The 72,089-nt window shown below is 41.9% G+C and overlaps 1 protein-coding gene across 5 annotated transcripts; it reads right to left on the bottom strand.

The window, feature by feature from the left end:
- Positions 1-18,160: 18,160 nt before the first annotated feature.
- Positions 18,161-61,074, bottom strand: wasf2 (WASP family member 2). Of its 5 annotated transcripts, none has more exons than XM_041213409.1 (9): positions 60,941-61,074; positions 40,388-40,553; positions 39,045-39,179; positions 37,280-37,433; positions 35,920-36,037; positions 31,291-31,421; positions 29,170-29,325; positions 27,138-27,637; positions 18,161-19,644 (listed from the first exon to the last, which is right to left on the bottom strand). In XM_041213409.1, exons 2-9 carry the CDS (start codon positions 40,518-40,520, stop codon positions 19,490-19,492), a joined length of 1,482 nt encoding a protein of 493 aa, XP_041069343.1. In that variant the 5' UTR covers positions 40,521-40,553; positions 60,941-61,074; the 3' UTR covers positions 18,161-19,489. The 5 variants fall into 5 exon arrangements, with proteins under 5 accessions (XP_041069343.1, XP_041069342.1, XP_041069344.1 ...); XM_041213408.1 differs by having other exon boundaries at positions 60,817-60,980; XM_041213410.1 differs by lacking the exon at positions 60,941-61,074 and adding an exon at positions 58,925-58,972.
- Positions 61,075-72,089: the final 11,015 nt, after the last annotated feature.

Genomic DNA, 72,089 nt, shown 5'->3' with positions numbered 1-72,089 from the left:
GACAACTTTGTATATTTTAATGGTTTTGTTTTAAAAAAATAAATGACTTGCATGGTACATTTTTTTTAATGCATTCTGATATAATAAAAATAAATGATCAACTATTGAATTATAATTTAGGAAATCTAATAGCCTATACTCATTAACCTCAGGCGACAGTTAATGTTTTGATTTCAATGGTAGTAATGGTTTGCTGCACATGCAATCAGATGCACGCAAATTCTTCGTCCTCAAATTAACACTACTGGATTACAGCATGCTCTTGAATATTTATAGCAAAAAGGCAATCGAGTTCACATTTTTCAATGTAAAATGTTTTTCTTGTGTGGATCGAATAGTCATCAAAGAAAGAATAAAGATCCCAGGTTTGGTCTCGCACTTTTCATGTCCCCAAGAGTTCCCAAGTGTTTCTTCAGCACGTTAAAAATAATTTTTTAAAAAGATGTTAAAGCTAATTCACGAGAACCGTTGCTGGCTAGGCCAGCCTTTATTGCCCATCCCTAATTGCCCTTGAGAAGGTGGTGGTGAGGCACTTTACTGAACCACTGCAAGTGTAGTGGTTCCTTACAAGTGAGCGGTTTGCTGGGCATTTCAGAGCGTAGTTAAGAATCAGCCACATTGTTGTGCCCATTGTTGTGCCCATTGTTATCCATTGGACTGGATAAGGATGGCATATTTCCCTCCCTGACAGACATTAGTGAACCACACGGGTTTTTACAACAACCTGGTAGTTTCAAGCAAGTTGTTCTATCTTCTTTAGCAACAACATGCTTCAGGAAGGAGATCTGCTGGAAATCCTGCAAAAACATCTACACTAGACTTGGATGTTGCATAGAAGACATCAGGGCTCAGGAGCAGTCCTAGTACACAACACTGGGTAGATTGCAGCCAGGTTAAATATATGGCATTTTGAAACCATAGCTTTTGTTGTCAAACTAATTTACCAAGTCAAAGACAAATATCCTTTTTATAGGCTGATCGATAGCAAACAGTGCCCCTACAGGTGATCTAGATTAAAATTTGATGGCCAAAAATTCAAAGTCCTCTGCAACTTTTTATTGAAAATCCATATTTGAGCTGGGAGCTTACAAAGCAAGAGCGGTGGCACATTGTTCCTAAAAATAAACTTTGCAGCTTGACTTGGTAATATAGATTATTGTTTTAAAAGGTTTGAAATTGTCAGTGTAAGTTGGGAGATTTAAGAATATTAGTAAGTGTTTGTGCTGAATTTGTAGTTATGCATAATAGTGGTTTCTGGATACAGAAGAATGGCCTATAATAGCAAAATAAGGATACCGTCAATTACACATAAAACATAAAATTATTAGAAATTAGTAGAGGCCACTAGACTCCTCTTAGCTTTTTGATTGATCATAACTCTGGCCCATTTCATTGACTTTCTAACTATACCTATCGATTTTTTATCTCTACTGAAATAATTTATGTTTCAACAAATCCCTGGGACCTGTTTATTATCATGTCTCATATTTAGGGCAAACAGGTAACATACGAATTAGGAGCAGGATTTGCCCCTCGAGCCTGCTCCACCATTCAATAAAATCAAGGCTGACTTGATTGTAACCTCAACCCCACATTCCTGCCTACTCCCGATAACCTTTCACCTCCTTGCTAATCAAGAATCTATCTAGCTCTGCTTCCAATGCCTTTTGAGAAAGAGAGTTCCAAATATTCAAGACCCTCTGAGAGGAAAAATTTCTCCTCATCGCTGTCTTAAATGAGCGACCCCTTATTTTTAAACAGTGGCCCCCCTTCTTTCGAGATTCTCCCACAAGGGGAAACATCCTCTCCACATCCACCCTGTCAAGACCCCTCAGGATCTTAGAGATTTCAATCAAGTCGCCTCTTACTCTTCTAAATTTCAGTGGATACAAGCCTAACCTGTCCAACCTTTCACCATAAGACAATTCACCCATTCCTGATATTAGTCTAGTAAACCTCTGAACTGCTTCTAAAGCATTTACATCTTTCCTTAAATAAGGTGACCAATACTGTACACAGTACTCAGATGTAGTCTCGCCAATGCTGTGTACAATTGAAGCGAAACCTCCCTATGTTTGTAATCAGTTCCCCTCACAATAAATGATAACATTCTATTAACTTTCCTAATTACTTGCTGCACCTACATACTAACCTTTTGTGATTCATGCACCCAGTTCCCTCTGAATCTCAGAACTCTGTAATCTCTCACCACTTAGATAACAAGCTTCTTTCCTGCTAAAATGAACAATTTCACATTTGCCCACATTATACTCCATGTGCTAGATCTTTGGCTACTTACTTAACCTACCTATACAGCCTCTTTATCTCCTCTTCACAATTTACTTTCCTATCTATCTTTGTCGTCACCAAATTTAGCAACCATTCCTTCGGTCCCTTCGTCCAAGTCATTTATATAAATTGTAAAAAATTGAGGCCCCAGAACTGATCCCTGTGGCACATCAGTCATCATATGCTGCCAACCAGAAAAATACCCATTTATGCCTACCCTCTGTTTCCTGTTAGCTAGCTAATCTTCTATCCATGCCAATATGTTTCCCCCTACACCATGAGCTTTTATTTTCCACACTAACCTTTGATGTGGCACCTTATCAAATGTCTTCTGGAAATCTAAGTACAGTACATCCACCGGTTCCCCTTTATCCAGAGCACATGTGACTCTTTCAAATAACTCATATACTTGAGGAAGGGTATAAAGGCATTGGAGAGAGTACAGAGGAGATTCACAAGAATGATTCCCAGGATGAAGAATTGTAGCTATGAGGATAGATTGGAGAGGTTGAGACTGTTTTCCTTGAAGAAAAGAAGACTGAGAGGAGACTTGATAGAGGTACTCAAGATCCTGAAGGGTATGGACAGGGTAAATAGTGAGAAACTGTTCCCACTCAAGCGAACATCAAGAACTAGAAGGCATAGATTCAAAATAATTGGCAAAAGGAGTAAATGTGATGTGAGGAAATATTTTCCAACCACAGAGGTTGGTTGGAGTCTGGAATAAACTTCCTGAGAGGGTGGTGGAGGCAGGTTTGATTGAATATTTCAAAGAGGAATTGGATTGCTACCTGAAAAGAGAGAATGTGCATGGTTAAGGGGATAACGCAGTGGGTTGGGACTAGATGGAATGCCCTTTCAGGGAGCCAGTACAGAATTGATGGGCCAAAAGGCCTCCTTCTTCACTTTAAAGATGCTGTAATACTGTAAGTTCAATCTGATTATCTTCCTACTTTCCAATTTAAGCTCCATGGTATTTGAACCATTTGTCATAGTAACCAATTCCCCCAGGAACTGTGTCCAACTGTGAGACAAATTTCTCTCAGATTTAATCCAATGGCTTTAATAATGAGGAAATCCTCCAAACAGGATTGCTTACTTAGGTGTTAAGGAAGGAAGACGGTTTTAATTTATATAGTCATGATCTCAGGATGTCCCAAAGCACTTGACAGCCAATGAAATACTTCCGATAAAAGCAAAATACTGCAGATGCTGGAAATCTAAAACAAAAACAGAAAATGCTGGAAAAACTCAGCAGGTCTGACAGCATCTGTGGAGAGAGAAAAACAAAATTAATGTTTTGAGACCTGAAGAAGGATCATATGGACTCGAAATACTTTTGAAGTGTAATCACAGGTGTAACATAGAAAAAGGCATATGAAAGGCTGTGAGATAGCTACTGAAACAATTTGTAATCAAATTGCAGAATTGATAAAAATGAACAGTCTTAAAATAACAAAACAAAAATAGAATTACCTGGAAAAATCAGCAGGTCTGGCAGCATCGGCGGGGAAGAAAAGAGAAGGGTCATGAGGACTCGAAATGTCAACTCTTTTCTTCTCCGTCGATGCTGCCAGACCTGCTGAGTTTTTCCAAGTAATTCTGTTTTTGTTTTGGATTTCCAGCATCCGCAGTTTTTTGTTTTTGTGTCTTAAAATAACGTTCTTTATTTTAAATTAAATACCTGCGGTACACAGCTTAAAAGAAGCATTGTACACTCTCTATAGCTACTGAGTTTCTTATTGTGTTTGACAAGTTTACTCTTTTGGATGAAACAAAGCTTCTTAACTGAAATTCAACTTGGCTAAACATATTTTTGCTACTATGTTTCAATGTGGGAATATTTATGAACAGGAGCCTCAATTTGTAAAGATGCTGTTTAGAATTTTTTTACGATGTCCCTTTGAAGAGTTTTTGGGATATTTTAGAAATTCATATGAATTCAAGTTGTTGTTATAAGAATGATTAAAATTAAAGAAATTATTTAATATTTGAAATAGAGCAATATCTAATTGATCTTTCTATTTCATGGTTCCGACAAGTTGGACAGGTGTATCTTTTCTCAATTATCAACGATCAACATCCTGAGGGGCGGGGTTACCATTGGCCAGAAACTCAACTGGACCAGCCATATAAATACTGTGACTACAAGAGCAGGTCATAGCTGGCAATTCTGCGATGAATAACTCACCTCTTGACTCCCCAAAGCCTGTCCACCATCTACAATGCACAAGTCAGGAGTGTGATGGAATACTCTCCACTTGCCTGGATGAGTGCAGCTCCAACAACATTCAAGAAGCTTGGCACCATCCAGGATAAAGCAGCTCGCTTGATTGGCACCACATCCACAAACATTCACTCCCTCCACCACCGATGCACAATGGCAGCAGTGTGTACCATCTACAAGGTGCACTGCAGCAACTCACCAAGGCTCTTTTGACAGCACCTTCCAAACCTACAACCTCTACCACCCAGAAGGACAAGGGCAGCAGATAGGATGGGAACACCACCATCTGGAAGTTCCCCTCCAAGCCACTCACCATCCTGACTTGGAAATATATCTCCGTTCCTTCACTGTCGCTGGGTCAAAATCCTGCATCTCCCTCCCTAACAGCACTGTGGGTGTACCTACACCACACAAACTGCAGTGGTTCAAGCAAGTGGCTCACCATTACCTTCTCGAGGGCAATTAGGGATGGGCAATAAATGCTGGCCTAGGCCACAATGCCCACATCCTGTAGAACAAATTATAAAAATTGTCACCAGGACTTTGCTAGAAATTAGTGTGAACCTCAAAATCCGAATAAAGCAATTGCTATTAATTAATAGCTACATTTCTCCGTAAGTGAAGCTGTTGAAAGAAAATTAGTTTCACACCAGGACTAGTTTTGAATTAGCTGTCCTCATGATTTTGGTGCACTGCATAATATAACACAGCACCTACTCTTAGAGGGTTCTAAAATATTATTCCTTAGTCTTTCTTCAGTTGATGTTATAACTCTTTCCACAGTATCTGTTTCAGAATATTCCACCTTTGTAATATTTTCCAATGTTAGTGTAATGCTTGTTCACATAGTTTCTTATAGGAGCTAAACTCATTGCATATTTAAATATACTACAGGCTAATAGTGTCAATGATTTCAAACACCTGGAAGTTCCCCTCCAAGCCACTCACCATCCTGGCTTGGAAATATATCGCCGTTCCTTCATTGTGGCTGGGTTAACACCCTAGAACATCCTCCCTAACAGCACTGTGGGTCTACCTACATCACATGGACTTCAGCGGTTCAAGAAGGCAGCTCATCACCACCTTCTCAAGGGCAATTAGGGATGGGCAATAAATGCTGGCCCAGCCAGTGACACCCACATCCCATGAGTGAATAGAAAAAAAATAGTTAAGGTGTAATTGCTTCTCAAGGGCAATTAGGGAAGGAGAATAAATGCTGGTCTAGCGAGTGATGCCCATATTCTGTGAAAGAATAAATAAATACTATTTATGTTACTTTTTTCAGGTATGTTAATTTCTATTGTGCATTGCTGACTGCATTAAACATCTATTTTCAATATTTGGCTGAAAATATATCTTCAAGGATATTTGTGGATTAGCTTTTAAAAAAAAGTCTTAGTACATATTAATGGATCGATGTTATTTTAAACAGTAATGACTCTAATATGTCTAAAGATCAGTGTTATCCAGGAACACGCGGAGAAAAATGTTGTGTGAGAAACTCCTATGCCAATAAGCAGACATTCATTCCTTTTACTTGTATTCTTTCATGGGATGTGACTGTCACTGCGTTTGTTGCCCATCTTAATTGCCCTTGAACTGAATGGCTTGCTAGGCCATTTCAGAGGGCAGTTAAGAATCAACCATATTGCTGTGGGTCTGGAGTCACATGTGGACCAGACCAGGTAAGGGCAGCAGATTTCCTTCCCTAAAGGGCATTAATGAACCACCAGATGGGATTTTACAACATGGTCACCATTGCTAAGACAAACTTTAAATTTTAGATTTTATTAATTGAATTGAATTCAGCTGTCATGGTGGGATTTGAACCCATTTCTCCAGAGCCTGGGTTGCTGGACCAGTGATGTTACCACTACACCATTGTCTCCCCCTATTTGGAAATAATAGGAATATAGGAATTTCCTGATGAAATAAGACCAAAGTCTGTCTGGTTCACCTTCTACCTTCTTGGAAGTCACATGATACAATGATAACAGAATTGTTAGCCAATCATACCAATCGATCTTGATCAGTTAGGCACAACAGACTCCAACATAAGGAAAACCTAATGTTGGAAAGTGTTGGGAATGTTAATTCAAAGTTACAAGCATGTTACACTCAACTTACAACATGTTTCAAATTACTCAAATAAAATGATGCTATTTTGAAAGAAATATACAGGATGGAATAAAAGTTCATGAGCCGAAGTTGAGAATTAAAACATTGAAGAGGTGATGGCTTAATACTTTGGTGTAATTGTATTAATGCGCAATTTGCAACACAAGGTGCTGACATGTACACCCTCATCCATCACAGATATCAAACGGCAAATGTCAAACCCCATTTAGATGTCACCTATAATGAAGCATGTTTACAACTACACCACAGTAATCAACATCAAACAGTTCTGAGTTCAGGTGTGCTGGCTCAGCTAAACACAGGATTCCTAAATCTTTTGCACCCAATAGTAGCCAGTCTACTGAGATTAATCCCAGTTCCTCAAGAATATTGTATTCCCTTGGAGTCAATTTTTCTCAGGTTAACATTGATTGCTGTATGGAGCGATTTTAAAAGATTTTTTTGCCTGTGTGAGAGCAATGAGTTTCTCTGCATGGTGCTCAAACATGCGGAATTTCTTATAAATCAGAGCATCAAAGGCAGCAAAAGTGTATCCAAGGTTAGGAACCAACTTGGGTGATAAGACAGATCTTTTCAATTCACCATTTGTTCCAAAAAAACCACCTTTAAAGTAAACTGACAAGCTTTCAAAGTGGGCAGACACCAAGAACATGAAACCTGTCCTTTTGCTAAATGGGGTTTCAATTGCCTGAGAAAATGACCAAGTGTCTGGATAACTGCCTCGCCTATTGAGTGTGTTTCCAGCATTTTTTTATTTTTATTTTATTTTATTGTTCGAAAGTGCTGGCTACACCTTTGGAACATGGGGCAGAACATTACGCTGGGCATGCGGCTGACCCAACCAAGCATAAAATGACGCACGATGATGTCGGGTGAATGTCCCAATGTCATCGCGCAGTCTCACGATATTTCATTCGGCAGGCGTGCGCCAGAGTTGGCTGTGTGCCCACCGACAATTGAAAGGCCTATTACGGCCATTAAGAAGCTAATTAAATTCCAATTTACGCTGCCCATCCACCCTTACGGTTGGCGGGCAGGCGAAAAGGCCAAGCGGCCTATACATTTTTCCGGAAACCTCATCCATGGGAGGGATGAGGTTTCCTAAAGCAAATAAACATCAAATAAAAATTTTATTTTTGAATTAAAAACACGTCTCCACTCATGTGACAGAGTCAACTGAGGAGACATGTTTTATGACAATTGTGTTTCCTTTATTATTTTTTTAAACAGCACTTCAACTCGGAGGCAGCTCTGTGCCTCAGGGAGACTGAAGCACTCTTTCTCGTGCATGCACGAAGATCATGCTAGGCCCACTCTCCCTCCTCCGCCCGCCCGCACAGGCAGCACTTAGCGATGCCGCTCGCATTTCACCCTGGGACGGCCTTAATTAGCCTGCCCTTCTTCAGAAGAGAGTTGTTGAAGTTCACAATCAAAATCTTTTCTTTCACAAATGAACTGAAAATATCAGAAACACTTGGGGCCTGGCAGTATCTGATGAAAAGTAGGGAGGGTTAAGATTTCAGATCAATAGTCTGACCTGCAAAGTGTATCCAGTAGTTTTTATTCTTATTTCACATTTCCAGCATCTGGAGTTCTTTGCTTTTTGTGACAATTCCTTCACACCTAAGTGCAAACCTTAAACGTGCCACCTGGTTTTTATGTGTCACCTTTGAAAGACTCGAAACAGAGAATATTGACAACAGAAAACCTCTTCTGGTGCAACTGAATTACTCTTCAAGGCTGGTAGTTTGGAAGATAACAACACCATTTTAAGATCGCAATGCAATATTTTCAAAATAATCAGCATTTAGAATGATAGTCTGCCTCTCTTTAGCAGTTAAAAGTTATTTATTGCAATGTCACAGTTTTCACCAGAAATCACCTCGCACTGCAGTTAAAGAAATCTAGAGATTAAAGGAAAAGCGCTGGGTAAAACAATGTGAAGCTACAATAGAAATGAGAGAACAACACTGTGGGTGTACCTACACCACATGGACTGCAGCAGTTCAAGCAGGTGGCTCACCACCATCTTCTTAGGGGCAATTAGGGATGGACAATAAATGCTGGCCCAGCCAGTGATGCCCACATCTCATGAACAAGTAAAGTTTTAAAAAAAACTATAATGTTTTTAGACCTGTTTAACACTGTTTTCATGCGGAATCACATTTGGAAAACATTTACACATGGGGAACTTATTTGACTTTGGAAAACATCAGGCAAAATGCCATTCTCCACCCCACCTCAACCACCCTTACAGGTCCTGCGAATGTTTCAAATATTTAAATAGTTCTTCCCGACAGGAAGACATTTATATTATATTTTCTCCTTTTCTTCTTTTACGAATCTCTTTATGCCACACACAACTTTGCCTGGAGAAACAAGTGAACAGGAGACCTGTTTCCACACCTCAAAGCTGCCCTGAAATAAGATGGTGGGAGATATACGATGCACTAGTATCCACAGTGAAAACTTTTACAGCTTTGCTCTGAAATATCAGTCTTCACACTACTGGGGGACAACAATGAGACTTACACTCTACTATTGCAGAGTGCAAAGTGTTGAGGTCTAGTCATCCAATTTGTTTCCTCTAGGCATTCGCATATCACATTCCAATTTCTCTCGAGCAAATACAATTTCAGGTGGGGCCAAAACCTCTCCCAAATCTCAGTTTTCATCTGGAATGTTTCCATGTGAATAAGGACCTCAATTTTATACACTCCGTTATCCTGAAAGCCTGACTTGGAGTGACTATAGTGCATTCCATATACTCTACATATCTCAACTCCAATTTCATTATTGCTGCACTAGAAACAACTCGGGTAAAATTGACAAAAAGGGAACCTGGAATGTCCTTAAATGTGAAGGGGATTAAAGTTTGGCCATTCCTTCTTCAATTCACATGGAGATAACAAAAATATCTTTAAGTAAGATCTTTCAAATAACAAAAATGTCCCAAGGCACTTTCTGCTGAGTGACGATCAAGTAGGAATTTGGGGAGATGAAAGCACAGTCAAAGATAGAAGTTTAGAAAACGTATTTGCAAGTGGCAAAACGAGGTTTAATAAGAGAGTCTTTGAATGCAGGAGCTTGGTGGTTGAGGTACACAGTAGCTCAGAATTGACATCCTTTTTCTGAAGACTCAATGTTAGTCAACTGAAATGTGGAACTTCAGAGCTCTCCCCTGGAGGCTTCCATTTGCTGATATGGATCATTTTGACATACAGAGCAACAGATGGAATAATGGAAAGAATTCACATGTCAATAGCCTACTGCCTATCACTGATAACTATCACTGTATAATGGACCCCACAGTTGAATGACATCACCTACAATGAATGCTATTGAGTGGCAAAGACTGGAATGATGTAAAAGGTCATCACAGAGCCACCTAGCAATAGAATCACACAGATGGGAAAATGAAATTGGATAAATAGATGACGGAGAATAAGTTGCAGAGATATGGGAAAAGTGCAGGGGGTGGGACTCACTTGGTTGCTTTTTGAAACAGCTAGTGCAGACATGATGTGCCAAATGACCTCCTTCCGTGCTGTACTGTTCTATGATTTCTATGAAATGAAGACAGGGTATAAAGTAATGAATGGTGGGGTGAGGGAAGGACCACCTGGAATGGAGATTATCAATATGTCCAAGAACCAGAGGAGAGCCACCCTTAAACAAGCTAGTTACTTTACTAGGAGTTCCCCAGGTGACCCATGTTAATTGGAACTTTTTTTTTGTTTAGATATATCCCATTTCTGATATGAGAAACTTAAGGACTACTAGGCTAGCTTAGAATTTGGGAAGGTCTTTCCATGTCCACCATAAATTGCACTCTGATATTTTCCACTTAACCGAGCAGCAGCCAATGGGGTTGTTAGTTTACCAAACTCTTCCTGTTTTATCCGTGTTTTTCCCAATTATTCTCGCCATTGTGGCTGGAAAGTCCAGGTCTCCAGCAATGTCCACCTACCTGTTCAGAGCGCTTTATAATATCTCATTTCACCGGAAGTGCAACTTGGTTTTTTTTTTGCTATCTTTTCCCGGCAGAAGGCACTTCATAATCACTGGCTCCTTTTTTTTTGACTCATTATGGACCAATTCACGATGAAGACCACAACTGTTCCAGAAATGGCATCGGGAGGGAACGCTGCAAAATAACATGAACAACATCCCCACCCCACCCCACCCTCTACCACTAAAAGACTGGCTGCTTAACCAGCGGGTCCACTCTAGACCATTAAGTACTCGACAGTATTCTCCAACCCAGACAGCACCAAGCAGCTAAAGATGTTCCAAAGCCTCCCAGACACTATTGCCTGTACGACTCCACACCCGAAACCCAGCTCCCCCCTCAGCCTCAAGGAAATACGGCAGGGAACGGGTAGGTCGCTGCGGATCAGCGGCAATGAGATGCGGGACCCGGTATTCATTATATTTATATATAACTCCAACACGAAACGCCAAAAGCCATTGCGCAGGACGAGGTTAAGTGAGGACAGTGAGTGTTCAGCTGCTGCCAGCAGGCAGGACCAGTCATTTGTAAGTTGATTGTGTCAATGTTTTGTTTGATAACATTCGTGTAAGAGGCTGAAGGTGCCATATAAATGCAAGTGGTTGTGGTTTGATCAGGGGTACTGTTACAGAATGAGCACCGAGCTGGTCTTAATTTGGAGATTTATTTTTACACCGATGGTTTCAGCTTCTGCCCAGGAACGGATAATGAACTGGTTCTGTTGGCAGAAAAGTCCAGACCAGCGTGGTTGGACTTGAGATTTCTGAGAATGTTCGAAGGCTCGCCGTTTTTACTATTGATACAAATTTGACAATTGGGTCTTGGCTACTTGAACCGTTCTCATGCCCTTCTTAACGAAAGATAAGTACACTAGTTATAATGTTTTATTCTGTAACTGTAATGTGACAGTTAGATGAGATCTTCTGCATCCTTGTCAGGAAGATATAATTTTCATTATGTTATTGGAATTTATTGTAAAGTATTGTAGTAGTGGGGTCTGTGTCTCTGGGTCTGTGTCTGTGTGTGTGTGAGAGAGACTTCATTGAATTAAAGGCTGCTGGTCTGAAGTCTTTGATGTATCAGAAGATAAGCTAGATTTGAAATGTTAAGTAGGTAAACATGGGTGACGATTCAGAATGTGAGGTGTAAAGGGAACAATTGCATTTTTAAATAAACCAGACGAGCTTGAATTCAAAAGAGGGGTTGAAATATTTCACCTAGCCAGGGGAAGTTAAGAAACAGTGTGTTTATTTTCCCCAAAGGTTACTGGTAAAACTGTTACTATGATAGATTTTTATTATTAGAGGTAAAGTCCAAAGACAGTGAAACAATGGGAATTTGCATTCAAAGGGGAAAATGTGGATAAAGGAGAGAAGGAAAGGCATTCTAAAATCTAGCAAGTGTGAAAAGCCTTCAGCATCTAAGCCTCAAGCTGCTGTCTAAAGGAACTGAAAGAAAACTCACTTTGAATTTGACTGTTCAGGGTATCATGTTACTTTGCCTGGGTCTTTTAAAATCTGCGTGTCTCCCTGTTGCCTTAAGGGAGGTGTAACTGGAAGATAGATTAACTAGGGGAGCTAGGAGTTATAGTAGTAATTTGTAGGCATATGTACGGGTTTACAATCTTTTCTTTTATTAATAAATGTTTAATTTAGTTTTGTAAACAAAAAGACCTTTAAGCCTTGGTGGCTTTTTTTTTTACTGAATTCAAAGCCCGCACCTCTAAATAAATACAAATTGCAAGTAGTTCTGGCAGCTGCTTCAAGTTTCCGCTGGCATTTGGGCAGCTTGGCATTTACCATCCCCTGCCATAACAATCCTCTACATTAAAAGATTGGCAGAACGCAAAGAAGCTGCTTATGGGAGACATGCCTGGGTCCGATTGATTCTTTCAAACATCTTAGACACAACAGCACCAAGGAACAAAAGTATGTCCCCAATTTCCTCCCCCCACTTCTAGATACATCATATCTTCAAACTTGAAGTTAAAATATAGAACTCTGGCTTTGTTTGTTGAGAAATTATATTATTTTTTGTTGAGAAATTATATTACGGAAATATTCCTGTCACACTATGAGCATGCTTTTGTTCTTCCGGCTCCTCATTCTAGTATTGAGAATTTCATTAACTCTGCTTCCAACTCCCACCCACTATTCAACTTTACATGGTCTGTCTGACTCACTCTTTCCAGGCTTCCTTTCTCCATCAGATATGACAAGCTTACAAGATTCAATGTTGTCCAAGGTCTTGAACACCTTTTATGCAAGAGAGCAATTCACATGAACTTCCTCTAATCCAGTATACTGTATTTGCCACATACCATGTGCCCTCTCTTTCAAACTAAACATAGCCTATCATAAGAGTGGTAGGGCACTTGGCCCATTGAGTCTGCTCCACCATTCAATAAGGTCATGGCTGATCCGATTGTGGGGTTAAATCCACTTTCATGGCTGTCCCCATAATCCTCGACTCATCTGTTGATCAAAATCTGTCTAACTCAGCCTTGAATAGATTCAATGACCTAGCCTCCACTGCTCTCTGCGAAAGAGAATTCCAAAGACTAACAACAGTCAAATTCCTCATCATCTGTCTTAAATGGGAGACCCCTTATTTTGAAACCGTGCCCCCTAGTTCTAGATTCACCCACAAAAGGAAACATCTCTCAGTGCCTACCTCGTCAAGTCCCTCAATCTTGTTTCATCATGATTACCTCCGATTCTTATAAACTCCAGGCCCAGCCTATTCAAATTTTTCTCATAAGCCAACCCTTTCATCCCAGGAAATAGTCGAGTGAACCTTCTCTGAACAGCCTCCAATGCAAGTATATCCCTCCTTAAGTAAGGAGATCAAAACTGTACACAGTACTTCAGGTGTGGTCTCACCGATGATCTGTACAGTTGTATCAAGACTTCACAGAATCACAGAATTGTTATGGTACAGAAGGAGGCCATTTGGCCCATCATGTCTCCGAGTGAGCAACATGAATTAGGGCCATTCCCCCTTTTCCTCATACCCTTGTACATTGTTTCTATTCAAATAATAATCTCTTGCCCTCTTGAAGCCCTCGATTGAACCTGCCTCCATACTTCCAGGCAGTGCATTCCCGACCCGAACCACTCGCTGTGTGAAAAAGTTTTTTCTCACCTCACGTTTGCTTCTTTTGCAAATCACTTTAAATCTGTGACCAAACCCCCCCCAACACCCCAACACCCCCCTCCCCCCCATTTCATTCTTGATCCTTTCACGAGAAGGAACAACTTCTCCCTATTTATTCTGTCCAGCCCCCTCATGATTTTGAACACCTCTATCAAATCTCCTCTTAGCCTTCTCCTCTCCAAGGAGAACAGTTCCAACCTCTCCAATCTACCATCATAGCTGAAGTTTCTCATCCCTGGAACCATTCTTGTAAACCTCTTCCACACTCTCTCCAATGTGTTCACATCCTTCCTATAATGTGGCACCCAGAATTGTACACAATACTCCAGCTGAGGCATAATTAGTGTCTTTTATATAAGCTCAGCATAACCTACCCACTCTTGTACTCTATGTCCCTATTAATAAAGCCCAGGATACTGTATACTTGAACTGCTCTCTCTCCACCTTCAATGATCAATGCACATATACACCCAGCTCTCTCTGCTCCTGCACGCCCTTAAGAATTGTACCCCTTATTTTATATTGTTTCTCCACGTTGTTCCTACCAAAATGAATCACCTCACACTTCCTTGTATTAAATTTCATCTGCCACCCATCTGCCCACTCCACCAACTTGTCTATGTTGTCTTGAAGTTCTATACTGTCCTCACAGTTTACAAGTTTTGTATCCTCTGCAAACTCTGAAATTGTACCCTGCACACCAAGATCTAGATCATTTATGTATATCAGGAAAAGCAAGGGTCCCAATACCAACCCCATGGGGAACTCTACTACAAACCTTCCTCCAGCCCCAAAAATATCCAGTGACCATTATCCTCTCTTTACTATTATTCAGCCAATTTTGTATCCACATTGCTACAGTCCCTTTTATTTCATGAACTATAACTTTTCTCATGAGTCTGTTAGGTGGCACCATATTGAATGCCTTTTGAAAGTCCACGTACACAACATCATTACCCTCATCAACCCTCTGTTAGCTCTTCAAAAAATTCCAGCAAGTTAGTTAAACACGATTTCCCTTTTATAAATCCATGCTGGCTCTTTCTGATCAACTCGTTTTTCCATGCGACTACAATTCTATCCCAAATAATTTTCTCTAGAAGCTTCCCCACCACTGAAGTTGAACTGACTGGTCTATAATTGCTGGACTTATCCTTACAAACTTTTTTGAACAAGGGCGTAATGTTTGCAATTCTCCAGTCCTCTGCCTCCTCCCGAGTCTAGGGAAAACTGAAAAATTATGAACAATGCCCCTGCCATTTCCACTCTTACTTCCTTCAATATCCTTGGATGCATCTTATCCAATCCTGGTGCCTTGTCAACCTTAAGTAGACAGTTTATCCAACACTTCATATCAATTTTGAACCCTTCGAGTGACAGTTTCCTCCTGTTTCCTTGGTAAAGACAGATGCAAAGTATTTATCTAACACCTCAGCTATGCCCACTGCCTCTATGTGTACATCCCCTTTTTGGATCCTGTGACTGCTTTGCCAACAGAGCTCCTAGTAGTTTAAATGGCCCTCAATCTGACTCAGACCTCTTCATTTTTGGCCTATTTTATTCCAAGCAGGTTCAATGCAAGCTTCAGTAACCATATATTCTCCTGGGTACACTTTAGTCTTCTGGTCTATTGTAATACTACCTCTGGATTATACAGCTCCAAATTTACAATGGCATCCACTACTTATCCTGTTCAATGTACTAGATAGCCATCATTATAAAATGAAGAATAATCTTTTAAAGTGAGAAACGTACATTAAATCAAAGAGAATTATATTTAGTTGCATTACTTCCACACACCACTATCTAGAACCTTATTTGATGCAACTAAATATAATGTTGTTTGATGGGCAAAGTGGGACTCAGAGCATCTTGATACAAAACAGACATGGTAGATTCTTTCAGAACCCAAAATAGTTGTGTGCTCCTCCACAACAATGACCCCTCTAACTTAATATCAACCAATAGCATGAAATGAGCAACTTTTAATTGTTTACCAATTTTTTGCCTCTCACAGTAGATTACATGGCTGTGTGTGACGGGTGGGGGGGTGGTGAAGAGAATGAGGAGAATGAGAGATGGAAGGGAAAGTGAAGAAATGTTTAGTTACGATATTCCAGCCATCATGGTGTGTGGTAGTCTTGATGGGCGTGCCAGTCTGCTCGATCTTCTGGATTATTAAAGCACATTCCCAACTATTCCTTATAAAACACCCTGAAATCTATAAACATAAGTATTTCTTTCAATAACAGATGAAACTCTCAAAGTAGTTCTCATTTTCAACAGATCAGACACAAACAGTGAAGCTTAAAGTTTGCACGTCAGTGTACCTATTTACTATTCTAGCAAATCACAAGCTCAGTTCAAACACTTTAGTATTTACAACCAAGTCATTCATTTGCTAAAAAACAAGCACTTTCCCTATTTTGTTTCTTTTTCTCCTCATTCCTGCCAAAAATTGTTCCAGTTTTTAAACTAAAAAGCAAAACTTATGTTCATTTAAAAGTTCCTTCTGTGGTCTGGAGCTGAAATCTAGCACGCTTTAGCTTCAACTAAAACTTTCCCATTCCAGCATTTAGTGGCATAGCTGCTTTCATTGGGTTGTCAAGTTAGTCAATTTTACACTGCACCACTGCCCTCCAAAGGCAGAAGACACAATTACAGAGCAACATGATATCCGCACAAACTAAACTCTTTTAAGACAAGTGAAACCAGAATCATTTGTTGCAATGCACAATTATTAAAGGTCTAATGGTTAATTAAGCAATGAATCATATTAAAGAACTTTAACAGTGCGAAGTACAACATTTCAATGCCAATAATAATGTTTGACTCTGAACTTCTGCATAGCCCTGTAATTTCAGGGTTAATTGATGCCCATGAGCAAGATACGCAAAGGGAAACTTATCAAACTTGCGTGCACACAATTATTCAAATAACACTTTGCTGTTTTGAGGTAAGTCATGTTTATAATGAGGTGCAGCAGTGGAGACTGCAGTTAAAGCAACCCATTAATTGATACTGATACAGGACACGCTGAAATTGGGTATCCTTCATATCAACAGGAATCCAGGAAAAGATGTCAATTATCTATAGCTGTTACGTATTGAAGCTGCTGCCAACTTACTGGGTGAGATTGGCTTTTGCATCTCAAGCAAGATTCGTAGAGTGAAGGTCAGTGTTTAGCAAATCAGCAATGCTGCTAGGAGTTTTGAGTCTTCAAAAAGGATTCCCTCTATCTGGTGCATCAGCACTGCATGCCAGGCACTACCAGCTGGTGTAGCTCCAAGTATTCATGCATTACTTGTCAGTTAAATTTCCAATGAGCTTACTTCTATCATTATTCCTAGCGCTTCCAGCTAACAAAGAATCCTCTGGTCAGCTTTTACGCTTAGTTTAAATGATTAAATCAGATTGAACCAGATGCAGATTATTCTGGAAATCTGCTAAAACTTCAGTCTAGTTATTTTTTCTCTTCTCAACCCCCACCCATCACCTTCATATTTTCATTTTGCCATGTCTCACTTGATGAGCAATTTCTATGGTGCTCTCCCGGATTATCAGCTTCACTAAAACCATTTCAATAAACTCAATTTTTTGATAAAAGAACATGCTTTACATAACTACCTTTCATGACCTCAGGATGTCCCAAAGTGCTTAATAACTCACCAAGATAGAGTTAGTTCAGCGGTAGTCATTATTGTAATGTAGGCAAATGCAACAGGCAATTTGTGTACAGATCCCACAAATAACAATAAGGTATAATCTGCTTTTGATGTATGGGTTGAGATATAAAAACTTTAGTCAGGACAGTGGGGGAACTCTTGCTGCTCTTCAAATAATGCCAGTGGAATTTTCATACCCATTAGGCAGACAAAGCCTCTGTTTAACATCTCATTCGAAAGGCAGTATTTTTGACAGTGCAGCACTCCCTCTATAATGCACTGGGGTGTCAGGCTACTTTATTTTAAAAAGGAGAAAAAACACAATATGCTCCAATAACTTAAAATACCTTTTCTCCTCCTTTCCTTGTTTTCTACTTTGGAAATTGATGGACTTTGCCCTTTTCCTACTTTAATGCATATCAGTTCAGACCTTACAATATTCATGTCACCATCATTATTTGCCATGTTTTGCTAAACTGCAGGCTAATTAAGGGGGATATTTTGGATACATTTCTGCATTTTTCACAATATGTTGACGTGCTCAATGCAGCTTCAGTTTATTAAAATCAAATTTCAAAAGCAGAAGTCTAAAGCAATGGTGCAATCATCACTCAATACAAAGGAGGAAACAATAATAATGCATATATTAAATAAATCAGGCCCAATTAAGTATAACCGTTTTGGTAATCATTTATTTTAACAGTCTTCAGGAAGTCCGTAGCAAATTCTGCACATGATCTTTAGTTACATATAATTCTAATTAAATACATTCTTGTGAGCATCCCTGTTATAGTTAAGCCTTGTTTAAGTTCTTTTGAAATTACTTGGAGTAATTCCAGATTAACAAATGCAATTGCCCACACCAGGGAGATAAGAGCAAAAACGGGAGGAAATATAGAATTTCATTTACCCAGCTACCTGATTCTGATGCTGTATAATTACAATATCAACCTGAAAACACTAAGAAAATAATCTTAAATTTAGATCAAGGTAATTTTGAACACATTTTATTGTACATAACATTCCATATTATGTTAGTTTGACTAGCGCTAGATTTGCATAGTTTGTCAGTGAAGCTCTCCCCTCACATCCTTTCGCTGAATGATTGCATAAGCAAGATGTAGAAACACTTACAAATGATGTAAACAAAGCAAAGATTCAATTGCAGTTCCCTCATAAGTTTAGAGTCATTTTTTGGTCTATCATTAAATGCTTCCTTACAGCCAATTACCATTATATACCTGCAGGCATTTAATACAAGAAGTTGGTACTTTATTTTAGGAACATGTTGCCATATTATAAAAGAAAACCATTACGGCCTGAAGGTTCCTACAAGACATTTTACATATGTTCCCTTTAAAACTTTGTTCAATAAAGCACTTTGGTGACATTGCTAATTACACAAAATTAGATTATTTAAATCAATAGGAACATTTTGAAGTATTTATATAAACCTGATTAGCACGAGCAAATGTGAATATGGACTCTAAACTATATCTGCATATATATTTTTGTATAGCTGATGTACAAGATTATAGAATTCCATCATTCTAACTACAATATTTGATTAAAAGGAAGAATACCATTAATTTATATAGAAGAAAATATTGGCTGATAAATATAATTTTGTTGTTGGATGGTCATGTGCACTGCAATTAAAGTCTGATACAAGGCAGCAAGATGTTTTCATTTTAGGAATCCAGTGGTTTTTAGCGCATTTATCCTGGTTGAAATATACATACATGCAGTGCATATGGTGAACCCTACAAGGACAAGTCTATTTTATTGCTTTGTAAATGTGGCACTTCATACATTATAAGCCCTCTGTAATAATGTCAAGTGTTTTCTTGTCTGACATGCATCTTCCCAACAGATTCACAGCCTGTGCAAATAATACATTAGAGTACTACATCTGTGTGTGAAGGCATTGTTGGAAAAAGTTTGGCTTTTCAAACAAATGAATATTGGCAGCTGGTGATTCACATGTCAGCATAGCCCAGCTTAGTCAGACCATTCCTCATCATCAAATTCTGATTCTTCAGAATCACTGTATTCAACTGCTATACGTCTAGATAGGATCGTGGCCACATCATTTCCAACCCGGTCCCGCTTTTCCTCTTGCTCTCGTTGCTCTTCAACTTTACGAAGCTGGAAGCCTAACAAATAAACAAAATGGGTTTGAAATGCTAGGTTCATCCATCACATTAAAAATAGGTCATCTTGGAAGAAATTGGGGTCTTGAATAAATAAAAAAAGAGCTCTAATCTAAGCAGGTATCTTCTGCATTTTATAGGATTTTCTAAGCAGCACTGATTGCCTCTCTTTCCAAACACTTTGACCTAAGAACTGCATTAGTTCAGGCTGCTACGTTGACATTCCTGAGTTAAGTGGCGTCCTGTGCACCCCCTTATCTCCCAGATGTTTAGAAAAGACCAAGGCATGACCCTGAGCAGGATGTGAACAGAAAAGCAGACCTCAGCAGGAAGACGAACAAGGGAAGGATGGCAACCAGCCCGACAGTCTGAGTAGCTGCCCCGCACCCATTGGTCTGAAGGATTGAGATAGGGGATTGACACTGGGTAAGCTACCAGCCTCCAGAGATAGGTTATATAAATGGGTACCCAGGAGGAAAGGGAAATGAACAACAGCCTGGGAGAAGACCAAGAGCCTCCTGATGTCTGAGCCAAACCGAGGGAAAAGCAAACAAGGCAAGGAAGACTGCCATTTGCAATCCGCGAAGGACTGTCACCTGGAGCTGCAGAGATCAGCTGCAGCCATTTCTCCATCCCCTGGGACTGAACCTGTCACTGGTCGTACACTTTTTCTAATTACTAATGCATCATATCTAAACTTTTGCTTCTTAATCAACTTAAACCATCTTAAAATTACTTATGACTAGTCGACTGCCTATTTAGGTTTTTTTTTAATTCATTCATGGGATGTGGGCTTCGCTGGCTGGGCCAGCATTTATTGCCCATCCATAGTTGCCCTTAAGAAGGTGGTGGTGAGCTGCCTTCTTGAACTGCTACTGTCCATGTGGTGTAGGTACACCCACAGTGCTGTTAGGAAGGGAGTTGCAGGATTTTGACCTAGTGACAGTGAAGGAACGGCGATATATTTCCAAGTCAGGATAGTGAGTGACTTGGAGGGGAACTTCCAGGTGGTGGTGTTCCCATGTGTCTGCTGTCCTCACTTCTAGATGGTAGTGGTCGTGGGTTTAGAAGGTGCTGTGTAAGGAGCCTTGGTGAATTCCTGTAGTGCCCTGTCTGTGACCCAACGACCCCCAAAATCTTACAATCTGGCCGTGTCCTGGTTCCAGTTTTAGATCAAACACTTAATACAATAGCATTCTAATGCTGGAGACTGACAAGATATTAGCATCCTCAAATCGAGCTAGGGAGAGATTATACCACCATCTTTGCAATTTCATTCTGTTGTCAACTTTTTCATGTTCTATAATGAGAGCTGTTGCTATGAAGTCAGACAAAATTGAAATGGCATTCAAAAATTTTCAATAAAACAAAAGAATCCACAATCTAGCAATGATACAATCCAGCAAAGATGATAAACATGGGACAAGATTCCAGCGTATTCTACCCAGCGGCAGCCTCTTAGTTGATCACCTTCACATTTGAAGGAATGGCAGGTGTATTCCTGATGTTCCCAGTCCAATGAGGGGGCAGCAGGAGAAATGGGCGCTGCCGAGGCAAGTTAGATACCATAGATACCTCAACGTAGAGGCACCCTCAGATATATGTATTTATACTAAAAAGTATGAGGATCAAAGTCATTAGGCCCAATGGCAAGGCTCCCTCTTACAGGTAGGAACAGGAGTAGCCATTCTGCCCTTTGAGCCTGCTCCACCATTCAATTAGATCATGGCTGATCATCAATCTCAATGCCACTTTCCTGCACTATCTCCATATCCCCTGATGTCATTAGTCTCTAGAAATCTATCAATTTCTGTCTTGAATATGCTCAATGATTGAACTTCCACAACCCTCTGGCGTAGAGAATTCCAAAGATTCACCACCCTCTGAGTGAAGAAATTCCTCCTCATCTCAGTCTTAAATAGCCTATCCTATATCCAGAGATTATGTCCCCTGGTTTTAGACTCACCAGCCATGGGTAGCATCTCATCTACATTCACCCTGTCACACCCTGTGAGAAGTTTGTAAGCTTCAATGAGGTCAGGCCCCCATTCTTCGAATCCTTAGAAAATACAGATCTACTCTCCTCAATCTCTCCTCACAAGACAATGCTGACATCCTAAGGATTAATCTGATGAACCTCCTTCAAGAAAAGTATATCCTTCCTTAGGTAGGGGGACTAAAACTGTGCACAGTACTCCAGGTGCGGTCTCACCAAGGATCTATACAGCTGCAGCGAGACATCTTTACTCCTGTACTCAATTCCCCTTGTGATGAAGGCCAACATGCCATTGGCCTTCCTAATTGCTTGCTGCACTTGCCTGCTGGCTTTTAGTGACTCATGAACGAGGACACCTGCACTTCCCAACCTCTCACCATTTAAGAAATATTCTGCCTGCTTTTTCTACCAAAGTGAATAACGTCACACTTATTCACGTTATATTCCATCTGCCACATTCTAGCATATTCACTTAGCCTATCTGAAGACTCCTTGCATCCTCCTCAGCTTACGTTCCCACCCAGTTTGGTGTCATCGGTAAATTTAGAAATATTACAATTGGTCTCCACATCCAAATAATTTATATAGTTTGTGAACAGCTGTGGACCTAGCACAGCTCCTTGCAGTACCCCACTAGTAACAGCTTACCATAATGAGAATGATCCATTTATTCTGCTTTCTGTCCGTTAATCAATTCTCAAATCATACTAGCATATTTCTCCCAATCCTATGCATTTTAATTTTATTTACTAACCTCCTGTGAGGCCTTATCAAAAGCCTTCTGAAAATCCAAATACACCACATCCACTGGTTCTCCTTTATCTATGCTGCAAGTAATATCCTAAAAAAACTCCAAGTTTGTCAAACATGACTTTCCTTTCATAAATCCATGTCGACTCTGCCCAATTTTATCATTCTTTTCCAAATGTCCAGTTAACACATCCTTTATAATAGATTCTAACATTTTCCCTACTATTGACGTCAAACTAACAGGTCTGTAGTTCTTCATTCTTCCTCCCTTCTTAAATCATGGGGTTACATCTGCTACTTTCCAGCCCGCAGCAACCTTTCCAGAATCTATAGAATTTTGAAAGATAACCACCTCCTTCAACACTCTGGGATGACGTTCATCTGGTCCAGGAAATTTATCAACTTTCAACCCAGTTAGCTTTTCAAGTACTACCACTTTACTAACACTCATTTCTTTTAGTTCCTCAGTTTCACAAGTCCCTTGCTTGCCTAGCATTTCTGGGAGATTTTCTGTATCTTTTTCTGAAGACAGATGCAAAGTAACTATTTAGTTTCTCTACCATTTCCCTGTTCTCCACTAGAAATTCTTCCATCCCCACTTGTAATGGACCCACATTTGTCCAAGCTAACCTTTTCCTTTTCACATACGTAAATAAGCTTTTATAGTCCGCCCTTATGTTCCTTGTTAATTTGCATTCATATTCTGTTTTCCCTTTCTTAATCAGTTTCTTGGTCCTTCTTTGCTGGGTTCTAAATTGCTCCCAATCCTCAGGCTTACCACTTTTTCTGGTATCCTGAAAAACGACTTCCTTTGATCTAATGCAATCTTTAACTTTTTTCGTTAACCACAGTTGAGTTACTATACCCTTTGGGTGTTCGTACCTGAGGGATGCACATCTGATGCAGACAGTGTTGTGTTTCTTTAAATACTAGCGACTGCCTGTCTACCACACAATCTTTGTGCTTTTTCCCAATCCACCACAGCCAACTCGCCTCTCATAACTTCATAATTTTCTTTCTTCAGATTTCAGATCTTGTTTCAGAATGAACTATATCACATTCAAACTTGATGTGAAATTCCTTCATATTATGGTTACTATTTCCCAAAGGTTCCTTTAGGGCAAGGTTATTAATTAGCTCTTTTTCATTACACAACACTAAATCCCAAATAGCCTAATGCCTAGTTGGCTCCTCAACATACTGCTCCAGAAACCCATTTCGTACACAAGCCAGGAATTTATCCTCCACAGCATAAGTGCTGATTTGGTTACCCAAATCTGTGTAAATTGAAGTCACCCATTATTACTGTATTACCCACATTACATGCATCTTTAATTTCCTGATTTATACTGTGCACAACATTACCACTACAGTTTGGTGACCTATCAACAACTCCCACCAATGTTAGCTGCCCCTTGATGTTTCTTAGCTCCACCCAAACTGATTCTGCAGCTTGATCCTTCGACCTAAGATCCTCTATTACCAATGTAATGATCTCATCCCTTATTAAAAGTGCTACCCCACCTGCTTTTCCTTTTTGCTTATCCCTCCTGAATGCCGAATATCCTTGGATATTCAGTTCACAATCTTGGTCACCCTGTAACCATGTCTCCAAAATGGCAATTAAATCACACCCAATTAATCTCAATTTATGCATTCAAATCATCAACATTTTTGTAAATGCTACGTGCATTCAGATAAAGTGCCTTTAATTCTGCTTTTTTAAAATGTTACTCTCTATTCCGATCACGTTTGAGGCTTGCATATGCTTCATCTGTCTTCTATTTTTGCTTTCTACTTTACTACTTCCTTTTAACAGTTTTGCTTCCCTCAAATCTGAGCTCTGTCTCAGGTTCCCATCCCTCTGCCAATCTAATTTAAACCCTCAATAGCACTACTGAATTTCCTTGCGAGGACGTTAGTCCCAGTCCTGCTAAGATGCAGCCCATCCATCTTGTACAGGTCCCACCCATCTCAGAACCTGTCCTAATGCTTCAGAAATCTGATGCCCTCCCTCCTACACGAGTTCTCCAGTCACGTGTTCAATTCTTCTATTTCTATGCTTACTAGCACATGGGATTGGAAGTAATCCTGAGATTACTGTTTTCGAGGTCCTGCTTTCAATCTCCTTCCTGGTTCTCAGAAATTTGCTTTCAGGACCTCATTCTCCTTTTTAAGCCATTGGTACTGAAGTGAACTACAATCTCTGGCTGTTCACCCTCCCCCAGAAAAGTGTCATGCTGCCACTCTGTAACTTCCTTGACCCAGGCACCAGGGAGGCCACATACCAACCTGCAGTTACATCTACAGCCACAGTAAAACCTGGTTTCCCTAACTAACAAATCCTCTTTCACTACTGTTCTTCCCCTCTTCTTCCTCCCCTCCTGTACAGTGGTGCCATGAACTTGGCTCCTTGGAGGAGTGCAGTCGCAGTCAACGCCCTCACCAGTATTCAAATCAGAAAACTGATCAGCAAGTGGGACCTCAGGAGACTCCTGCACTACCTGCCTGGTTCTCTTGGACTGCCTGGCAGTCACCCATTCCCTTTCTGCCTCCATACTCCTAGCCTGTGGTGTGACCTCCTCTCTGAACATGCTATCCAAATTGCTTTCAGCCTTGCGGACGTGCCAGAGTCACCCCAGCCTCAGCTCAAGCTCCGAAATCCGTAGTTCAAATTTCTGCAGCTGGTGACACTTCCTGCACATCTGGTTGTCTAGGTCACTGGTAGTGTCCACAACTTCCCACTTACTGCAGGACATGCATTCAACGCAACAGAGCTGCCCTGTCATGCCTTAACTTTATTTCACTTATATTAACTTTATTTTACTTTGGTTTACTCATATTAACTTTATTTTTCTTGGCCTTAACTTGATAACCCTTAACTAGCACTGATAAATCTGACAGATACCTAACACACTTCGGCTATTGATTAATTATTCAAAACTGCTGGACTCAGCAGTTAATCAACTCTCAGCTTTCCTGTGACATCACTTTTTACTATTTTTTCAAACTCAGCGCACTCCTGGACCCTCAGAAGCTCCTCTCCCTGTTCTGTGAGTAGTTCCCAAAGGTCTGCCTCTCCGCTCTTCTCCCTGAAGGTGAGAGAAGTATGGAGCCTCTGACTCCAGCAGCCTCAGCAGGCTGTCTTCATTGAGATGGTGGCCTCCGTGTAGTGGGGAGTGTGTTCTGCTGGCATAAGTTTGCTGGCAAGCCCGCTAAATCATCTCTATTTGGGGCCTTAAACATTTCAATGGTTGCCTGCCTTCCTGGAGCAGGCAGCCAATTCTACTCATCACCCACCACTGCAAAAGATCGCTGGGAGCTGGATTGTGTCTGGGTGCTGTCCCAACCCATCTCCCCCTAACTTCCCTGTCCTCCTCTGCCTCTAGGGGGCTGGGAAAATTGAGCTCAAAGTGTCTGTAGATTTATCTGGATTTTAACACCACGCTCTATGTTCTGGTACTTGGCTTCACTATTTCATAAACAAACATCTCTAAGTTTTCCATTCAGCTGGACTGTCATATGTTGAAAGGTGGGCTGTGGGCCTATAGTTCTGTCTCTACAAAAGTGATTGATGAAACACGCTAAACTAAAACCTACATTTATTATGTATTGTTAGTCCATTTACAGAGACTGCATTGCTCTGCAATCATCAGTTATTAAGGTGTAATTCAGGTGATTATTAAGGACCGAGCCTTCTCTTGCTTTGTTTGCTGTAATAAAGCCACTGGTATTTTTTGCTCCCTGCCTGTCCTTTCCCTAATCTGATCTCCTCAGTGTCACTGCATTGGTTGTTTCTCTGCAGATGTCTCCGTTTCAACACAGTATCCCTTCTTCCATGCTCTCCCAGTACTGATGGCAGCCCCAAAACCCAGGATTCAATCTCTCCTCTCCCAGGCAACTCCAGATCTCTTAATCGACACAAGTCTTAGCCCAGCATCAACATTTCCACCTAACACACACAAGTACTTTCCAGTAGATGCTAAGGAAATGTTGAACCCTGATTTTTGTTTCTTTCCTGGACAACTTTAGTCAACTGTATCACTTCTTTTGATGCCCTGATGGAAATTGGCTGATTCAATGCTAATTCACAGATATTCCTGGTCTATATAGTGCAATTAAACCCTTGAATTATTAAGTGAGCACTAACAATTTTTCCCTTTGAAGAAAATTACAACTGAACTGAAGATATTAATTATATATATATATATATATATATATATATATATATAAAAAATCACATGTATTAGTTTTATTTTACTTCATTTTAAATAATACTTATTCTTCATAAACTTCACTTCACTATTATACTGCTACTGAAGTACTGTCGATTTGATCAGCATTGTATACTAATGGTATTCAGTGTCAAATTTATTCCAAATATAAATTATCAGATGCTATATTCTTTCTCTCAATTGATCAGGTTAATACTGAAGTATTTATAGATATTTTATAAATATTCCCCCTTATATGAAACAGTATTAAAAAGCAATCTGTAAAACAAAGTTATAGTCAATTAAAACAAAGTTATAGTCAATTAACAATCCTTCAGCTATATTGGTGTTCAAGATGGAACGGTAATCTGAACAGTAATCTGGCTGTATTGAAAAAGTAATGGACCAAGAAATAGCCAGTATACTTCAATGCATGTATCATTTCATCACCAACTTTACGCAATTGGACAAAAAGCAAATAGTGTCCATTCTGCACTCCCTCTGTACAACTAACCAAAGTACAAAACCAACTTTACCTTGTCGAATAGCTGACAGCAAGTCGGTCCTAGCGTCACTCACTGCTGGCAAAGATGCTTTGGGTTTTGGCTCCGAAGATGGAGGTGGTGGCACTGGGGCACTGCTAAAGGATAATGGTGGTGGTGGGCCAGGAGGTGGTGGAGGGGGAGGGGGTGGCGGAGGGCCACTTCCTCCTCCAGAGGATAGGAAAGGCTGGACAGGAGCAGCAGGAAACTGATCAGTTGGAGGAGGAGGAGGAGGGGGAACCGATGGAGCATCAATACCATGGAAGTTTTGATTAGACTGCATTGGAGGCATTGAGGGAGGGGGTGGAGGTGGAGCAACAGGAGGCACATGTCCGTCAGGACCCATGAATGGTGGTGGTGGTGGTGGAGCTGGTGGTGGAGCTGGCCCAACTCCGACTGGTGGGCCAGGGGGTGGTGCTGGAGGAGGAATAGTCGGGCTGCCAAGACTAATCCTTTTAAGAGTTGAAGAATCTTTTGGCACATCCATGGCATAACTATTAAAAAAAAGTAAAAACAATTAGCACAAAATTACAATTCACATGCACATATACTAAGTCCTCACTTAAATTTGAAGGGACCAGGCACTTGAATAAACTGTCTGCTCATTATTATAAAAGAGGGAAAATATTTTGAAGAGAGAAGAAAAAGTGAGCAAGGGTTAATACATCAGTGAGCAACGGTTAATACAGCAGTGAGGACCAATGTTAAAACTGTAGGTTCTGTAGGAACTTCCTTATCAGAGAAAAAAAATTAAAACATTATACCTAATAAGTTGAAACATTTCATTTACCAATGTTGGAATTTTGCATTAATTTTTAAGATGTTTAAAATGTTAAAGAAAAATGTAACTTTTTACTTAATTGCTCCTGCTTCCCAAACCTCCTGGTTGTTACAGATCTCCCTCCCACCACCCACCTCTTCTACTCCGGGAGCACTCCACCTCCCCAACTTAGGCGTTGTGGCCTCTTCCCCCTCCCTAACCCACCCTCTCACCACTTCTGTCTTTAAGTTTCTTTATACAAGGGGCATGGTTTCAGGTACAGGTGCAAGTAGTGAGCTGTGAATCTACACAAACTAAAAAAAACAGGAAATGCTGGAAATACTCAGCATATCTGGCAACATCTGTGGAGAAGGAGTTAACATTTCAGATTGATGACCAGCTTCTGAAGAAAGCTCACTGATCTGAAAAGTTATTCTGTTTCCTCTCTTCACAGCAGGGTTTCCCTTAAGTGGCCATGCGGCAACCCAAAAGTCCCCAGGCAGGTTGAGCGCAAGTCAGCCCCTTTAAATTTGAAGGGACCAGGCACTTCAATAAACTGTCTGCTCATTATTATAAAAGAGGGAAAATATTTTAAAGAGAGAAGCAAAAGTGAGCAAGGGTTAATACATCAGTGAGCAACGGTTAATACAGCAGTGAGCAAGGGTTAATACAGCAGTGAGCAAGGGTTAATACAGCAGTGAGCAACTTGTTGTTCCCCATCCCTTTTCAAAAGATTTTGTGCCTGCACTATTATATTCTTTTATCCTGGTAACCAGGAGGTATTGCACCATTCTTGGTATAGATACCAAGCACTTTCTTATTCTCTTCAAAGAATGCTTGATTACCACTGTGTTACTGTTATTCTTGCCATTTCCCCCTTTAGTACTATGGAACTGCCCATGGTTTCCTTCTCCAAGTTGCTCCCAGTGTTACAGGTATTTGCTACTGAACACTTGTCAATTCAATACGCAAGAGGATCCTTGCAATTCCTCCTGTCAATTTGCAATTTAACTTCTAATATATTTTTGGATGAATTGCACTGAACTCCTGCTGAGGTTAAGCGTGATTCTCAGCTGGCCTTTCGTAATATATTGAGGTATCACTGATTCTTCAAAAGCCAGTTTGAGCAATGAGTGAAGGGTTTAAATCTTGTACAACTTCAATTATTTTTCACATTAATTAAAATTAGTCACATTAGTCAATGTTAAAAAGTTTCCAAATATCTATTAACATTGTGCTTATTTATATACTTCAAATTTATCTTACCCAAAATCAGGTGGAGGAGGTGGTAAATCAGCCCCTGGTGATGCTGGAGGAGGTGGGATGACTGAATCACGATATACTCCATGAGTTCTATAAATAAGATCTTCATTTCCATCAGAACCTATAGTTCCATTAGGATAGATCTCATTGCTGTTGGATCTGTAAAATAATACAGTTGCCTGTAAATCTATCAATCCAAAAGTTTGCTCGTCAGTAGTTAGGATCTTCTAATTTAGGTCAAGATATACAGACATCACAATAAATAGCTCATGATTTTTTACTATGTCTAGTGAGCTGGAGGCGTGAAGTGGCAAACAGGAGGGAAGTGGAAATAGTTTTTAGAATATTAAGAATTAGTCAAAGGATTTTTGGGCCAGTTATGTTCACGGCAACCGATAGGTTTGTCATGTAAAATTTACAGGTCAGGAATGTGTATTTTGTTTGTTTTAAAAAAGTCTTCTGGACCTAATACTTATTTGTATGCTTGTGCTTTGATAACCTTGTTACTATATACAAGGGATAATGGTTCATTTGAGTGTAAAAATGTCTCATTTCAGTATTGCACCTGCATGCCTAATGTGAAACATGGCCACTTCATAGTTACAAGTTGGGCAACCCTGATCTAAGAGATTTCTTGAATCAGAATGATACAATACAAGACGGCCATTCAACCTATTTTACTTGTTCTGCCTCTTTGATCAAATTAGTCTCATTCCCCTGCTCTTTCCCTATAACCCTGCATTTTTCGCTTCAAGTGTTCATCTAACTCTCTTTTGAGTTATTATTGAACCTGCTTGCACCACCCTTTCAAGCAGTGCATTCCCACATCATCATAACACTTCTCTTTATCTTGCCACTGGTTCCTTTGCCAATTATCTTAAAGCCTGTCACCCGTTCGCCAAACATTCTGCCACTGAAAACAGTTTCTCCTTATTTACTCACAAACCAAGATTTTGAATACTTCTGAATATCTTCTACTAAATTTCTTTGCTTTAGGAAGAGCCTCAGCTTCTCTAGTCTTTCCATGTAACTGAAGTGCCAAATCTCTGGTACCATTCTCATTGATATCCTCTGCATCTACTCCAAGGCTTTGACATCCTTCATGTGTGGTGTCCAGATATGGACACAATAATGGAGCTGGGACCTAACCTGTGATTTATAAAGGTTTAGGATAACTTCCTTGCTTTTGTATTTTGTTTATAAAGCCAAGAATCCCATCTTTTTTTTAAAAAAAAAAGCCTCATTAGCTTGAGCTGTCACAGAGATTTGTATATGTGCATCCCCAGGTCTCTGTTCCCGTAACCCCTTTAAAATTGTACCTTTTAGTCTATATTGATTCATCTTAGTTTTCATATTAAAATACATCACTTCACACTTCTCTGTGTTAAATTGCACCTGTCATGTTTCTGCCCATTTTACCAGTCTATGTCCTCTTGAAGTCCGTCCTCCTGAGGTCTGTTACTAACTTCCTCACTGTGTGCTACATTTTCAAGTCTTGTGTCATGTGCAAACTTTGAAATTATGCCCTGTACACCCAAATCCAGGTCATTAATGCACATATTCAACTGTTATTTCTACAGTAACTAATCAGAACTGCAAAACATGCATATGTTTTAGAGATAGCATGTGAACTTGTGTCATGGTCATCAATAAGTAGGTTAGATAATCCCTTTGCAGAGAAGTGATATAAAATAGATCAATTTTTAAAACATCAAAATAGCTGGCATCCCTGTTATGGTTATTGGATACACAAAATGGATCACTAGCACTAACCTGTGCTAAAAATTTTCCTGCAATTACATTAAATAAATATTTTATTGGCTTTGCTTCTTGTTCGTTTGGCTTATTTTTCTGAAGGGAGAAGGAGAGGATTGTGACATCTGAAGCAAAATAAATAAACCGTTTTCTTGGTTTGCTTTTATGTAGGATAATTTATTTCAGGATTTGTAGTTTCACCTCTGCTACTGATCTTTGCAAATTAAAATATAAACAGGCATCATTCATCCAGAGGAATCCCCTGCATCAAATTTTCAAATGTACCCATTACAAAACCAAGAAACATCATGATATATATATTGCTGCTCAGAGCTTTATTAATTAGTTTTTATAAACGGCAAAGCTTACATGGCTTCTTCTGTCACAGACTTTGCTTCCACGAATTCCTTGCCCATTTTCAACCTCTCCCATTCTTCTTTCCGAGTTCTAATTTTCCGTGGATTGAGATTTCCTCTATTTGAAACATCCTTTTTCTCTTTCTAGATGAATTTAGAAGAACAATCGGTACATTTAGTGTTTTGTAGGGCTTTCGAGATTTGAAACAAAATAGAAAAATTAAGGTTCATTCACATCACAGTTCTGATGAAAGTTTGTTGACCCAAATGCTAAATGTTTTTCTCTCCAGATTCTGCCTGACCCTTTTAACCTGCTAAATTCCAGGGAATACAGCTCTAGTATGCGCAATCTCTCTTCACATTTTAACCCTGGGAGTAGCACTATCATTCTGACAAACCTATGCTGCCACTCACTCCAAAGCCTTCCACCCTTCCCAAGGTGTGGTGCTTTAAACGCCAAGTATGGCTTTGTACAACAAACATTACTTTTGCCCCCTTCTATTCTAGCCCTCTCGATATAAAGGTCAGTATACCATTAGCCTTTTTGATTATTTTCTGTTCTTGCTCATGGAATTTTAATGATCCATGCATTTGAACCCACCCTCCCCAACCCAACTCTCTTTGGACCTCCACTGTTTCTAACTTTTCATTATTTAAGAAGTACTCTGTTCTATCCTTTTTAGGCCAAAAGCGGATGACCTCACATTTAACTACATTGAAATCCATTTGCCATGGTTTTGCCCATTCACTTACTCTATCAGTATCTCTTTGTAATGTTATGTTTCCATTTGTTAATGTTCTCATTTGGTAACACTCTTGGGACAAGACATATTGAACTGCAGTCACAACTGCACATTTCGTACACCAGTTTGGCAAACAATTTACAAATTGAATTATTCAGTAATTGTTAAGTATTCACATTTTGATTTGAGAGGTCAATGTACTCATGATCAAACAGCCTTTTAGACTGCTGTTTGAACTTTACAGTACAATAATTTCCCCAACATGAGAAGGCTGGTCTATTTCCAAGTGACTGCAACTAAAACAGTAAGAGCCATGGCATTTCCTGCATCTCTAGTAACTTTCTATAGTATGCTTTACTGAGCCCAGCCTTTATTGGCTTTATTGATGCTTAAATCAACCTAACTAGCAATTTTTTTCTCAATGCAGAAAGCTGTCTGAAGACCTCATTTTTAATTAGCTGGTGTGGAATCTGAAATTTTGGCTTCATGAGATCTGCCCTATAAGGTTCCTATGCTCCTGGAAAGTCCATAACGTTATTCACAGAAGTAACCCTTATATGCATCCTGGATAACTCCACATGATTTAAACAAAGATTGACACTTATGACCAACGAGGTGCCCTAAACTGATAAACTACAATCAGCTCAGATGAAATGGGAACACAGACTCAAAATGGCAGATATCTGAGGCTTAAAATATATATATGTTTTATATTTGTTCATGAGATGTGGACATCACCAATTAGGCCAGCATGTATTGCCCATCCCTAACTGCCTTATAGGAGGCGGGGTTGAGCTGCCTTCTTGAAGCGCTTCAGTCCATGTGTTGTAGGAACACCCAAAGCGCTGTTAGGAAGGGAGTTCCAGGATTCTGACCCAGTGACAGTAAAGGTACGGCTGTATAGTTCCAAGTCAGAATGATGTGAGACTTGCAGGGGAACTTGGAGGTGGTGGTGTTCCCATGCATCTGCTCCCCTTTTCCTTCTAGGTGGTAAAGGTCACAGATTTCGAAGGTTCTGTCGAAACAGCCTTGGTGAGTTGCTGCACTGCATCTTGTATATAGTACACACTGCTGCCAATGTGCGTCGGTAGTGGAAGGAGTGAATGTTTATTGTGGTGGATGGGGTACCAGGCAAGTGGACTGCTTTGTCCTGGATGGTGTTGAGCTTCTTGAATTGTCAGAACCGCACTCATTCAGGCAAGTGGAGAGTATTCCATCACACTCCCCGCTTGTGCCTTGTGGACAGGCTTTGTTGGTGGTGGTGGTGGCGGGGTGGAGAGATAGAGCAAGAGAGATTGAGATCAGGAGAGGAATTACTCTCCTCAGAATTCCCAGATTCTGACCTGTACTTGTAGCCACAGTATTTATATGGCTAGTCCAGTTCAGTTTCTGGTCAATGGTAATCCCCAGGATTACCATCTCTTTTTGGAGATGGTCATTGTCTGACAAATGACTGGCACAAATGTTACTTGCCACTTACCAATCCAAGCCTAAATATTGCCCAGGTCTTGCTGCATATAAGCACAGACTGCTTCAGTATCTGAGTCATCGCAAATGGTGCTGAATATTATGCAATCATTCACAAGCATCCCCATTTCTGACCTTATGATGAAGGAAAGGTCATTGTAGATGGTTCAGCCTCGGACACCACCCTGAGGAACTCCTGCAGTGATGTTCTGGTATTGAGATGATTGACCAACAACCACAGCTACTTTCCTTTGTGCTAGATATGACTCCATGCAGCAGAGTTTCCCCCCCTGGTTCCCAATGACTCCAGTTTTGCTAGGGCTCCTTGATGCCATACTCAGTCAAATGCTGCCTTGATGTCACCTCATCTCTTGCGTTCAGCTCTTTTGCCCATGTCTGCACCAAGGCTGTAATAAGATCAGGAGCTGAGTGGCCCTGGCGGAACCCAAAATGAGCAGTGAGCAGGTTATTGCTGAGCAAATGCCACTTGATAGCACTGTTGATGACACCTTCCGTCGCTTTGCTGATGATCAAGAGTAAACTGATGGGATGGTAATTGGCTGGGTTGGGTATGTCCTGCTTTTTGTGGGCAGAACATAACTGGGCAATTTTCCACATTGCCGGGTGGATGCCAGTGTTGTAGCTGTACTGGGACTGCTTAGCTAGGGGAGCAGCTAGTTCTGGAGCACAAGTCTTCAGTACCATTGTCAAAAGGTTGTCAGGGCCCATAGCCTTTACAGTATCCAGTGCCTTCAACCACTTCTTGATATCATATATAGTGAATCGAATTAGCTGAATATTGACATCTATGTTGCTGGGCGCTTCAGGGGGAGATCGAGATGGATCATCCACCCAGCACTTCTGGCTATAGATAGCTTCAAATGCTTCAGAACAAAAACAGAATTACCTGGAAAAACTCAGCAGGTCTGGCAGCATCGGCGGAGAAGAAAAGAGTTGACGTTTCGAGTCCTCATGACCCTTCGACAGAAGTTGAGTTCGAGTCCAGGAAAGAGCTGAAATATAAGCTGGTTTAAGGTGTGTGTGTGGGGGGCGGAGAGATAGAGAGACAGAGAGGTGGAGGGGGTTGGTGTGGTTGTAGCGACAAACAAGCAGTGATAGAAGCAGATCATCAAAAGATGTCAACAACAATAGTACAATAGAACACATAGGTGTTAAAGTTAAAGTTGGTGATCACCAACTTTAACTTTAACACCTATGTGTTCTATTGTACTATTGTTGTTGACATCTTTTGATGATCTGCTTCTATCACTGCTTGTTTGTCGCTACAACCACACCAACCCCCTCCACCTCTCTGTCTCTCTATCTCTCCGCCCCCCACACACACACCTTAAACCAGCTTATATTTCAGCTCTTTCCTGGACTCGAACTCAAGTTCTGTCGAAGGGTCATGAGGACTCGAAACGTCAACTCTTTTCTTCTCCGCCGATGCTGCCAGACCTGCTGAGTTTTTCCAGGTAATTCTGTTTTTGTTTTGGATTTCCAGCATCCGCAGTTTTTTTGTTTTTATATTCAAATGCTTCAGTCTTGTCTTTTGCACTGATGTGCTGAGCTCCCCCATCATTAATGATGAGGATATTTGTGGCGCCTCCTCCTCCAGCTAGTGGCTTAATTGTCCACCACCATTCACGAATGGATGTGGCAGGACTGCAGAGCTTAAACCAAATATTGAAATGAAGACATTTTCTAAGACATAGAAGATAAATGTAGATAGAGGATGCTGTATGAGGGAACTGCTGATTAGCTTTTCCTTCTCCTTCAGCTTTTCCTTCCACTTTCACCAAATCTGGCTCCAATGCACTTACCAATTTTTTTTTTTTAAAAACATCTTTCTTATAGACCCTTGGCTTCGTAACTAAATTGATGCATGAAGCTTTGTTCAATCAATAATACATTAACACTGGCAAACAGCATGAACAGATCATTCCTCCATAGCCAACTAACTGCCATATGGAGGCTCAGAACATAATCCCTTACACTCTGGATTTTAAAGACAATGGTGTTTAAATCACTATTCTGATTGTACTCGCCAACTGAAATTGAAAGCAGCTTGTCTATATCTACACACAAGTCACTGCCCAGTGACAAATTCTGTATAATCAGGAGTTTTAATATAACATGCACACAAGGTAGAAGGCATGTTGGCATTTCTGTGGCATCGGGTTTTTATTTTTAAGTCACTATAGTCGCTTGGAACTATTCCTCTTGCATACAATTTACACCTGTCATGCTGGTATAATTTCAGCACAGTTCAGATTGCCAAGCTCCTGTCATTTTTAATTGCCAGTACCAACTTGCCAGGGTAAAACACACAAAGGAAATGCAATTCATAAATGAAGGGAATCGCACTCTATACAAATTCCGTTTTGAACCATCTAGTCACCATTATTCGAAACTGAAATATAAAGCAGTACCCTGTGTTTTCTTTTCTCTTTCATTATCTCCTTGGTGTCTTGCAGCATTTTTTCTTTCCAGAGATCAAAGAAATAGGAAGGATCAGTGTAAAACTTAAGGCTGTCTTTTCCATCCTCTCTGTAACACAAGGAAATCACCATCACCACAAATGTTGAACGACTACTAGAATTCTGACAGAACTGGCTAACTTTTAAGACCCAGCAAGTGAAACAACGATAAACCATTTACCAAAAAATGTGATAGTGACAGTTTCTTTTAATACCTTTGTACTCAAGTTTCAAAAAAATGTATTTTTCCTAAACAGCTAACTTTGTTGTCTACCAGTCAAAAGGTTGTACACCACAGTGCCACTTCAATGGAAGACTGAGGGTCTGCTGTGTTCTCGGAGATGCAATTTTTTGGATGGTACTTTTAACTCAGAAAGTATCCGCCAGTTTAAGCCATGTTAAAGAAAATACTAGCACAATTCATAGGCACATAAGGGCTTCTGCTGGTGTTCCAGCTAACACTAATCGTTAGGTTTCACCACCAAAAGAACTATTTAACTGACTATTCAAATAATTTGCTATTTTTGACAATTTGCTGTGCACAAATTGGTTGCCACATTTACCAACATAACTGATTCACTTGGATATGAAGAACTTTGGGATATTTGGAGGACAAAATAAGGTGTCCATAATTACCAACAGATTCTGGTCCCTAGCAATATATATTAAAATGCATTGTCCTTCCTTTAGTGACTGTAAAGATTTTGTTTAGTAGATAGTAGAAATTTACATGAAGATTAAATTAGCGGATCACTGGAGTTGAAAGATTAGCAGTCAAGTCATCTGTCGGAGGACAGAAAGGATAATTGCCTGAGCAACTTCCCAAAGGGCCAGGGCTGCAGGTGATTTACAAAATTAAAAAAGTTTCCAATGCAGAAGTTTCAGGCAACAGTCTGTAAATAATTGTTCCCTAATAAACAGAATTGTGATGTCAGGTTTCAGTTAGCAGATTTCTAAGTAATTCAGGTTATGTGCCATGCAACTTATTTGACATTATGATACGCAAAATCTTTATAATTATTTAAAAGGTTGAAAGTAAGTAAAATCCTGTAAGGTATTTTTGTTCTCACGAGATTTCTGAGATTTTACCAAGTCTGCGCGATAAGCAGGAGTAAATCCTGAGAAACATCTCGTCCCCATCATTGAAAACATGGCAAGCCCCTGCTAGGATACTAGTAAGATTCATCTTACACAAAATAAGTTAAAATCAAAAAAATTCGCGACTTTCCTTGCTTTACTTTCTAAAATGCAAGCCGACAAAAGTTTCAAATGCATTCTTATTTATATCACATGATGGTTTAGCATCTCATACCTGTAAGGAGTTAGAATATGAAGGGGTGGTGGCTTGTCACATGTATTGTACGTATCATTAATAGGAACTGGCAGAGATGACCGACAGAACAACTGTTGATCCTGATTCGTGGAGCTTTTGAAGGCTTTCCTCAGGTTTATAGTTTGCAGTGAAACTGAAAATAAATAAATTTGTTTAAGACTTCAACTGTGCTCATGCTGGTCTTTCAACACCTTGCCCAAGCAGCCACTCTGCATTTACATGCCTAACTGGCAAGGCTCTTGAACTATTCAAGGGGCATCATGGGTAAGCTTGCTCCCCACCCCCTGCTCCCCCAATATTCACATTATTTTCCTCACAAAATACATGGATTTCAATCAGGAACATAATTCCAGGTTGTTATTTCATTTCTCTAGCTGAGGAAAATCAAGACCAGCTGCAATGCCCCACCATCATCTTGGCTGAACACGGCTTAGCACCGTTTAAGAAACCTGGACTCTCCTAGGCTGCGTCAATACACAACACAATGAATTTACACATGCCCGTTAGGGAAAATCATTTTAATATTTTCTTCCAGTTCTATTAATACATTTTATCCTTGTTTATTATTCATTCTACATTTTATTTTCTAATTTTCAAATTGACGATTTACGAGGAAGATTACATACTGTAAATTGTTTTTCATAAATGTCCTTTTGCCTCAACTGGGATTTTACTCCTTCCCTCGTAAACACAATAGATGCAAGGTTGTCCTTTCACTCCCTCCTGTTGTCCAATTAGGGGTCCAAAAACTATTTTTGGGTGAGGTAGCAATTTACTTGTACCTCTTCCAAGCTAGTATATGGCATTCACTACATGTTATACAGCCCTTTCTACATGAGGGATGCCAAATATAGATTTGGTGATCATTTTGCTGTACAGCTCCACTCTGTTGGCAAGTGCAATTCTAAGCTATCATTTGCTTGCCATGTTAATTCTCTGTCTCATTTCTACTCTCCTGCCCATGGCATCCTACACTGTTCCAATAAAACTCAATGCAAGCTTAAGGAACAATACTTCATCATTCCACTAGGCACGCTACAGTCATCTGGCCAGTATTTTCTGTTTTTAATTTGGGCTGTGCTTGGCCAGAGAATGCTCAATACTGACCATGGGTGCCTGAAGACACTGCTCTGCTGACCAGCATTAATCTGTCTTACTTTAAGTGCAAAATTCACCAAATATATTTTTTATTCGAAAACTTGCCAGATACAATTAGCAAAAATAAGTCTATCTTTTTTGCATTCGATCACCACGCACCTAAGCTAGTGATAGGATTACAAGAATATTGCTATCTTTCAGATTAACATACTACAAAAACATTTGGTGGGATCATGGTGTGTTCCTTATTTTTGCAAGGGTGTAATTAAAGTCAATTTCAATACGCATTTAAAAATATTGAAAAATATTATTTTTCTTAAAATTAATACCTGTCTAGTAAAGCAATACTGAGCAATTTTGCCAGCCACAGGGGCTGTCTTGTGGTTTTGCAATCTTAACTTCAAGCCCTTGTGTCAAAGTTTAAAAAATACTAGCCGGGAAAGTGACGAAGCTCTGCTGGTCTGGGGGTGGTGGAATGGGGGAACAACTTGTAGATGCTTAGAAATTGAGACCTGAGCAGAGCTAAACGTGCAATAAAAAGGTTTGCACTACTACCAGATGTTTTATATGAACTCAACATTACAGGAAAGCAACATTTACATGATCTCTAAATGAACACAAACAGCATCACCAGAGTCATTCTTACCATCTTCTACTTTGGGATCAAGTTGCGTTACTTTAACCTGCAAACGGTCAATCCGCTCTCCAAGGCTGTTTACTCTAACAGCAAAGCTGCCTGCTTCCCTAAATAGCTCACCAAAGATATCTTCAGCATATTTACCTGACAAGAATTAAAGACAACAGATTTTCAGCCAAGGATTATAAAATTGCTCATTTAAAAATGCTAAGATTGAAATCCCGCAATGCTATCAGGTTTTTTCAGTGTGCTTGCATGAAACACATGGGAGCACCTTCTGGGCTACATCCTGTCCAGTCAACAAGGAAACAAAACTTTCAAAAAAAAAGGGGAATAAAGACATCAACGTAAATACACAAAGTATTCTGAATGCAAAAGATGAGTTTAAATTGCTTGGTGCAGGGTGGGGTGGGGGGCGGTGGTGCAGGGTGCGGGTGGGGGTTGGAAATTGTACGGGGAAAGCAGACAAAGATAGTTTAATCGCATTAACAGCAATATGGCTTAGGCAAGAGTTTAACTGGGTGTTCTGGTTACAAGATATTAAGAAGAGATGAAGGATAATGAAAAAGATAGTATTCAAAGGTTCAATTACAGCACAAGAATTGCAATTAAATAAAAGTTAAAATTTAAGAGCTTCAAGTAAAATATTTATACTAGCTCGGCTCATTATTTTGAAACGGTACACCAATGCATTTTCTTTTCAATATGAAGCTTAACATTCCCTGGATTATTTTATGGAAACAAAAATAGCTTATATTTACATTTGTTTCCATTCTGAGGCAGACAGCCAGATTTCTATATACCCATATCCTAGACACTTCCTTTATTCTGGAGCTCGAAGAGAACAGATGTTGCACTATTTCCTATGATACGCTTCCCTTTATTTGAAAAACACTGATGAGTAAGATGATCCAAATACTATGATACAAGGGCACTGTCAGCAAAAGAGAAGTTCTGAATATTGGGTGGTGTAGAGAATAAACCCCATCACATAAATCTAAAGCTATATACGGAGACAAATGAGTGATATCCAAAGCTCAGACTTGAGCCCCTTCAATGTGTACATGGGTTTTTCAGAAGGCTAAATAAAACTTGACCCTTTGATGACAGACAGTTGAATGTAGCAGTTTCACGTTTCATTGAGATTTCGATCAGTGAATAGCAGGTTGCAGCAAAAGAAAAGGAGTCAAAAATAGACATGAGTTTAAACTTCGAATCTTGTTTATTTTTGTATCATGAACAATCTGAGGTAAATAGAGACTAAATAGCAATTTTTGAAAGTTGTGTGTCAGGAAAATGGGCTCTCTTTTTTAAACCTAACAAATGAGACACAAACAGACCATAATACTTACTCAAGCTGCCAAGCTGCCTGATGACATTTGCAAGTGTAATATTTGTTACACATTCCAATTCACTTTGAACACCATTAGGCAGAGGCTGACGGCACAGATACCTCGGCTCAATGTTCCGTGTCACTAAAGGCATTGTGGTTCAGAAGTCAATGCAAGATAAAAAGACCTAGAAACACAAATAATCAAACAAAAATTCAGAAAATTTTGAGCATAGTACTGCTTAATGTTCATGCAAGCTTCAGCATGATTTTTAAGCAACGGATTACTACTAAAGATATTCATTCTGCTAAAATAAAGGCTTCAAGTTCTTTATACAGACAGAAATACTCCACACCTGGTCTCCATTCCAAATGCATTCCAGGAAATAAATACTTTTGATAAAACCACATCTCAATTATAGGTTTCAGAGGTTAAAGTGATCCTATATAGTGTTACTATGTAAAACTGTTAATACGGCTTCGTTTCATTTATTATCATATGGATGAGTGAGAAAGGGAAGCAAAATGAGTTGCAAGTTAAACATTATGTATTTTAAAACTAGCAAGTAGCAGGGAGTTCTGAAATGGCTCTTTCCTTTGCCTTTCAGAATTTTTCTCCCCACCCCAACCTCCCCCCAAAGTGCAGTCAATGTTTGGATCACCAAAACTTCTAGCATAGTCATAGATCTGTAAAATAATCAACCCTTTAAGAATTGTACCAATAATAAGGCCAGCATGTTAGAATCTGTAGCCATTCAGTCCATAACTTTTTGGCAAGCTACAGAGTAACCTAATCTCTTGCTACTGAACTCAATACAGGTTCTTATGCAGGATATTATGAGGATGGTCTACTACATGCCAGTGCCCACCCTCTGCAACAGCAAGTTGTAGCTGGACTGTCAAAATTAACAACTGGAGTAACAACACAAGAATTCTTCACGTTTAAGCCAGGAAATTTGAGCACTTGAAAGCCGCGCCCTAATATTCTGCATCGAAAAATCTGAAGAGGTGTCTAAGAAATTCACTCCACAATGATGCTGTCATCTAGAATTCTCATGCTTGTACATAGTTTAATTTTGATTTAAACTTCTACAACCTGTTGAACCAGAGTTGTTTCATTGAGTATACATTAAGCCTGAAATATTCTTCCATGCACAAAGGTCAACTTCATGAAGGATTTGGTCCATTGGGGATTCTTCTGCTTGCAGCTAACATCTAAATCTAAAGCACCGAACAGTCTGAAAAAATACTATGCATTATAATTTGCTGATCTTGGTTTAAGACTAAAAATTAAAAGTTATTAGCACATTGAGATTTATTAATTTATTATATTGTGCACTCTGAAGAAAATTCTGGCAATAACTGTATAAATAGTATCTTTTAATGATCAGATTTCTAATTCCGTTTAGAACATTCAACACTGCCCTTTCTAAATGCAATGCCATAGATAGCTGAGATTGTTCCCCAAGTGACAGAAATCCAAGCATTGTGTAGCAGCTATTTTCCCAGGAAAATTATTTATGATGAATATTTGAATTTTAAAACCGAGTATGCTAGATACTGAAAACTTCACTCTTCTGGTACGAACCACAAATTCAAGAAAACAAAACCTGCCAATCACATCAACTCAAAAAAATCTGATAAATTTTGAAATAATTACACTCAAATATTAAAATGAGTACTAATATATTAATTGATGTAACTGTAAATCTTGTCAAGTTGGTCTCTTCAGCTTAAACAGACTAAAGTGACCAGACCACTGACCTATTGTATTTCAACAAAACATCCAACTTACTGGTTCTCAAAAATATGGGAGGATAGCAAACTTATGCTAAAATCTTATTCAGTTCACTGACTGGAGATTTTCTAGCGGAAATATTGCAGTTCTTCTTAAACTGTGTGTTGAAACAGCTTCAGGCTGACGTGCAAAAGGCAGTCAAGCTCATCCCAGATAAGCACAAATCTCAGAATGGCTGGTCTGCATTCCAAATTTGCTCTAAACATTTACTGGCAACTGTCCATTTAGCTAATTTAAGTTATCATATCAGTCTTCACCATAGGCTGACACACACACTCTCCTGCCCCGCAATTTTCACAGTTTTCAGCCAAATAGTTCACAATTCTAAAAACAAACTTGCTTTATCATCCATTTGAATTTACAGGAAAACAATGCATACATGCTGTAACGGAAACAAAATCTTACGGGTGTATCATTTCAAAAACACACTTAAAAAAAAGCATGCTGTCTAGATTTTCATCATTACAGCAACGCACCTTTATAGAAAGGCTAGAAGCCGACTAACCTAGGTTCAACGGAGGCAAATGATGATTCCCAAAACTGATTCATTACACAGATTTTAAGTTTTGTTTACAGTGATACATGCCATTTGATAAATGAACTGACTGCACTAGAGGAACTTAAACAACCTAAATAATTTCACTCAACTAAACATGATTCCAGCCAACTCAGCACCATTAATTGCCTGGGATATTGTTCCAATATAAAGTACTCCTTCAATCAAAAACGAGGTAGCTATTACATTTCATAATGCAATGGAAAATGTTCTTGTGAAGTTTGCTAATGACTATAAAAGCAGTCTCTCCATGTGTTTCTTCGAAGTAACTTTTCTAACGTGAGTTCTCAAGAACAGTTGGCCACCTCAGGTGCATGTTACACTCATCTATATAACAGTGCATTTACACAATGAGAAAACTTAAATTGAAGCTTAAATTCCAAACAATTTTTGGTGAATTATCTTTTGTTCCACATAGAGGTTCATTAGTGTTCCAGCAACTTCAACAATGAAATAATCCAGCACAAAAACATATGATTTTTAAACAAGCATAAAATATCTCAGGTACAAGAAATCCAAGTTCTGATGGCTAGAGAAAGCGCCATATTTCCTGAAGTGACCTTGCAGCTCACAGAGATGCCCCGAAAGATAATTACAAGAATTTTCACATATTGCTTTATGGAAGCGCAATCAGACAAAAATGCCAAAGAAGGAGTTTGAGAACAGGTGACTAAAAGCTTGGTCAAAGAGGTGGGTTTTAAAAAGAGAAGCAGCTTGAGAAGCAAAGATTTAGGGAACAGAAACCTCCAGCACAGGGCATAGTTAGCTGAAGGTAAAGTCACCAATAATGGGGTTGTGCAAGTGCTCAGAATTGGAGGAACAAAGAGTTCTGAAGTGACATAAAGAGATTATAGAGATAGGGAGAGATGAACAATAAGAATTTCAAGTGGGTGCAGGAGAACCAGAAGCGAATGTTAGCTGGAGGGACAGGAGTGATACACAAGCAGAAGCTGGAGCTAGTTAGCTTCAGGCATCAGAATTTTGTGCTGACATTTATGGAGAGAGGAGAATGGGAGGCCTGATGAAAATTGGAAGCCAGCTGGCAGAGCATTCGAATAGTCAAATCCGGCAGCAATAAAAGCATGAAAGAGAATTAGCTGATGGGTCGAGGCTGGGGCAGAAACTTGATTTATATGATTTGTTCATTTTTAATGAATTTACATGTGACATTAACTGCATCCATAAATCAAACAAAGTAACAGAAATTGAGGGGCCCTGTTGTAACTAACAACTGTTTACACTTCTGATCACACCAGTTACTACAGAATAAAATATTGTTTAGTCATGTGGAGGTTGCACAATACAGTAAATTAACATTTTGCAACTAAGGTGGATAGATCAGGTTTCTCTCAACTTGCTCCTTGCATACAAATGTCTAAATATTTTGCAAGAGAAAGCAGTGAATGTTGTCAGGAGCTTGGTTATAACAGCTCAAGTGACTGCCATAGTTAGAATGGGGGGCGGGGGTGAAAGAACAGGCGGTTCCCAACTATGTTGTGGGCTTTTACTCTCAGGCTTACTGATTTACTCTCAGATTGGTGGAGATGGTTTCACCCAGCACTTCCCTCAGCAGACCAGCTAAGATCAAAGACTGTCAAAACACCTATATTATCACAAAAAAATTCATCTCAAAGACAAAACAAAGGCAATTAAAATTAATATCACATAGTCCAGAGAACTACTTGTGTGGTCAGTGACAATTTTTGGCTATGAAAGGTGGGCCATCAAGAGTGACAAGGCCTGAATAAGAGTATTTGAAATGAAAGGACTCAGACGGATAGTGCGGGTGTCATGGACTGCCAAGCAGACAAAAAAAGTGGGTGCTCTACAAAGCTCCTGGTAAGAGGAATTGGTCTGAGACAGTGATATCAAGAAAGCTAACACATTTTGGACACATGATGCAAACAGGAAAGGACATTGGTGGAGAGGGCAGATTGGTGGCAGGTTAAGTTCGATGCAGGGAAGTGAGAGGTGATACACTTTGGTACGAAGAACATGGAGGGACAGTGTAAAATTTACGAGCATGGTTCCATAAGACACTTCAGTTATGAGGAAAGATTGGAGAAGATGAGACTGTTTTTCTTAGAGAGGAGACTTGATAGAAGTTTTCAAAATCATGAGGGGTCTGGACAGAGTAAATAGGGAGAAACTGTTCCTGCTTATAAACAGATCGAGAACCAGAGGACACAGTTTTAAAATGTTTTGCAAAAGAAGCAAATGAGAGGCGAGAAAAAACTTTTTCACACCGCGAGTAGTTTGGGTTTGGAATGCACTACCTGGAAGTCTGGTAGAGGCAGGTTCAATTGAGGCATTCAAGAGTGCATTGGATGCTTATTTAAACAGAAACAACGTGCCGGGATATGAGGAAAAGGCAGGAGATTGGCACTAAATTAAGATGCTGAGAAAGCCAGTGAAGACACAACAGGCCAAATGGCCTCCTTCTACACTAATCATTCTGAGTGTTTTGGAAAAAAGAGATAATGCAAGGAAAAACACTGGAAAACGTGCACAAGACCAACCCAAGATGGCATGGATGGATCATATCAGATAATGGACTGGCCTCTATGTGACAGGCAGTGAGGGCAGCAGAGCATAGAAATCAGTGGAGAAAGATTGTTCATAGTGCGGAAAACCCTTGAAACAAGGGTGGAAGACAGACAAGACTACCGGAGGCAAGGCTCAAAATCCCTACCGTTGATTTAAATGAGGAACATACCGAGGCTGCGTCGTAAACATCGGAGATGGAAGCAATTAAGCCTTTTGTCTTGCTAAGACCATAGGACGTAGGAGCACATGTAGGCCATTCGGCTCATCAAGTCTGCTCCACCATTCAATGAGATCATGGCTGATCTGATAATTCTCCACTCCACTTCCCTGCCTTTTCACTTACAGATTAAAAATCTGTCTACCTCAGCCTTGAATATACTTAACGACCCAGCCTCTACGGTAAAGAATTCCATAGATTCGTTACCCTCAGAAGAACTTCCTCCTTTTCTCTGTCTTATATTGGCGACCCCTTACTCCGACATTATGCCCTCTGGTCCTAGACTCTCCTACAAGGGGAAACAACCTCTGAGCATCTACCCTGTCAAGCCCCCTAAGAATCTTATCTGTTTCAATAAGGTCACCTCTCATTCTTCTAAACTCCAATGAGTACAGGCCCAACCTACTCAGCCTCTCCTTATTAGAAAATCCCTCCAGACCCAGAATCAAACGAGCGAACCTTCTCAGGACTGCTTCCAAAGCCAGTACATCTTTCCTTAGATAGGGGGCTAAAATAAGAATTCTAGGTGTGGTCTAACTAGTGCCTTGTATAGCAAGGCTTCCCGATTTTTATGCTCCATCCCCTTTGAAATAAAGGCCAACATTCCATTTGCCTTCCCTATTATCTTCTGAACTTGTATGCTAAGGAGTAGGAGGAATTGGTTGTCCAGGCTTTGCTGCCATACGGATAAGCACCTTGGTCCTGCGGATCACTTTGTTGTTTTTCCATGCCCATTTTGTTAGTCAGCCAAAGTTGGTGGCTGCATTTCCAATTTGTCAGCTCTTCATCATGAGACTGGTTATTTTTATTTTATTCATTCATGGGAAGTGGGCATTGCTGGCTAAGCCAGCATTTATTGCTAATTCCCCTTGTTCAGAGGGCATCTAAGAGTGAACCACATTGCTGTGGGTCTGGAGTCACATGTAGGCCAGACCAGATAAGGACAGCAGATTTCCTTCCCTAAATACCAGAATACAATCGACAATAGTTTCATGGTCATCATTTTAATTCCAGATTTTTACGGAATTCAAATCCAACCATCCGTCGTGGTGGGATTCGAACCCAGATCTTTACCCTGGGTCTAATGAACTAAGGCCTATGGACATATGAACTAGGAGGTCGGAGGGGTACAGGGCTAAAATAACACTGTCATGAGCATGAATGATGTGATCTATGCTAGTGGAGGGTTTTACAATTAATATCAAATTGTCCACTGAAATAACATAGATCAAGCAACAGGGGAAAAAATAGCTTGAAGTGCCGCATTTGTTTGCAGAGTGCATGAGCTACTGTAAAAAAATCACGAAATCCTTTGAAATTTATCAAGGTCTCTTAACAATTAGTTAAACACTGATAAATATCATTGATGGCTTCATGCAGTACAAGCATGACAAGTTGGAGAGTTGAAGAAAGCTGTGAAGAATTAAGCTAATGTGATTAATATAGCAAAAATAGCTACATAGCGGTTGCTCACCAGTTGCATGACACAGTGCTGCTATTTCCTACAGACTTCTGCAAACTTGAAGTTTCCTTAATATCTGCTACTTCACATTTTGCCTGCTGTGCAACTTTTCAGAGACATTTCCCCCTCTTTTCCAAAAACTACAAAACCAATTTATGGAACAATAAGCACTGAAATGAATTTGAAAGTAAAACCATTTTAGCAGATATCTCTAAATTGCTCATGTTTCAATTAGTTCACATTACAGTTTAATGTGAATCATTGGTTATAAAATCTTTTTATCTCCCCTTCCTAGCCTATACATATCTGACAAATGATGAGGAATAGACTTCTTCTCCCCCTCCCCCATGTGCTTCTGATCTCAAACCACGAACACACTTCCTGTTGGATGATTTCAGTCAGTTTTATTATTTGCCCCACCCACTGATAATAGTTGTACTGCAGCATATTTCTGCTACTGTTTAGCAACTTAACAACCACCACTTTTTTGCAACCATCTGGCAGCAAGTATTGTTTTTGCTGGGAGATATGATTAATAAACGGCCAAAACATTTTGTAGAAAGGGGAAACCAGCAGAGTGGACACAATGGGCTGCACTTTCGTCCTCAAGGCAGGTAGAGGGGGTTGGGAAAATATTAGGCTCACCCCCCCTTCCTCCCAATCTCAGGAGAAGGTGCCCACAAGGATAGGTTTTCATTGTGAAAGGGGTGAGGAGGCAGATGCAGGCTGCAGTTAGGCCAGCTGAACCAGGCAAAGTTCGGAGGCAACCACAGGGGCTGGTAGGTCCAGAAATACGCTGTTTAAATGGCCTGCCTCTGCCCTGTGGGACTTCGGCTGAGTTATAACAAAAACAGAAAGCCCCTCAGCCCTCACACCAGCTCACCCCCTCCAACGCACACTTCCAGTGCCTTATCCATACCACTTCACGCCCTCCAACACACCCCTTAGGGCCCCTCATCACCCCAAACCAAGCTATGGCATTTCCATATTCATTCATCCACTATACACTGTATAGAAGCAATTTACCCTATCATGACAGTGGGATATATTAAAAAAAAGTTCTAAAAAGTAATTTATTTCCATTCTTAAAAAGACACCTCTTTGTCACAGCGCAATAAGTGACAATCATCAAAACTGTCATGAAGCTATGGATGTATATATTATTGGAAAATATTTTTCTTTTACAATAAGGGTTTAGTCTGTGGGTGTGTCTTAATTGGATTAAAGCCAGCTAGGCTGGGTGCTTTGATGTGTACTAGTTTTGAGATGTAAGAAAGGTAGAGTACATTTACATTTTTTGAATATAGCATTCAAGGCGGTGAATGAAATCTGGCCCCAAGCTAGCAGAGACCAAACAATATGTTTATATTACTAATAAAATTAGTACTATGAAAGGGGATTTGTTGTTAGAAGAGGCAGGTGATACAGTGAGAATTTACATTCAATGAGCTGTGCTAGATGTAAGGTTAGCAGTTTTGTGTGTGGGAGTCAGGGGGCAATGTAAGATCAAAGTAGCTGTAAGCCCACAACTATCTCCACAGCAGCCAAAGTGAAAGGAACCTTATTTTGAATTTGTAAGGTGAAAATGCTTTGCCTGGTTTCTGGTTAAGTTTATGGGTTGCTGTTGCCTTAATGAAGATTAGTTTGGGAATTTGTTTTAAAAGTTATGATAGTAGTAATTTGCAGCCAAATGGATGTATTTAACTTGTGTAAATTAATAAAATGTTTCATTTAGTTTAATATAAAATCTCTCGAGAACTGGTGGTCTGATTCCTGAATTTAGAGTTGCAACTCATTCATACCACTTAAAAATATAGGTTATGACAGTTGTTTAAAGCTTCCCTCTGGGATTTACCATGAGGCTGCCTCATAACACAGACCCTTTAAAGCATCAATAGCAGAAACTGCAAGTAAACCTCTATCTTGTGCAAATAAACATTGTGAAATTGACAGCATAGATCAGTGGGCAGAACTGTCAATCGAGCAATGTTTTTCCCTGGGGCTCAGATGTTTCAATAGGCTAATTAATTTTTGGGTGCTTGGTTGAGAGCTCTGGGGTGCTGTAAACCATGATGCTTTGAAAAACTAGCCCAACTCCATGAAAATTGCAGAGGACTAGGGCATGTTTATTCCCACTATGGAGCTGGCCAGATTGGGAGTGCAGAGTGCTGACTCGCCACCCAAACCAGCCAGCACCATCAAAAGGCATTCCAAAATTCCTAAACTTTGAGAATGGGGTTGGGACCCCAGAACTGGGGCCACCTGCTATTTTTAAATGGCTGCTGGGTCATCCCAAATCGATGAAAATTCAGCCCAATGTTTTATGAATTCATGGTGGAGATCTTCATACTGTGTCTGGGAAGTATACCAAACTGACACTATTCAGATTAAATGAGCATTCCACACTTTAGACTTCATCTCTCAGAGGTACATTGGCAGCCAAATCAATAAAGAGAAAAGCAAGAGTGTCTGTAAACTCTGCTGGATGCGAGGCTAAGTGGTTTAAACCTCCATGGAAGCTGACAAGCAATGTCGAGGTAGTTTGAGGTTACTGTAAACAGACGGATGGTTGGAGAGGTGGCGAGTTCCATATTTTGAAATATATTTATCACACCATGTTAAACAATGCCTGCTCGTTCTAAATCTTAGGTCAGTAAAACAACTTAGTGTTCCAAATAGTGTGATTATTAAAAGTGTCTTTCCAATCTACAATGCAAAAAAAAATTCACATAACAGCATTTGATACAAGCCTGCAGCCAAACTACAGAGGGAAGGCTTGTTTCTTATTCGTTAATGGGGTATGGGTGTCACTGGCAAACCAGCATTTATTGCCAATCCCTAACTGACCTCAAGGTGGTGGGCCTTCTTAAACTGCTGCAGGTACATCCACGATGCTGTCAGGGAGGGCCAGGATATTGCCCCAGGAAAGTGAAGAAGCAGCAATATAGTTCAAAATGGAATGTGTCTTGGAGAGGAACATGAAGGTGTTAGCATTCCCTTGTGACTGCTCCCCTTGTTCACCTGGGTGGTTGAGGTCATGGGTTTGGAAGATGCTATCGAATGAGTAATGGCGAGTTGCTGCAGTGTGTGGGAGGGAGTGAATACTTAAGGTGATGGATTGGGTACCAATGAAGTGGGCTGCTTTGTCCTGGATGGTGTTGAGCTTCTTGAGTGTTGTTGGGGCTGCACTCATCCAAGCAAGTGGGCAGTATTGCATCACACTCCTGACTTGTGGTGGACAGGCTTTGGGGAGTTAGGTGGTGAGTTACTCTCCACAGAAATCCCAGTCTCTGGCCTTCTCTTGTAACCATAGTACTTGTATGACTGGTTCAGTCAAGTTTTCGGCCAATGATAACTTTCTGGTGGAGGATTCAGTGATGGTAATGCCATTCCATTAAAAGTCATGGGGAGATAGTGAGATTCTCTCTTGTTGGAGATGGACAGTGTCTGGCACTCATGTGGCACAAATGTTACTTGCACTTATGAGCACAAGCCTGAATGTTTTTCAGGTCTGGCTCCATGAAAACATGGACTGCTTCATTTCCTGAGGAGATACAAATGGATCTGAACACTGCAGTCATCATTGAACATCTTACCTCTGATCTTATGGAGGGAAGTTATTTGATGAAGCAACTGAAGATGGTTCGGCCCACAATACTACCCCAAGGAAATCCTGCACCAATGTCCTGGGACTACGGTGACCGGCATTCAATAAACACAATCTTCCTTTGTGCTAAGTATAACTCCAGCCAGTGGAGAGTTTTCCTCCTGATTCCCATTGACTTCAATTTTAATAGGGCTCCCTGTTATGTTACAATCAATGGATTATATTGCTGCTTACCTAGTCAACAGAAAAGTGGAATCAGATCCTAGGGAACCAGTGACCTGTTTGCAGGGTATTAAACCCAAGTTATCTAGCAAAATAACCCCAAAAACATGACAACTATTGTTATTTGCCACAATTTAAAAACATACCAAAAAAAACAAAAATAAGATCAGCAACTGCTAGTTATGCACTTTGATATTCTCCACTAGGAAGTTTTACCAACTATTGTAAATTAAATATGCCTTTTTACATGTGATGAACAGGGGCTTCAATTATACACTTTATGCTGAAGAAAGAAGAAAATTGGATCTCTTCAATGTCAGCCAGCTGTCTATCTCATTTCTTGCAAGCTTTCAGAGCAACATTTTGTACTTTTGGGATTACAAAGTTTTCAATAGGATATTAACTGTTTGTCCAAATGTTTCACAAAATGGTAATTCTTTGTCACAGATGATAGATTATGAATTTTTGCAATCACCATAATTCATTGCATTAACAATGATACAACTTTTCAACTTCAGAAACAAAGAGCAGTTTGTTAGAGCTGTGCACAGACTGCAGTGAGAACTAAGAAAAAGGCTGAAATGAAAGTTGAGCCTTAGTTCCTGTTCTAATTGAATTGTCCAAACTCACACCAGAGAACGGTCCAGCATGAGTCACAGGACAACCAGAAGTTCTATTAAAAACAATTTTTAAAAAAATTACTGAGGCTTCACAATACAATCCATCCTTAAGAAAAAAGAGAGTAAAATTCGTTAATCATTGAAAAATCATCCCCAAACTAGATCAGACTTCTTATCCTCAAAAATAAATAAATCAGAAAAAAATATTTATCTTTCATACTGTTGCAATCAGGATACAGGCCATTTAACCCAACCAGTATACACGCACTGTTTATCCTTTACATAAACACTAGATTTAATTATACTTACCCGCTCTGTTCCTATTCTCTTTATCCACCCCTCCAAACTAACCTAGAATGCCAAGATAGCTCAACCACACCCAACTAAATATTTCTGGAAAACAGATGGGTCAACTTAAAGAGTGATTACTTGGGGCAATAAGAGCGTGAAATGATTTTCCATGCTGGTTACATTTATTAGTGAAGTCCACTATTTACAAGGTTTTTGAAGGCTATGGTTTGTCACAAAAACACATTTTAAGTTCTACACCACTTCCTAACAAAGCAACACACAAAAAAAGCATGAGCAAGGATATGGATCTATTAACCTCTAATTAACTTCTAATGAAGTAACCTCTATGTCCAGACGACAATATTTTTCATGATGTCGGCCAAAATGCCTGACAGGATTCCAGTGCTGTAATTTGCTAAGATGTACTTGTAACTTTCTGCATACAGGCAGCAAATTTGGTTTCACACAATGCACTCTACAAATACAAAAGCAAAATAATCTTAAAATATTCTACATTGCTGCAACACAATTTCTCCGAGTGAACATTTACAGTAATTGTAATGCATTATTGAGCATTTAAATATAACTGATCTTTGCTAGCTTAATTGATGACTCTTTCTTTCATCTATATTACTAACTTGCCTACACCATCCAACTCCTTAAAATTGTTTTTCAGCTAACTTCACAGTATAATGCTGGTATAAAGTGGCGGGGTGGACAGGTAGTGACATAAAGATCAGGACTCAAACAAAGTCCGCAGCACAAAGATGATGCACAAAATTCTTGCCGGGGTGGGTAGATTTTTCTACCCCATTGAAGGGCTAACAGGAGAAGGAGGCAGGGTCAGCAGAATGATAACGCTTACCAGATTTGCCACCTCCTTTCTCCAAGCAACATGGACTGAAAGGTGACACAATAGAGAGGGAAACAATTGCTTATACATGGCTTCTACCAGGCCTAAACACAGCAGGTAGCTGAATGTTAGCAAAGCAGAGATTACACCTAACGTTTTCTGGGGTGGGGGAATATTGCTTCTCCTCCCATATTCTGAAAACTGTGTATTTTCTGCAGGAGTGTCAGCTGTAGCTCAGTTTAGATTTCAGAGTTACAAACTTCCTGATTCAAGTCCTGCTCCAAGGTTTCAACACAAAAACCGACACTGAAACTCCAGTGCTGTACTGAGGGAGTGCTACACTGCTGGGGGGAACCGTCTTTTGGATGAGACATTAAATCATGGCCTCAACTACCTGCGAGTGGATGTAAAAGATCCCTTGGCACTTGTTTGAAGAGGAGCAGCGGAGTTATTCCTGCTAACTTGGTCAATATTCATCACTCAAACAACATCACAAAAAAATGCAGATTATCTGGTCATTATCACTGTCATAGTTTGATCTTACAAATTGGCTGTTGCGTTTTCCTACATTACATAGAAAATAGGAGCAGGGGTGGGCCATTCAGCCCTTCGAGCCTGCTCCGCCATTCATTATGATCATGGCTGATCATCCAGCTCAATAGCCTGCTCCCGCTTTCTCCCCATATCCTTTGATCCCTTTCACTCCAAGAGCTATATCTAACTCTTTCTTGAAAACATACAATATTTTGGCCTCAACTACTTTCTGTGGTAGCAAATTCCACATGCTCACCATTCTCTGGGTGAAGAAATTTCTCCTCATCTCAGTCCAAAGTGGTCTGCACTGTATTCTGGTTCTGGACTCCCCCACCATCAGGAACATCCTTCCTGCATCTACCCTGTCTAGTCCTGTTAGAATTTTATAGGTTTCTATGAGATTCCCCCCTCATTCTCTGAACTCCAGTGAATATAATCCTAACCGACTCAATCTCCCCTCATATGTCAGTCCTGCCATCCCAGGAATCAATCTGATAAACATTCACTGCACTCCCTCCATAGCAAGAACATCCTTCCTCAGATAAGGAGACCAAAACGGCACACAATATTCCAGATGTGATTCACCAAGACCCTGTACAATTGCAGCAAGACATTCCTGTTCCTGTACTCCAATCCCCTGGCTATGAAGGCCAACATACCACTTGCCTTCTTTACCGCCTGCTGCATCTGCATGCTTACCTTCAGCGACTGGTATACAAGGACACCCAGGTCTTGTTGCACATTCCCCTCTCTCAATTTACAGCCATTCAGATAATAATCTGCCTTCCTGTTTTTGCTACCAAAGTGGATAACCTCACATTTATCCACATTATACTGCATTTGCACACTCACTCAGCTTGCCCAAATCACACTGAAGCATCTCTGCATCCTCCTCACAGCTCACCCTCCCACCCTCCTTTGTGTCATCTGCAAATTTGGAAATATTACATTTAGTTCCCTCATCTAAATCATTAATATATATTGTGAATAGCTGGGGTCCCAGCACTGGTCCCTGCAGTACCCCACTAGTCACTGCCTGCCATTCGGAAAAAGACCTGTTAATCCTTACTCTTTGTTTCCTGTCTGCCAACCAGTTTTCTGTCCGTCTCAATACACCACCCCCAATCCCATGCGCTTTAATTTTACACACTAATCTCTTATGTGGAACTTTGTCGAAAGCCTTCTGAAAGTCCAAATAAACCACATCAACTGCCCCTCCCTCATCAACTCTACTAGTTATATCCTCGAAAAATCATAGTAGATTTGTCAAGCATGATTTCCCTTTCATAAATCCATGCTGACTTTGTCCGATTCTGCCACTGTTTTCCAAGTGCTCAGCTATTAAACCTTTTATAATGGACTCTAGAATTATCCCCAGTACCGACATCAGGCTGACTGGTCTGTAATTCCCTGTTTTCTCACTATCTCCCTTTTTAAATAGTGGGGTTACATTAGCTACATTCCAATCTGTAGGAACTGTTCCAGAGTCTATAGAATCTTGGAAGATGACCACCAATGCATCCACTATTTCTAGGACCACTTCCTTAAATACATTAGGACGTAGATTATCAGGTCCTGGGGATTTATCGGCCTTCAATCCCATCAATTTCCCCAACACCATTTCCCTGCTGATTTCTTTCAGTACCTCCCTCTCACTAAACCCTGTGTTCTCCAACATTTCTGGTATGTTATTTGTGTCCTCCTTTGTGAAGACAGAACCAAAGTATGTATTTAGTTGGTCAGCCATTTCTTTCTTCATTATAAATTCCTCTGTTTCTGACTGTAAGGGACACTTGCCTTCACTAATCTTTTTCTCTTCACATATCTTTAGAAACTTTTACAGTCAGTTTTTATGTTCTCTGCAAGCTTACTGCCGTATTCTATTTTCCCCTTCTTAATCAATCCCTTGGTCCTCCTTTGCTGAATTCTAAACTGCTCCCAATAGATGCAAGGAAAAGGCATACAAATTGGCCAGAAAAAGCAACAGGCCTGAGTATTGGGAGCAGTTTAGAATTTCCCTTGTAAGCCATGGTTTGGCAACCTTTCCTGTTTTACTTTTGCGCCAGACAGGAATAAACAATTGTTGCAGTTCACCCATACGCTCTTTGAATGTTTGCCATTGCCTATCCACCATCATCCCTTTAAGTAATGTTTCCCAAGCCATCATAGCCAACTAACACCGCCTCATGCCATCGTAATTTCCTTTATTAAGATTCAGGACCCTAGTCTCAGAATCAACTACTTCACTCTCCATCTTGATGAAGAATTCTATCATATTATGGTCGCTCATCCCAAAGGGGCCTCGCACAACTAGATTGCCAATTATTCCATTCTCATTACACAAGACCCAGTCTAGCATGGCCTGTTCTCTAGTTAGTTCCTCAACATACTGGTCCAGAAAACCAGCCCGTATACACTCCAGGGAATTCCTCCTCTATGGTATTGTTACTAATTTGATTTGCCCAATCTATTTGCAGATTAAAGTCATCCATAATTACAGATGTTCCTTTGTTGCATGTGTCTCTAATTTCCTGTTTAATCCATTCCAAACATCACCAATACAGTTTGAGGGGTCTATATACAACCCTCACTAATGTTTTTTGCCCCTTAGTGTTTCTCAGCTCTACCCATACAGATTCCACATCGTCAGAGCTAATATCTTTCCTCACTATTGTGTTAATTTCCTCTTTAACCAGCAACTCCACTGCCTTTTCCTTTTTGTCTGTCCTTCCTAAATACTGAATTCCCCTGGATGTTCAGTTCCCATCCCTGGTCACCCTGCAGCCATGTCTCCGTAATCTCGGCTATATCATACCTGTTTATATCTATTTGTGCAGTTAACTAATCCACTTTATTGCGAATGCACCTCACGTTAAAACACAAAGCCTTAAGGCTTGTCTTAATGTTATTTGTCCCGTTCCCACTATTTTTAACTGACGCCCTGTTTGATTCTTGCCCTTGATTTCTCTACCTATCACTTTTCTTATTCTCCTTTCTGTCTTTTGTTCTTGTCCTTGATTCCCCCTCCTCTGACTCCTTGCATAGATTCCCATCCCCCTGCTATTTTAGTTTAAACCCTCCAACCACTCTAGCAAATATTCCCCCTAGGACGTCAGTCCTGGTCCTGCCCAGGTGTAACCCGTCCAGTTTGTACTGATCCCACCTCCCCCAGAACCGGTCCCAATGTCCCAGGAATCTGAACCCCCCCGCCTCACACCATCTCTTCAGCCACGTATTCATCCTATTTCTACTCTAACTAGCACATGGCACTGGTAGTAATCCTGAGATCACTACCCCTGAGGTCAACTTACTTCCTAACTCCCTATATTCTGCTTTTCGGACCTCATCCCTTTTTTTTACCTACGTCGTTTGTACCAATGTGTACCACGACCACTGGCTGTTCACTCTCCCCCTTCAGAATTTCCTGTAGCCACTCTGAGACATCCTTGACCCTAGCACCAGGGAGACAACATACCATCCTGGAGTCTCGTTTGCGGCCACAGAAACACCTATCTATTCCCTTTACAAGTGAATCCCCTATAACTATTGCATTCCCACACTTTTTACTCCTCCCCCATGCAGCAGAGCCAACCATGGTGCAATGAATTTGGCAGCTGCTGCTTTCCCCTCAACAGTATCCAAAACGGTAGATCTGTTTTGCAGGGGAATAGCCACAGGTGATTCCTGCACTGCCTGCCTAGTCCTCTTGCTCTGCCTGGTGGTCACCCATTTCCTTCCTGCCTTGTGGACTCTTAGCCTGTGGTGTGACCACCTCTCTATACATGTTATCCGTGATACACTCCGCCTTGTGGATGCTACACAATGTCCCCAGCTGCCACTCCAGCTCTGAAACCCGGGCTTCCACAAGCTACAGCTGGAGACACTTCCCACACACATGCTGGCCCCAGGCACTGGACATGTTCCCGACTTCCCACATAGAGCAGGAGGAACATGCCGCTGCTTTGAGCTCTCCTGCCATGACTTACTCCCATAAGTTAAATTAAACCTTTGGAAGATACTTAATATCAAATAATATCAATTACTTTAGGGCCTTTCTTCCCTGCTCCTCACTATTACAGAATATAGCCCTTACAAACAATGAACCACAAAATAAGACCTTAAAAACTACAAGCGATAAAAGTAGTAAATACTTACCAGACCGTACTCACAGTACTCAAAGGATCACATCAATCCCCCTTCACTGAACTCCCTCAGTCACCAAACTCCAACTTAAAGCACTCTACTGGAGTGCTGCTTTGGGCTGCAGCGCAGACAAAGTCAGCACTGTAAGATGGCCTGTTTTTATACTCTCTGAATCTAGCCTCTGAAAACCTGTTTAAGCCAGTTATCTAATTAACTAGTTGTAGCTGCAAGCAGAGCCCGTATAAACCCTGTTTTAAAGTTGGCCTAAAACTCACTTTCTTCCAACCCAAACAGCAGCTTTTAGTTAATTACTAAATGAAAGAAAGACTAGACTTTAAACAGAAATTAAACCTTAAATTCCCTCAGTCACCAAACTCCAACTTAAGCACTCTACTGCAGCCCAAAGCAGCACTCCAGTGACTGCACTTCAAAAATATTCCATTGCCTGGAAAGCACTGCTGAGATATTGAATGGTCGTGAAAAGTGCTACATAAATGCAAGTCTGTCTTTCTTTATTCCATCCTCATGTTCCTTAGCAGAGAGTGGGCTGGGCATGAGTCTTGGCAGAATGCAAGATTGCAATGGATAGCATAATGATATTTGGCTTTTCCCTCCTTTAACCCATTTCTAGCAAACATGATCATTTTCCAATGCTATCAAAGCACAAAATCATCCCTCTAGTGCTACTAAACATATATTGGTGTGGAATCCCTTAATTCAGGGTCATTTTGACCCTGTGGTGTTCATCACATTAGCAAATGCCACCATACAACAGAACTGTGGGTTGACAGAAGTCAAGTCAGAATTAGGTTGCATTCAATTAAATATTCCTATATTTTATAGGAATATTTTAAGGCTCGATGAAATGCTTTCTTAACCTTAGAACTGAAATAAAATTACAGCAAGAAATCAAAGCAAAGTTCTATCACTAGTGAGGATCACAACACAAAGGCTCAATAAGTAATGCCACGTCAAGACAATTAAAAAGAAAATCAGCCCTAAATTTGACATTGGTGTAGAATCCCACCCAGCCTTGAGGTTCAAGACAATAAAGGCATGATTTAACACAACTTTGTTTGGAAGCATGGTAGAAACTGGAGTCCTGCAACCTCCCACATCTCCAAAGTAATTCAATTATCCAGAATGAAAATAATGGACCCAAAATTACAAAAAAAAACATTGAGAGGCATCACGAAACAGTTTACATCTGGTGTCGGATCAATTAACTTAATGATTAAGTCTTTTTTTTTAATTTTTCACGTTACCAATCTGCAGTATATTCCCACGATTTCCAATTACATTTCAGGTTTCCACATTTGCAGCTTTTTAAAAAGTCTTTAAAATGTAGGTCACACAGGTTAAACATAACTATTGACACTTAAAAAGTTTAATTTTAAAAATAAAACTATGCTTCTCAAAGCGAGAATTAGATTCAAATGTCTTCCATCACACTGCTTTATGTGAGTAATGTTGACATACATTACTCACAAAAACAGCCCGTTTGATTGGCACCATATCCACTAACCTTCACTCCCTCCACCATCAATGCACAGTAGCAGCACTGTGTACCATCTACAAGATGCACAGCAGGAATTCGCCAAGGCTCCTTTTGACTGCACCTTCCAAATCAATGACCACTACCATCTAGAAGGACAAGAGCAGACAGATGGGAACACCACCCCCTGGAAGCTCCCCTCCAAGTCACTCACCATCCTGACTTGGAAATACATTACTGTTCCTTCACTGTCACTGTGTCAAAATCCTGGAACACCCTTCCTAACAGCACTGTGGGTGCACCTACACCACATGGATTGCAGCGATTCAAGAAGACAGCTCACCACCACCTTCTCAAGTGTAACTAGGGATGGGCGATAAATGCTGGCCCAGCCAGCAAAGCCCACATCCCATGAATGAACAATTTTTAAAAATGACTTGCGGGAAGACAAGAATAGTTGAGTACACACCCAAGTTTGACTCAATGATTGGGATGGCTATGCATACATTCAACAGATGACTTATGACATTCCAATTGATTAACAATTTTTTTTTTACAAAGTGTAATAAGGAAGTGAGATATATCTGCGAACAGGTTGCTATAACTGTTTTTAAATACCACACTAAAAGCCAAGGCAACATAATACATTTGCTTAAGAAAATATGTCAGGCTACTCAGTGATAATTCAATTTTGAGGAGCAGTAAGATATGAAAATCTACATGGCTCCCTCAAAACAAGGAGTGGGGATGGTTCAATTCACCACAATCCGGAACAAAGTGAAAGTCCTCAAAATGAAAGTTTAAATAGCCAACAGTGGCTTATCATTGCAAAGTCTTGCCTGAAGCAGAATCATTTTGGTAAAAAGTTATTTCCATCTCCTAACGTTGAAACAGTTGATGAAGTACAGTAAGGAGACCAGGCACTGCTACATAAACACTTCCAACACACAAACAAATAAGTTCAACTTTCAATATGACCAGGGAAACATTGCGGACCCCCCCCCCCCACCCCCCCCCCTCCTTTTTCCTCAATGTGCCTTCAATGCCTTGGTGAAGGTTAGTTGGCCAGATGTTGCATGGTGCCAAAGGATGCCAGCAGCACCAGCACAATCCCCAGAGCCGCTGTGATGATGGGAGGCCTGCCCTCCAGAACCCGCCCCGTGCTTGATATGGGGCGCGTTGTCCAATCAGACTCTACATGGAAGAGGTGCCCTGGGGCCTTCGCTGGTAATGAGCCGCAGGGCCCACGTCAGAGTCAAACCCCCATTGCCTTTAACAGGAGGCAGTTTGAAAGCGTCTTAGAAAGTAGCATCGGGCTTTACATAGTTGAGCAGCATCTGGGAATCTCTCTCTCTCTCTCCCCCATCTCCCACTCCCTCTCCTCCTACCCCCTCTCCACTCTCCCCCCTCCTTCCCCTCCCCACTCTCCCCCCTCCTCCGCACTCTCCCCCCTCCTCCCCACTCTCCACTCTCCCCCTCCCGTCCTCCCCACTCTCCCCGTCCTCCCCCTCCCCTCCACTCTCCCCCTCCTCCCCGTCCTCCTCCTCCCCACTCTCCCCCTCCTCCCCACTCTCCCCCCTCCTCCCCACTCTCCCCCCTCCTCCCCACTCTCCCCCCTCCTCCCCACTCTCCCCCCTCCTCTCCACTCTCCCCCCTCCTCCTCGTCCTCCTCCTCCCCACTCTCCCCCCTCCTCCCCACTCTCCCCCCTCCTCCTCGTCCTCCTCCTCCCCACTCTCCCCCCTCCTCCTCGTCCTCCTCCTCCCCACTCTCCCCCCTCCTCCCCACTCTCCCCCCTCCTCCCTCCCTTCTCTCCCCCTCTCCTTCCTTCTCCCCCCCCTCCTCCTTCCCTTCCTTCCCCCTCCCCTATGCCATCCCCTCCCCCCTATGCTGCCCGAGCTGCTGAGTGTTTGCACTGGGAGACTCCCAGGGGATGTTTGGCACCCACTATTTGGCAGGAAGTGAGGCTCAGCTCCAGCCTCCAGCCTCCAATATAAGGGTGGGTGGGAGGTAGGTGATCACAATCTGGCAGCGGCCCGGCCCGGCCCGGCCCAGCCCCCGTCCCGCCCTTCCAACCCAGGAGAGAAATGAAACTCCCCAGCCCCTACCCGAAACAGCAAAAACTTCACTCGAGCCGATTCCCGACGTCAGCCGCATCCAAATTCGCATCTTAAACGGGGGCCGCGGCCATCGTTCGCCCACAAACCGCCGCGCTCCGGGCCTGAGACTCACCGCCGGCGGCCATAACTCAGCCCGACATAGCAACGCCTGAGCCCGCCCCCAGTATGCTAATCAGCGCTGGACATCCGGGGACGGTGCCGGGTCCCGGACGCCGATTGGCCAGAGCCGGTGTCAATCCAGTGACGTCAGTGCCACAATGGGAGGTGACGTAATGCCTGATCTGATACGCGGGAAAGAGCATTACCGATTGAGTGAAGGGGAAGGGCTGAAAACTGAATGTGATATAAAGAAGAAACTGTTCCATTTTAATTCAAGTTATAAATTTACTATGAATTATAGAATTAGGTAATATCTTAAATTATAGGTACTGTAAAATATAAACCGTTTCTCTGTTTATTTAATACTGATGATTTTTGTGGACTCCCCTCTGGGAATGTTGGTGCTGTCTTAAAGTTGCACATTCCAAGACAGGTTTGTGCAGAGGCTGGAACCCTCTGCAATGGGGCGTTCAGGTCAGGGTTTACAGCAACCCCCACACATTTTCGCAAGCATCAGGCAATCTGGGTTATGTTGCAATGTGAAATATCTTGAAATTATCGCCCTTGGAGTAATTGTCTTATTTAAAAAAAATATATAGACATCTAAAGTTTGTAAGATTCCTATCCTGCCTTACAAAGATGCAGTGAAGCTTTTACAGAATCACAGAATGGTTTCAGCGCACACCAGGAGGTTACAGCACATTTTTTTGAAAAAAATTATGCGTTCATGGGGTGTGGGGGTCACTGCCCAGGCCAGCATTTATTGCCCATCCCTAATCGCCCTTGCTCAGAGGGTATTTAAGAGTCAACCACATTGCTTGTGTGCCTGGAGTCACATATAAGCCAGAACAGGTAAGGGTGGCAGATTTCCTTCCCTAAAGGGCATCAATGAACCAGATGGATTTTTTACAACAGTCGACAACGGTTTCGCAATCACGGTCAGGTTTTGCCAATTCCAGATTTTTATTGAATTCAATGGTACGATTCAAACCCAGGTCCCCAGACCATTACCCTGAGTCTCTAGAATACGAGCCCAGCGACACCTCCTCCCCCATCATGTGTGTGCTAGCTTTCCGAAGGAGCAATTCACCTCGTGCCACTCGCCTGCCTTTTCCAGGTAGCCCGGCACACTCTTCCTTTTCAGCCACTAATCCAATTCCCTCTTAAACCAGAAACAGAAAATGTTGGAAAAACTCAGCAGGTCTGGCAGCACCTGTGGAGAGAGGATCAGAGGGCGGAACTTGCACTAAGTGCGTCAGTGGGTGAGTAAAATGGAGTCCTATCCACCAACGAAAATGGCGGGTTTTCCTGAGCCTGCCACATTTATTCACTCCCGCGAAACATGCCGTTTCCATGGTGGGCAGGCTCTCATTCGCCCGCCCGCCATCATCCCGCTGTTGCATCAACTTTAAAAGGCAGCCGCCAGCAAAGCGTTTATTGCCACCAGCTCACCACCGCTGCCTGGGAGACACAGCCAGCAGAGGGAAAAAGTCTGCAGCCTCCCACCCCTCTTTAACGATGGGTCCCTCGAGCTGCTGCTGGATGCCGTGGAGGCTCACTGGGATGTGCTCTACCCCCGCTCTGGCTGCAGGATGGGCAGCAAAGTCACCAACCTGGCTTGGGAGGCGGGGGCAGTGGTGGTCAGTGCAAGCGCCCTGCAGAGGAGGGCAGCCACCCGGTGCCGCAAAAGGATCAATGATCTCTGTTCTGCCAGGGTAAGTCACTCTTTTCATCACTCCCAACTCACAAACCCATCACGCACCCACAGGGCCCTCACTCACTGCCAGTACAAAGGACTCACTCTCACACATACCATCATTGTCCTCATCCCGTCCATGGGACCACTTACCACCCACACAGGCCAGGCATACTTAACATCTGGCTTGGCAGGCACCCTGATACACTCTCTCCATCTCTATCCATGCAGGACAAACTGGCTCACAACAGGAGGGAAAGTTTTGCAGACAGGTGGAGGGATGCCAGAGATCAAAGTTCTGACAGAATTCGAAAACAGAGCCATCCAGCTGCCCGGTGAGGGTCTGGACCGGTCCTGTGCTGACAGTGAGGTCGGCGCTGCTCTACCAAGTGAGGGTCCAGCAGTGCAACATCCATCAGATAACCATGCTGTGAGTGATGTGTCCTGTTTCACAGGCCACTGCCAGGCACTAATTATCTCCCCTTGCTTTCACAGGCACATCTGGGAAACAGCCGACAGAGTCCACGACACAGAGCCTCCAATCAAACCCCGAAGAAACCTCTGAAGAGGAATCTGGAGACACCCTCCCTGAAGTCCCATCACAGCGCTCACCCACACCCTCCACCAACACAGTCACACACATCGGTGGGACCCAGCTTTAGAGTAGCCTCAGCATCACAACCTGGTGAGCACATTGCATTTTCTGATCCACAGCAGGCGGAGGCAGGGACTTCCCAGGTGTCCCAGGCCAGAATGTTGCTGAGTCTAAGTCAGATGAAGAGCCTCTGGACTCAGTCATGTCACAGTTGCTGGAGCTGCAAAGGCAAGCTCGGGAACATCAGGAAGGGATGTCCGCTGCACTCCCCAGATTGCAAGGCAGGATGGAAGAGTCCGTCCGTCTTCAGGCTGAAGTGATAGCGCCAGCATTGCAACACACCGAGGTCAACACTGGCAGGATAGTGGCTGCTATGGAGACCTTGGTCCGGGATGTCATTCCTGCACTGCTGCGCGGGGGCTTAACTCCATTGCTGATGCCACCAGCAGTGTGTACACGAGAGGGGTGCTGGGTAGGTCGATCTCACTCCAGTTACCCTTTCCACTCACGAAGTTGGCCAGGGGCCCTCGGGCACCCATAGGGAGGAGGATCAGCGGGTGCACACTCCAGGGCCATCCACCCAGGTGGCTCTGGGAGTGACCGGCCCATCCAACTCCCTTATTCGTGTGACCTCTGCAGATCCAGCTTCACAGGTCAAGGAGGGTGGTACTGCCACACAGCAGGACCCCGAAAGCAGGCCAGGGCCCTCCAAGTCTCAGCCCTTCAGAGGACGCCTGCCAAAGTCATCGCAGACAGGGCGTCACAGTTAGCAGTCTGCCTCCACCTCCACTGTGGATGTCCCAGGAGCACCAAGACGTAGCGGCCTCCCCAGGATGCCTGCCTCGCCTAGACAGTGCGGGAACCTCGTCCCCGTCATCATCATCACCAAGGACTCCCTCACCCTCATCCCCGTCAGCGTCCTCCTCATCGGAGGAGGTGTGCAGCTCCTTCATCTCCTCCTCAGCCAGTTCCTCTCCCCGTTGCAGTGCCAGGTTATAAAGGGCGGAGCAGATGACAATGATGCATGACACCCTCTGCGGACTGTTGCAGGACTCCAGCAGACCAGTCCAGGCACTGGAACCGCATCTTCAGCATCCCGATGGTCTGCTCCACCAAGTTGTGAGCTGCTGCGTGAACCTCATTATAGCGTCGCTCTGCTGCAGTCTGAGGCCGCTGCACGGGTGTCATCAGCCACGGCCTCTGTGAGTAGCCCTTATCCCAGAGGAGCCAACCCTGCAGCCTCTGTGGACCTTGGAAGACTCCAAGGATCTGCGAGTGACACACGATGTAGGCATCGTGCACACTCCCTGGAAACCGTGCGCATACCTGCAGGATGTGTTTCTGGTGGTCAAATACCAGCTGCACATTCAGTGAGTGGAAGCCCTTGTGGTTCACTGAGTGTAGCAATGGAGACCTGAGCGCCACATGAGTGCAGTCAGTCGCACCCTGTACCTGTGGGAATCCCGAGATCAGGGCGAATCCAATGGCCCTTGTACCCTGACTGTCCCAGTCCTGGGCAAAATGCACAAAGTTGTGTGCCATGGAGAAGATGGCACCCGTGACCTCATGGATGTATTTGTGGGTGGCAGATTGTGAGATCCCACAGAGGTCACCTGTGGAGCTCTGTAAGGAGCCATTGATATAGAAATTGAGCCCCATGGTCACTTTCACAGCCACACTCCATGTCTCCTTGGCGCCAAGTCCTGCAATAAGTGGCAGATGTGAGCCACCAGGACCCTAGACATGAGCAGTCATAAGTGACACTGGTTGTTAGTCATCTGCAGGAATGGTAGGCGGCGTCTATAGATCTGGGTGTCGGTAGGCACCGACCAGCCATGGCTCACTATCGCTCCTGGGAAGTGCATACAGGAGCCCTATTGCCCCTTCTTCATGAGGTTGCTGCTCCTGCCTTTGTGCAGCCAGGAGCCTCAGTCGCTGTCTCCTCAGTCTTCTATGGTCTCTGTAGGCCATCAGGCATACAGCTCGGTCACCAGGATCCATGATCCTGATGTGGTCCTCCTGCAGCATGAAGGGGCTGTGAGTGCCTCCAGCAGTGACAGTTATATGGCGAGCATTGGTGAGGAGATTGTACAATGTGTGCAGTCCAACTGCTCCATGGTCCAATAAAGTGGTGGCGGACTTGAAGTCTGTGCCGGGTGTGTGGGGGGACGGTGGGGAGGGTAAGGTATGGAACACTTGGTGGCCCTTTGGTGCCTCTGTGTTGCTTGCATAGGCAGGCAAGGAACCTGACCCCAATCATACACTCTGGCTGCGCCTGATTTGTCTCAGTTGCAGCAACATGGTCAGTGTATACAGGTGTCCCCTTGCTTACTCTAACCCCCACCTCGATTGCCTGTGCCCGGGATGCAGCGCCAGGGCAGCACTTGACTGCCGCCCCCCCCCTTCTCCCCACCCCCATCCCCATCCCCATCGACAACGGTCGCCTCCGAAGTCAGCCAGCACTTGCCCCTGGACACCCCACCCCCCTCCTACCAAACAGCAGTCGCCTCTGAGGCTGACCAGCACTCCCCGGGGCCAGGCATCAGTGGCCCCTACCCTCCTGGCGCCCCCGAGGCCTGTAAGCAACAAGCCAGCCTTGGAGAACGCTGCTGCTCACTCACCTCAGTTCCCCCACAGTGAAGGCTGCCAAGTGCACGTCCCCTGGGTGCTGTTGTGAAACACGTCGGTGTGCTTTCCCACTGACGTGGATGGACGATACAGCGGGGTTCCAAGAGCCTGGCGGGATGACCTTATAATTATAAACAAAAACAGAATTACCTGGAAAAACTCAGCAGGTCTGGCAGCATCGGTGGAGAAGAAAAGAGTTGACGTTTCGAGTCCTCATGACCCTTCGACAGAACTATAATTATACACTGATGTATTACAATTAGCTCCCCTCTGACCAATAGCGGGAAATGTGGCCTGCCGTCAGCGGGCTGAGCGGACAATCGCGCCGTGCCTTCACGCTGTCGTGAAGCAGGTTGCGCCATATTGTCCACACACGCCACCTATCACGCCAACATCAGCAGGCTCAGTAAATTCCACCAGAGTTAACATTTCAAGTCCATATGACTCTTCGAAGCTCTTAAATGCCTTGATTGAACCTGCCTCCATCACACCCTCAGGCAACGCTTTCCAGATCCTAACCACATGCTGCATGGAAAGGTTTTGCATCTCACCAAATGCTTCTTTCACTAATTACCTTAAATCTGTGCCCTCTTGTTTGCGATCCTCCCACCAATGGGAACAGATTTTCTCCGTCTACTCTGTCCAGATCCCTCATGATTTCGAATACAAAATCTCTCCTTGTTGCTTTGTTGTGTGGTCAGGGTCCAGACCGGGGTTTTGGTGCTGTCTATTCTCCTAAAGTATGCTGCTTGAGTCTGTAGGTCCTCAAAACCACTACTCTTTATTTACAGCAGGTATTTACACATGTTGACATCTGCATGAGGTTGGAGCTTCTCCTCCTTCCAGAACTCACTTACTTCTCTGTCATGTGATCTGAAATCATTATTACATCAGCGTCATGTATGCTTCTGATGTTAACCCTTTATTCTACATCTCCCTCAAATCTTTATCCCTATTATATTTACATCCTCCTATATCTAATTCCAAAGTCTCAGGATTCACAGGGTTAGTATCTGAGGTGCCTTGACCAATATCCCTGATCTTGTTCTGATCTCCTTTTGAGGTTGAGTATATTCCGTAGTCTCCCTTCTGTTGGTGAGGGTGTTCTCCTCCGGGTGGCTGTAAAACTTATAGTAAGACTTTCTTCCACTTCATCGGGATCTGAGTAGTCAGTCCAAGTTTCCATTGGCTTTCTCTCCAAGGATATTAAGGCTCTGCGGTTTCTCCTTAAGATACCCTGGTCTGTCTCAATCCTGTACAATCTCGCTTGTGGAGTTTTTTCAATGACTGTGACTTCCCTCTGTTGGTCTCGGACCCACGCTTTCTCCCTAGGCTTCAGCACTGGTAACTCAGGCTCTATGCCTGTGATTAAAGTTCTAAGCCTGGTTGCTTCTCTGTTCTTCCTCACGCTGTTTTACCCTCTCGCAGTCGTTCATGGTGATATTGGGTTTGAGTTTTTGTTCCTGGCTCTTTACGGCACAAGTAAGACAATTAGAAATCATTTCACCTACAGAGTGAGTGACACCTGGCCAACAGATTGATTGCTGTGCTTTTGTAGGACATTTTTGCTATTCCTAAATGACCTTGCTGAAGTCTTTGAAGAATACCAAGCTGAAGTGCTCTCTGTATGACCATTCTCTTGTTAAAGACCAGTAAGTCGTCAATAACCATGAGGTGCTTACACTGTTCAAAGCACTGCCGTGGTATTGGATTAGTGAGGATATAGTCTGGCCATCCTTCCAGACAATATTCTCGGAAACAGAAACAAAAATACCTGGAGAAACTCAGGAGGTCTGACAGCATCTGCGGAGAGGGATACAATTGACATTTCAAGTCCTTATGATTCTTCATCAGAACTAAGACATATAGAAATGATATGAAACATAAGCTGGTAGAGGGGGGAGGGTGGGACAAGTAGAGCTGGATAGGGGGCTAGTGATAGGTGGAGGCCAAGAAGAGATTGCCAAAGATGTCATAGACAAAAGGACAAAGGGGTGTTGACGGTGGTGGTATTAGCTAAGGAATGTGCTAATGGGGACATTAAGGGTAGAAAGCAGGACGAGCAAGTGGGAGATGGCTCTAGTGGGGGTGGGGTGGGGGGAAGGGATTGAAATGAGCTAAAAGGTGGAGATGAAACAATAGATCGAAATAAATTTTAAAATAGGGAAAAGAAAAATATATTTGTAAAAAAATTATAAATTATTGGAAAAGGGGGGTCGGAAAGGAGGTGGGAATGGAGGAGAGTGTTCATGATCTGAAATTGTTGAACTCAGTATTCAGTCCGGAAGGCTGTAAGGTGCCTGGTCGGAAGATGAGGTGCTGTTCCTCCAGTCCAATATTCTTGGAGTTGGAGACATTCTTCATCTTGTTGCTGGGCTGGGTTTATTTCCTGCAACTTTTGTGCGGTAGCTGGTAAATGCTGAAAGATTAAGGGTGTATATGCTTCAATATCCTCGATGAAGCGTAAATCCTCTTGTTTGGTTCCTTCTGGTGGAACAGTGTGTCTGCCATTGTTTGATACTACCCTTGCACATACTCTCCGATGGAGTCATATCTCATCAATCTTAGTCTAAATTGTTGGATTCTGGGCGACATTGTCACAATTTCTTTCACATTCAGAAGGGTGACTAGTGATTTATGGTCTGTTTTGATTTTGAAATGCAATCTCATTACATCGTCTGAAAATCTTTCGCACACCCACGTTGCTGCCAATGCTTCTATTTTTATCATGGCATATTGTTGTTCTGTTTCTGTTCGTGACCTAGAGGCATAGTAGTCTGGTTTATACTTGCTGTCTTCTGTGCTTGAAATATAACTGCCCCCAGACCCATAGACAATGCATTTGCTGCTATCATAGTCGGTAATTCTAGGTTGTAATGTTCCAAGATTCCAGAAGAGGTTAAAAGTTGTTTAATTCTAGGTTGTAATGTTCCAAGATTCCAGAAGAGGTTAAAAGTTGTTTAATTCTAGGTTGTAATGTTCCAAGATTCTAGAAGAGGCTAAAAGTTGTTTAATTCTAGGTTGTAATGTTCCAAGATTTCAGAAGAGGTTAAAAGTTGTTTAATCCTTTCAAAAGCACTTTGCTGGTCCACATTCCAGCACCACTGTTACCCTGTTTCAACAGTTGTCACAAGGGCTTGTTGACCTCTGCTAAACTCAGTAGGAATTTGCCTACTTGGTTGACCATCCCAAGGAATCGCTGAAGCTCAGTCATGTTCCTGGGTTGTGGAAATTCTCTGCTTACTGTTGTTTTTCATGGATCAACCGTGATTCCAGTGGCTTGTACCATGTGACCTAGAAACGTGATCATAAGTTTGCCGATATCAGAAGGGGATCCTCAAAGGAACACAGAAGGCCAGCCCATCATGCCCAGGCCAACCAAATAAAGTGCGATCCAGCCTAATTCCCACTTTCCAGCTCTTGGTCTGGAGCTCTGTGGGTTGCAACACTTCACATGCCTATCCAAGTCATAGGGCGGAATTGTCCCAGATTGGCACTAAGTGCAGCAGCGGGCGGGTAATACAACGTTTTATGGCGGCTTCTCACGCTGTATCATCCCAAAGCTGCTGCGTTAATTATGCGTTCCCGGGAAACACACCGTTTTCATGGCGGGCAGGATCCGATTCACCCCTCACGCCATCACCTCGCCGCTTCATCGTTACAATCGCCATGTTTAAAGTGCAGCCACACACACACCTCTCTGTGCTTCCAGCCCAGGATTGCTGCAAATATAACATGGCCCCAATAGGCAAGAAGACTGCAGCCCCCAGGTTTAGTGGTGCATCCACTGAGTGTCTTTTCGATGCCATGGAGGCCCCCCATGATGTCCTCCACCCCCGCTCTGGCCACAGGAGGGGCAGCAACATTACCTCTCCAGCTTGGTGGGCGATGGCAGTGGTGGTCAGTGCCAGTGCTGCACAGGAGACGTTGGCCATCCAATGCAGATAGAGGGTGAGTGATCTCATCCATGCCACTCGGGTAAGGCAACCATTTCATCGCTCTAAACTCACTCACTCAAGCCCATCACACATTCAATGGTATCTCACTCACTACCAGCTCAAGGGACATCACCACTCACTCTCAGACACACCCTCACATCTCCATCCGGCCTCATCTCCTGTGGAGATGCCTCCTCAGCCCTCACCATCTTGAGGCCATTTGCACAGATCAACTTGTGCCCCCACACACACCTTGGGATACCCCCCTTCCCCAGTACAGGCCTTCATCCTGCAGCCTCTTCCCTTGCCTGAGGCCACTTCTCCCCCTTCCCCAAGCAAGCCCTATCCCTGCAACCATACAAAGCCACCCCCGCCTTATGGCTGGTCTGGTAGGTAGAGACCAGTTCATGAGCACCCCCTAAAAGTGATGTGGTGCTGTTTGTGAAGCCTGGCGCTGATGACTGTGAGTGATGACTGAAACAAGGTGGGCAAACAAACCTTGAAGTCCCGAATGAAGTGAAGCTCACCAGGTGCACGTCACTTATGTGCTGTTGTAAAACATGTCGGCGTGCAATCTCACCGACGTGGGCGGACGATCCAGCGGGAGGGGATGAGTCCGGCGGGCTGGCCTTGTAATGATATGCTGGTGTGGTACAATAAGATTCCCGACATCCAATGGTGGGGAACATAGCCCGCTATCGATGGGCTGAGCGAATGATCGCAAACTCGTTTCACGACATCATGAAACCAATTTTTAGCCTTCTTGCCATATTGTCTGCTCACGCCATCAGCACGAACGATTCCACTCACAAAATCATTATAGGACAAAGCAGGCAATTCAGCCCATCAAGTCTATGCCAGCTCTCTGTAGCATAATCCAGTCAATCCCATTCCCTCTGCTCTAAATTAATATCACATAAAGTATTGGAGAAACTTAAGGGATTCTTCCCGGTACCTGATGGCCTACATCCTAGGGTTCTAAAAGAATAGTTGCATAGATAGTGGATGTGGTAGCTATGATTTTCCAAAATTCCTGAATCCAAGATTCAGGAATGATCCCACTAGATTGGAAGTTGGCAAATGTTACACTGCTTTTCAAGAAAAGAGGGAAAAAAACAGTGAACTACAGGATAGTTAACCTAATATCAGCAGTTGGAAAAATGCTGGAATCTATTATTAAGGAAATCTTCATAATGCATTTAGAAAATCATAGTATGATTAAAATAGGTCAACGTGGTTTTACTAAAGGGAAATCCTGTTATTTATTAGACTTTTTGAGGGTGTAGCCAGTAGGGTAGATAAAGGGGATCCAGTAGATGTCGTAATCCTGGATTTCCAAAAGGCTTTCAATTAGCTGCCACACAAAAGGTTAAGAGGTGAAATAGGGCTCATGAAATTGGAGGTAATATATTACCATGGATAGAGGAATTGGTTAACAGATAGAAAACAGAGAGTGGGCATAAACAGAAGTTTTTCGGGTTGGCAGGCAGTGCCACAGGATCTGTGTTGAGGCCTCAGCTATTTACAATCAAAATTAATGATTTAGATGAAGAGACAAAGAGTAATGTATCTATATTTGCTGATGATACCAAGATAGTGGTAAACTGTGGGGAGGACACAGAGAGGCTCCAAAGAGAAATAGACAGGTTAGGTGACTGGGCAACAAGATGGTAAATGGAGTATAATGTGGGGAAGTGTGAAGTTATTCACTTTGGTTCTAAGAATAGAAAAGCAGAACATTTTTTAAAAGGTGTGAAACTTATAAATGTTGATGTTCAGAGAGACTTCGGTGTTGTTGTACAGGAACACAGAAAGTTAGCATGCAGGTGCAGCAAGCAATTAGGAAGGCAAATGGCATGTTGGCCTTTATTGCAATGGGATTGGAGTACATGAATAAAGAAGTCTTGGCTCCAGTTGTACAGGGTTTTGTTGAGACCACATCTGGAATACTGTGTGCAGTTTTGGTGTCCACATTTAAGAAAGGATATATTTGCATTGGAGGTGGGACAGTGAAGGTTCACTAAATTGGACCCTGGGATGAGGGGGCTGTCCTATGATGCGAGAAAATTGGGTTTATATCATCTGGAGTTTAGCAGAATGAGAGGCGATCTAATCGAAACCTACAAAATGCTGAGGGGGTTTTCTAAGATGGACGCTGAGAGATTGTTTCCACTGGTCGGGGAATCTAAAAAACGGGGGCACAGTCTCAGGATAAGGGGCTGAACATTTAGGACTGAGATGAGGAGAAATTTCTTCACTCAAATGATTGTGAACCTTTGGAATTCATTACCCCACAGGGTTGTGG

Source organism: Carcharodon carcharias, chromosome 19 (genome assembly GCF_017639515.1).
Source record: "Carcharodon carcharias isolate sCarCar2 chromosome 19, sCarCar2.pri, whole genome shotgun sequence".
NCBI classification, from domain to species: Eukaryota; Metazoa; Chordata; class Chondrichthyes; order Lamniformes; family Lamnidae; genus Carcharodon; species Carcharodon carcharias.
This window is presented reverse-complemented; position numbering and strand designations above follow the sequence as displayed.

What these genes read in the sequence shown, in the direction of transcription:
- wasf2 (XM_041213409.1), bottom strand. Translation starts at nt 40,520, where the DNA reads ATGCCTTTAGTGACACGGAACATTGAGCCGAGGTATCTGTGCCGTCAG. An exon ending in TGATCCCAAAGTAGAAGATG is followed by an intron (nt 37,434 to 39,044) that starts GTAAGAATGACT and finishes ATTTATTTTCAG; the next exon opens with TTTCACTGCAAACTATAAAC. An exon ending in GCTGTCAGCTATTCGACAAG is followed by an intron (nt 19,645 to 27,137) that starts GTAAAGTTGGTT and finishes TTTATTTGTTAG; the next exon opens with GCTTCCAGCTTCGTAAAGTT.